The sequence below is a fragment of the Musca vetustissima genome, unplaced genomic scaffold (genome assembly GCF_032173495.1).
Source record: "Musca vetustissima isolate MV318-11 ecotype Yass unplaced genomic scaffold, APGP_CSIRO_Mvet_v1 utg39373, whole genome shotgun sequence".
NCBI classification, from domain to species: Eukaryota; Metazoa; Arthropoda; class Insecta; order Diptera; family Muscidae; genus Musca; species Musca vetustissima.
Genome location: NW_026874192.1, coordinates 11036 through 83124, shown reverse-complemented (window position 1 = coordinate 83124; position 72089 = coordinate 11036). Strand labels below are relative to the sequence as shown.

At 35.0% G+C, this 72089-nt stretch overlaps 2 protein-coding genes across 3 annotated transcripts; one reads left to right on the top strand and one right to left on the bottom strand.

Moving 5' to 3' along the window:
* Positions 1–29599: 29599 nt before the first annotated feature.
* LOC133331542 (probable 3-hydroxyisobutyrate dehydrogenase, mitochondrial) lies at positions 29600–30601 on the top strand. Its single transcript, XM_061539931.1, has one exon. The coding sequence runs from the start codon at positions 29609–29611 to the stop codon at positions 30581–30583; it is 975 nt and encodes a 324-aa protein (XP_061395915.1). The 5' UTR covers positions 29600–29608; the 3' UTR covers positions 30584–30601.
* A 17798-nt stretch (positions 30602–48399) lies between these two features.
* Positions 48400–68128, bottom strand: LOC133331553 (multiple C2 and transmembrane domain-containing protein). 2 transcript variants are annotated; one of them, XM_061539940.1, is made up of 12 exons: positions 67565–68128; positions 67335–67443; positions 67067–67209; positions 61693–61884; positions 57095–57246; positions 50943–51458; positions 50694–50874; positions 50446–50624; positions 49101–49220; positions 48837–49040; positions 48573–48780; positions 48400–48509 (listed from the first exon to the last, which is right to left on the bottom strand). In XM_061539940.1, the coding sequence occupies exons 1-12, from the start codon at positions 67691–67693 to the stop codon at positions 48429–48431; spliced, it is 2214 nt and encodes a 737-aa protein (XP_061395924.1). In that variant the 5' UTR covers positions 67694–68128; the 3' UTR covers positions 48400–48428. The 2 variants fall into 2 exon arrangements, with proteins under 2 accessions (XP_061395924.1, XP_061395931.1); XM_061539947.1 differs by lacking the exons at positions 61693–61884; positions 67067–67209; positions 67335–67443; positions 67565–68128 and adding an exon at positions 57438–57601.
* Between the last annotated feature and the right edge of the window lie 3961 nt (positions 68129–72089).

Genomic DNA, 72089 nt, shown 5'->3' with positions numbered 1-72089 from the left:
TATTTAGTTTTTCGAATCTTTACTAATTCAAATTTCAACTGAAATTTCAAGTGAAAATCTCAAGAACTCTTGAATATATAGTCGATTTATTTTGTCAGCATCAAGTGACGGCAAGAGCGATTCTCAAACTTTAAACTCATTCTGCTCGAAACAGTGTTTCACGAATGGCGGGCACGATAACTCAAAAACTAATAATCCAATCGTTCCTAATTTTCACACGTTGCTATGAAGAGCTATCGTATGAACTGGGATAAAGCCAACTGATGAAGAGCTTCCATATTTTTTAAGTTAGTTTGTGGTCAAAAAATAGGGGAATTTCCAAAAAAATCAACAGTTTGCCATTTTGTTAAATTTTGAGCGAAGTCCATAATCCAAGTTCATACAAGAGCCAGACATGTACTCTTTCTAACATCCTTGCAATTTCCGGATTCTGATGTTCCAGTGAGCAGTTATCATGCCCGCCAATAATTTTTTCAATGACCATCAGAGCCGTAGGCGTATATTTTTTAAAGAATATTTTTTCAAGAACCATCAGAGCCGTAGGCGTGGATTTTTAAAGAATATTTTTTCAAAGACCATCAGAGCCTAGGCGTGGATTTTTAAAGAATATTTTTTAAAAGACCATCAGAGCCGTAGGCGTGGATTTTTAAAGAATATTTTTTAAAAGACCATCAGAGCCGTAGGCGTGGTTTTTTAAAGAATTTTTTTTTCAAATACCATCAGAGCCGTAGGCGTGGTTTTTTAAAGAATTTTTTTCAAAGACCATCAGAGCCGTAGTCGTGGATTTTTAAAGAATATTTTTTAAAAGACCATCAGAGCCGTAGGCGTATATTTCTCAAAGAATATTTTTTCAAGGACCATCAGAGCCGTAGGCGTAGATTTCTCAAAGAATATTTTTTCAAGGACCATCAGTGCCGTAGGCGTAGATTTTTTAAAGCATTTTTTTCAAGGACCATCAGAGCCGTAGGCGTAGATTTTTTAAAGAATATTTTTTCAAGGACCATCAGAGCCGTAGGCGTAGATTTTTTAAAGAATATTTTTTCAAGGACCATCAGAGCCGTAGGCGTAGATTTTTTAAAGAATATTTTTTCAAGGACCATCAGAGCCGTAGGCGTAGATTTTTTAAAGAATATTTTTTCAAGGACCATCAGAGCCGTAGGCGTAGATTTTTTAAAGAATATTTTTTCAAGGACCATCAGAGCCGTAGGCGTAGATTTTTTAAAGAATATTTTTTCAAGGACCATCAGAGCCGTAGGCGTAGATTTTTTAAAGAATATTTTTTCAAGGACCATCAGAGCCGTAGGCGTAGATTTTTTAAAGAATATTTTTTCAAGGACCATCGGAGCCGTAGGCGTAGATTTTTTAAAGAATATTTTTCCAAGATCATTGGAGCCATAAGCGTGGATTTTTAAAGAATATTTTTCCAAGATCATTGGAGCCATAAGCGTGGATTTTTAAAGAATATTTTTCCAAGATCATTGGAGCCATAAGCGTGGATTTTTAAAGAATATTTTTCCAAGATCATTGGAGCCATAAGCGTGGATTTTTAAAGAATATTTTTCCAAGATCTTTGGAGCCATAAGCGTGGATTTTTAAAGAATATTTTTCCAAGATCTTTGGAGCCATAAGCGTGGATTTTTAAAGAATATTTTTCCAAGATCTTTGGAGCCATAAGCGTGGATTTTTAAGTAATATTTTTTCAATTAGAATATTAATATAGAACTATGTTCTGTAACTTTGCATTCCGGAATTCTGGTAAATTAAAAAAAATCTTCTTAGAAAATGGGAATGCCATACAATGGGAGTACCATACAAAGATCGGGCTAAAAAGGTATATTTTGAAGTTCCGAAGATAGATTATCAGGCCAGTGTCTATAATTCGTATTTAATTGTCTTAGAGCATATGCATCCTACTAGCAGAAACATTCATAATTACATAGTTCCCAAATAAATAAAATATTCTTCGAAGACCCCAATGTTGAACACTCCCGCCCACTATGATTTATGAAATACCATATGACATGAGTATTTCAGTCTCCATTTCCAAAAAAGAAAATATATTTTTCTTTTTTTGTGAAGCTAATATTCGCTTTAAGGGCACCCCCCCCCCATTCTCGGTGTCAAAATTTTTTTTGATTTAATTCGAATCTACTATAATTCTAGAATGTCTCTACAAAATTTCAAGTGAAAATCTCAAGAACTCTTAAAGATATAGCCGATTTATTGTGTTAGCATCAAGTGACGGCTAAAGGGCTTCTCAAACTTTAAACGCGTTTTTCTCAAAACGAATGGCGGGCACGATAACTCAAAAACTAATAATCCAATCGGTTTCAAATTTTGACACGTTTCTCTGGGGGTGTGTAGCTCTCGTATGAACTAGGATAAAGCTAATCGGTGAAGATCTTCCTTATTTTTTAACTTAGTTTGTGGTAAAAAATAGGCGATTTTCCATAAAATTTTTTTCAAAGTTCCGCCATTTTGTTAATTGTTGTGCGAAGTCAATAATCCTAGTTCATACGAGAGCCAGACATGTCCTCTTTCTAAAACAGTTGGAATTTTCGGATTCCGATGTTCCAGTGAGGAGTTATCATGCCCGCCATCGAAAATATGGACTTTTCTTTGAACCCAAAAAACAACAACAAAACAACAACAACAAATTTTGGTAAATTATTTTTCTTCCTTTTTAAATCTTCAAATACATATGTGCCAAGTTACAAACCTTAACAAGCATTGGTATTCATTTACCAGCCCATTTAAAATCTTAAAAATAAAAAATCGAGAATGGGGGGGGGGTTCCCTTAAGTGAACAGTTAAAAAATATATATATACTTCCTGTTCAAGGTGTTTCGCGAATCAAGGCACTACAACTGGTCAAACAAGTCGCCGGTAAGCCACTGAAACAAGTTACAATGAAAATTCACTTGTGATCCCATAAACCCAATGTGTTGGTCAAACATCTGTGCCATCTGTATCGGCACATATTAACAAAAGCGATGCGATTTGTTGGAGGAAAGCAACTTTGTTGGAGGAAAGCAACTTGGAATCCAAATGAAAAATAAAGAAAAAATGCTATCAACAAATTAAACGAAAGTGCAACTAGTTTTGATTCATGATTATAACACACAAATGCCAGCAAAAGTTTCCACTCCTTCGAATAAATGCGCACACTCCTTCAGACACAACAATTCAGAAGTGAACGAGTTTCCAAATGAAGACATAATTCATATGGAGTCTTAGAAAATAAAAATAAATAAAATTTAACCAAAAAAGACTTCCTTCCTTGCTTGGTGTCTGATTCAATATTTACGACACTATTGAAAAAATGCTTGCAATTGCTAGAAACTACTGACGCCCAGACCCCAGGCACACATACGCACACATTTTCTTTTTAGCAAATGTTTAACCAAAAAAGTATTACATAAACTTTTACTTTCGTTTTAGAAATATACCCAAAAAAAGTCCACCATGTCTGGATAAGAGAAATACAATTTCACTTGGATTATTTTGCAATTTTATTTGCTGACGCTCTAAAGACGTTGTTAATGAAATTTTAAAATATACTAACAAATATGCTTTTAATTCGATTTCTAATTAAGTTTTCAAAAACCAGCAACAACAAATTCATGCACGTACCTTCAATTGTTGTTGTTGGTTTTATAAATCAATATCATCGGAAATTTCGAATCAATATTCGTCGCCAAACGCCACCATTTGCCGTAGAAATGTCCATCATGACGCTAAATGCAGCACGCGTTCATTTTGGCGATACACATTCACTTTAGGGTCTTGGGTGCTATCTATAATTGGTGAATGTGTGTGTGTGGGGGGTATGTATGTGCGCTTGAAAGGGAAATTATTTACGTGGCCATTATTACGCACTTCTTGTGCATATGGACAGTATTGGGTGAACGCATTTACAGGGTGGCGTAATACGGAGTGACTAAGTATTTGGGGGTATGCCGCGTTAAAGACATGAGAGAATGTTTTAAGTACTTTTTTAATCACATGAAACAAAAAAGATATATCGGGTCGACCATTACGGGGATATATCAACAAACAGATCAGATTTAAATATAGCACCCATATATATATTCATCCGATTTTAAGTAAATGGTGGACCAAGGACCCAAAATATGGCCGATGAGCATAAAGCGTGCTGAAATTAGTATAAACTAACCTTTGGCAAATTTCGTTGAAATCGATCTAGATATGGCTTCCATTATTTCTTTCGTCCGATTTTAATTAAATGGGGCCAAACTCCCTTTTTTGTCAGATTGACGCGAAATTTTGCACAACGTACCAAATTGAGTATAGAATGACCTAATTGATTTTTGTAGGCGTAGATTTTTTAAAGAACATTATTTCAAGGATCATCAGAGCCGTAGGCGTAGATTTCTTAAAGAATATTTTTTCAAGGACCATCAGAGCCGTAGGCGTAGATTTTTTAAAGAACATTTTTTCAAGCACCATCAGAGCCGTAGGCGTAGATTTTTTAAAGCATTTTTTTCAAGGACCATCAGAGCCGTAGGCGTAGATTTTTTAAAGAATATTTTTTCAAGGACCATCAGAGCCGTAGGCGTAGATTTTTTAAAGAACATTTTTTCAAGGACCATCAGAGCCGTAGGCGTAGATTTTTTAAAGAATATTTTTTCAAGGACCATCAGAGCCATAGGCGTAGATTTTTTAAAGAACATTTTTTCAAGGACCATCAGAGCCGTAGGCGTAGATTTTTTAAAGAATATTTTTTCAAGGACCATCAGAGCCATAGGCGTAGATTTTTTAAAGCATTTTTCTTCAAGGACCATCAGAGTCGTAGGCGTAGATTTTTTAAAGAATATTTTTTCAAAGACCATCAGAGCGTACCAAATTGAGTATAGAATGACCTAATTGATTTTTGTAGAAATTCAGACAGAGCCCATATATTCGACCGACTTCATGTTTATTGGGTTTCAAATAATGAACGATTGAGTTTTGCTTGAAATCGGCCCGTTCGATTTTACTACTTTCCTTACTGATTATTAGTAGAGCAGTGGATTTTTATCAGTATATGATTAGTAAAGGCGTCAAAACATGTTGATGGCACAAAATAGGACTGACAACTAAATAACTAAATAAGCAAGGACCACCATCACTGCACAACATTCAAGGATGTAATGTTTCTAGGCAACGACGAATGACAACAGCCCTAACACCTAGATAGGCTACAACAGACAAGATATTGATTCATTGTGGCATCTTCCAAGAGCCGTAATAAGAAAAAAAATCTGATTCGAATTTAACCAATTTCAAAAGGGTTCGTACTTGAATCGAATAATTGAACTGTGCCCAGAATGTCAAATAAAGTCAGTTAAGACTTTTTAATGGCTACTTCAAAACATGGCGACTTAAAACAAGGGCCGAACTTTTTATACCCTCCACAGAAAATGCATTTTACGCTCTGATATACCATGTGGCTAAACCATTCAAAATACTGACAATCCGATTTTAAGTAAATGGTGGACCAAGGACCCAAAATATGGCCGATGAGCATAAAGCGTGCTGAAATTAGTATAAACTAACCTTTGGCAAATTTCGTTGAAATCGATCTAGATATGGCTTCCATTATTTCTTTCGTCCGATTTTAATTAAATGGGGCCAAACTCCCTTTTTTGTCAGATTGACGCGAAATTTTGCACAACGTACCAAATTGAGTATAGAATGACCTAATTGATTTTTGTAGGCGTAGATTTTTTAAAGAACATTATTTCAAGGATCATCAGAGCCGTAGGCGTAGATTTCTTAAAGAATATTTTTTCAAGGACCATCAGAGCCGTAGGCGTAGATTTTTTAAAGAACATTTTTTCAAGCACCATCAGAGCCGTAGGCGTAGATTTTTTAAAGCATTTTTTTCAAGGACCATCAGAGCCGTAGGCGTAGATTTTTTAAAGAATATTTTTTCAAGGACCATCAGAGCCGTAGGCGTAGATTTTTTAAAGAACATTTTTTCAAGGACCATCAGAGCCGTAGGCGTAGATTTTTTAAAGAATATTTTTTCAAGGACCATCAGAGCCGTAGGCGTAGATTTTTTAAAGCATTTTTCTTCAAGGACCATCAGAGTCGTAGGCGTAGATTTTTTAAAGAATATTTTTTCAAAGACCATCAGAGCGTACCAAATTGAGTATAGAATGACCTAATTGATTTTTGTAGAAATTCAGACAGAGCCCATATATTCGACCGACTTCATGTTTATTGGGTTTCAAATAATGAACGATTGAGTTTTGCTTGAAATCGGCCCGTTCGATTTTACTACTTTCCTTACTGATTATTAGTAGAGCAGTGGATTTTTATCAGTATATGATTAGTAAAGGCGTCAAAACATGTTGATGGCACAAAATTGGACTGACAACTAAATAACTAAATAAGCAAGGACCACCATCACTGCACAACATTCAAGGATGTAATGTTTCTAGGCAACGACGAATGACAACAGCCCTAACACCTAGATAGGCTACAACAGACAAGATATTGATTCATTGTGGCATCTTCCAAGATCCGTAATAAGAAAAAAAATCTGATTCGAATTTAACCAATTTCAAAAGGGTTCGTACTTGAATCGAATAATTGAACTGTGCCCAGAATGTCAAATAAAGTCAGTTAAGACTTTTTAATGGCTACTTCAAAACATGGCGACTTAAAACAAGGGCCGAACTTTTTATACCCTCCACAGAAAATGCATTTTACGCTCTGATATACCATGTGGCTAAACCATTCAAAATACTGACAATGGGGCTACACTTTTATGGGAACTATATCAAAACATGAACCCATAACAATATATTTCTTTATATATATATGTCTGCCTTCGAGAATCCTTTATACCAAATTACAGCCACATTCCGTTGGAAAATGCGGACAAAGCCTTCATAATAACGAATATGGGAGCTATATCTGAACCGACATCCACACAGTAGGCTATACTAACATCTGTACGTTGTGCAAAATATTGTGTCAATTGGCCATATTTTGGGGCTTTGGTGCAATCCAAATCCAAATCTGAACCGATTTCTCCCAATTTCAATAGGGTTCACCCCTGGGCCGAACAATTGAGATGTGCCAAATTTCATTCAATTCGGATCATAAATGCTACCTGTACCTTGTTTACAATTAACATGGACAGACGGACAGACATGCATCTCGTTTCGTTTTAAACATATGCACAAAGACATAACACCCTGTATCACTGTGTGGTGAAAAGTATAAAAAGGCTACTTCGCCAATTTTGAAAAATTCCATAGACTTCCATAGACAGTTAAACAGTTTTTATCCAATATTTGTATTATCCAATGTATTATAAAACCAGTGAGCGGAGCAGTATAGTCGGACGGGGCCAACCATATGATACCCTACCCAACTTCCACGAAAATCTATATTTGTGTGGTTCTATTTTCCGATCTTGGGCAATATTTACACTCTCTTTACCTTCCCCGTGGGTTGTGTTGATGTGTTATTCGGCTTTCAATTGTGGCATAAAGATCGACTCGAAAAAAAACACAAACAATTAAGTTTTCGGTCCACTTTATCCCAATATTATTATCTGATGATCACCGAAAATTATAGGCGTTGTCCTTGACCATATCCAGATCCTCAATGAAAATGTCAAAGCGTCCTCTAGTGTGTTCATGGGTTACTAAATAATATATGAATACGTAAGCACCTGTAAATAATTAAGTGTAACTCCCACATCCGAGTACATACGACTATATAATTGGTATCAATTTAAAGGTCAACATATTGGATATACTATCAACTAGTCGGGTATAAGTCCTTCAGGGGTAAATCTATACGCTATAGAATATAAATCTTGTACTTTTTCATACAAAAGTCAGGGTCCATTTGACCCGCTAAATATTCTTTGGCCCAATCCCCTTCACCATGTAAAAATTCATGATGTTTGGACCATAATTGCGGCCTCTGGAGCGACCAGGATATCACCCAAAAATAATGTTTTTGGTCCATTTCATCCCGTAAATATTAACTGATCTTTACCAAAAACACAATCCTACATGCAAAATTTCGTGAAGATTGGTTCATCACTGTGGCCTCTATCGTGTTTACAAATTATAATGGACAGACAGACGGACGGACACACATGTCTAGATCAGGGATGCAAAAGTTGGTACAATTGTACTAATTTTAGCACTATTTGGAAGTCAAAAATACAATAGCACTCCAATGACGTATTTAGCACTATTTCTAAATTGTATCAAATTATTCTCCCTTAAAAGTATTATAAGTGCTTAAACATACAATATGGAATGAATCGCCATCCCCGCTGTCGTTACGAATGGATGAATTTGCCATAGTTTAAACGCAGTGTCTTATGCCGCTTTAAAATTCAGTATTCCCGATCAGATTGATAAATTCAGTGAAGATATTAATATTAATTATTATTTTTTGTAACTGTTCTATGAGAGACATGATTTTTCAATGTTTCAGGAATAATTCGGTACAGATATTCATGTTGTTTTTAAATACTCAACAACTCGATGGCTTTCACGTCAAAAAGTTGTTGAATCAATTTTGGCGCAGTGGGAATCACTTTAATATTATTTTACACTAAATGATTTCGAAGCTGATTCCCATTACATTACACTAAATGATTGCGAAGCTTATTTCAGAATTTTCAAACCCTTTTTATACCCTCCACGATAATGTGGAGGGTATATTATTTTGTCATTCCATTTGTAACTCATCAAAATTTTAAATAAGTATTGATCAGGGTAAAATTCTAAGACGATCTAGTCATGCCCGTCCGTCCGTCTGTATTAATCAAGTTATCTTCTGAAGGCAGGCAGGTCAAGTTCGAAGATGGGCTATATCGGTCCACGTAGCCCCCATATAAGGGTACAGTCCAATTTTCTATATTTTGGGGCTCTTGAGCGCGCTATTCAACCGAATTCGCCAAACGTCGCGACTTAAAAATTATAAATATCGGTCCACTTTTTCGGGTAGCCCCCATATAAGGGCATCCCCAATTTTGGTATTTTGGGGTTTTTGAGCGCGTTTTTTAACCTAATTTGCTTAAATGTGGTACATTGGGTTCTTTTTGGAAAGCGCGTTTTTAAACCGAATTCGCTGAAATTTGGTTTTTTGTAGTCGCATATGGTAACAAACCTCCCTCCCAAATATTAATAATATTTGTCCCCTATTAGGGGTAGTCCCCATATAACGCTTTTTATACCCTCCACCATAGTATTGAGGGTATATTAGTTTCGTTTTTCCGTTTGTAACGTATCGAAATAATCATTTCCGACCCTATAAAGTATATATATTCTTGATCAGCGTAAGTATATATATTCTTCTGAAACGGATTTGTTCCAAAGAAACATGGGGTATAGAACAACATTGAGGCACATTTTCACCGTGTTAAAATGTATACACCCTCATTAGCCATAATGCTGAGGGTATAATTATCCATTATAAATAAATTTCTGAAATTTTTATTAAGGTTTACATAATCCGTTTTTAGAAATGTTGGTATAGGTCCACTTTTTGATGTGTTCCCTATATTTTCATTTCTAGTACCTGTCAGTATATCTATGGTGGAGGGTATCCAAAGTTCGGCCCGGCCAAACTTAACGCTTTTTCACTTGTTTATATTAAAATAGTTATCTGATTTGTTCCGTGTGTTGCGGTAGGGTAGTCCTTACGGGGAATAGTAAATTTTTACCCTACAAAGGCTATTTAGCAATCTGTTGTAAACATTTGCCTTCTAAAGATATTGTGATGAAAAAAACTCAAACATGACTATAATGAAATATATCGGCAGACATTTAGGCATCTCCTCAATATAGTTATACCTCATGAAGGAAAGAGTTGGGATAAACAATTAAAATATTGGGTTCAAAATTGGCTTATACCGGTCATTAATTAGGCATAGCCCTCATATAATGATATCCCCAAATATTCACTATTTCTTACACTATGTAATCAATATTGGTCCCCCTTTAGGTATAGCCTCATATAACTTTGTAATCTAAATTGCAGTAGTTTGAGCATTTTATACTCTATCATGCGTTATCAGTATCAGTCCACTTAGGAAAAAAATCCCCATTAAAAATTGCTGAAGTTTGTATTTGGTGTACATAAGGGTTTACATAAATCGGTTTGTCGGCAGGATTCAGGCATCTTCTCCATATAATTTCCTGAAGGGATGAATTGAGATACATGACTAAAATATTGGGTTCCAAATTTATATATATATCGGTCATTAATTAGGCATAGCCCTCAAATATTTGTATAACCCCAAATATTCGCTAATTCCTACACTGTGTAATCTAAATTAAAAAGTATATAAAAAGTACAATCGGACTGAATAAAGTACACTTTTTATTGAAAGCCAGTACAATTTGAATAATTTCATTTTGCATCCCTGGTCTAGATCGACTCAACTAGTCGAGATATGACGATCGGTATACTTAAAGGTGGGTCTAGGACCAATATTTCGCGGCGTTTCAAACTCTTGGGGCGGCACAAAGCTATAATACCCTGACAACATAGTTGTGTAGGGTATAAATATACATTTCCAACGATTTGATGCAAGAAAACTTGAAAAAATTGTATTCCGTAAAATGAACAATCCATTTAATATTCCTTCAAATTTTATCACATATATACTACAACACACTTTAATTCCCCCATATAAGAGCAGGCAATAATACATTAAAGGTTGCCACATAAGACGCGTGCACTCCCAATGACAAGCCAAATTCAACAAAATCAATTTTCTTTACATGGTTTCACTTTTCATTTCACCTTAACACTCACTTAAGTCCGAAAAAAATTCTATCAAAAAATATATTCACACTGAACAATTCAGTTAACCATCTAAGCCCTAAACATTGAATGCAGTGAGGCAGACCGGCATATAGGCTGGTAGCTTTAATGTGATTTATGAATTACGGCAAGCATTTGTGCCACCAACATAGTTGGAGAGCTTGGCATTGATTTGGTGGGCAGCGGCTACAGCACAACCTTTGGTCGGTCAAAAATACCTTGTCCACATTATGCCATACAGACATGCAGACCATCATTTATGTCCGACCATGCTACAGCGGCGTAAAAAAAATTATAACAAATTCTGCATTTAGTTTTCAATTTCGTTTTGGTCAGTCATCATTCAATATTCGTTACAATGCATTTTAATGAAGCCCATTGCCATTGGAATGTTAAGTTTTACGAATTGAAAAGCTGAAAACCTTGCCGTTAATAATCAATTTGAATTTTCGTTTTATTGTTGATTTTGGGATAGGTTTCTGAAGTGGCTTACATTTGTTTTCTTTCAATTATTTTAATTTTAAGGCGTTTGGATACTTGTAAGAGTTATGAGGACAAGAGGTGATTATTAGATGACACCTGAAATATATTTTGTTTTGAAATTAAGTGTTTTATAGATAAGAGGTAGTTTTTAAATGTTGGGCGAAGAAATGTGAAATGGTAAGTTTTGAAGAAAAGTCCATAGTATGGATTTATGAAATTTTAAAATGCGTTAACAACGATTCAGTTTTTTTTGAAAACGGTCATGATAGGTGACGAATTAATGGGTAAATTTATGAAATGAAATGCTTTCCGCCGAAGCTAGTGTAATTCGACATTGAGGTTGATCCACATAGCGCCTACATAATGCCTCTACCAATTTTCTGTATTTGTACGGTTAACCGCAATTTTCCACCAGTGCCTGTAATTTGTCAATCCGAGATCTGGAAGGGTGAACCATATTGTTGCAAACAGTTGGTGACATTAAAGTCCCATTCGTTATCCGTATTTTGAAAGTAACGGCCGAAGAGGGATAATATTTGCCAAAAATATGCGATAATATGAATCATTCAGTTCTTTGAAAACAAAAAAAAAAAAAAAACAATACAAAAGAAGTCCATGTTTGAACATAGCCACCATATAAAAGTTCTGCGTCATTTTCGGTATATTTAATGTTTCCTCTCGAAGTATTTGTAATTTGACATACCAAATTCTGGAGTGGTGCAAAATATATTTGCCGTACATGTTTTGTCACATAACACAGGTCCTCGCCCCATTTTTGGTGTGCGGAAAGTTTTAACAACATTTTTTTTTAGCCACACACCGAAGTTGTTGTAATATGGCATTCTGGATTCTTGGAGACGGAAACACATATTTTACAGAATATTTTATATATATTATATATATGCCCAATATAAACAGAGATCCGAAGGTTTTAGTATGAAGTTGCTAAAGTCCGGCATCCAGATTTCTTTCCATCAAGTTTTTAAAATAGGTTCATGCTTTTAAATGGCTTTCATACAATGGACAAATTTTCGGTGCGTTGAATTTCCTAACCCAGTTTTGTAATTTTTGTGTCGATAACTTGGTATTTAATTTTATTTTGTATTATTAGAGCCATAGGCATCGATTTTTCTAAAGAATATTTTAGATGACTCTTAAAGGCTTTTGCTAGTATTTCTTAAGGATATTTTTAGAGTATTATTAAAGATATTTTTCTAAAGTATATTTTAGAGGATTATTAGAGCTATATACGTGAATTTTTTATGTAAATTTTTAGAGGATTATTAGAGTCATAGACGTAAATATTGAAATGTACTTTATCTAAGTATTATTAAAGCCAGAGATGTTGATTTTTTAAAAATACATGTGGACAATTATAAATGTCGATTTTTAAAGAATATTTTTAAGAAGTTATTCGAGACATAGTCGAAGATTTTTTTGGATTGGATTTTTAACACAATTTTCAGATTACTATTAGAGTAATTGGCGTGGATTTTTAAAGCTATATTATTATAGGATTATTAGAGTAGTATGCGTGGATTTTTAACTATGTTTTTCAGAGGTTAATTAGAGCCATATTCATATATGTTTTAGGACCATTTTTGGAGCACGGGTTTTTAGGAATACGTTTCAACGGTTTACTAGATCCATAACATATTTTACATAGAGTCGAACTTTTCACATGCCTCCAACTGCCAAGATTTATAGAAATTCGGAACAATATATATATATAAACAGTATGTAGAGCAATATAGTCGCACGGGGCCGACCATATGATACCCTACACAACTACCACTGAACTTTGAGTTCCAGCAGATCTATATTCAGAGTCTGGGCAATATTGTGCCATATTTGCTTTCTCTTGGCCGATTAGAGGTCAACAGCTCCTCTGCGGCATCTTTTCCGCATAATAGTTTCCGGAGTAAAAATTTACTCCATAAGATTAAAATGTTGTTATTTTACACAAAAAAAAATTTTTCTTCAAGACATCCATTTGAATTAGTTTGTAATCTAATTTGTTATGTTGGGCTGATAATTGTGACATCTAAACCTACTAGAAAACCAAACAAAAATAAGGCTTTCGATCCATTAAATCCCCGAATATCATCTAATCATCATCGAAAATTATAGGCGTCGTCTCGACCGTAATCGGAACATCAAGCAAAACTTTCTAACCATCAGCGCTACCTTTCCGCCCTCTAGTGTGGTAATGGTAATGCTAAACGATACCAGAGTACCTAGACCACATTAAATACTTACGTATAACTCCCTTTGCCGAGTACATGCAGTCATATAATTGGCATCAATTTAAAAATCAACCCCCCTTCTTGGATATACTGCCAACTTCTCCGGCATATATTCTTCAGGAATAAACATATTTTCCCTTAGAATGCGAATTTTGCAAATTTTCAAAAAAAAAGTCAGGATCAATTTGGCCTGTTAAATATTCACCGAACTTTATCAAAACCGGCACGCTTATTCTTCTCCATGCAAAATTTCGTGATGTTCGGGCCATAGCGTTTTTGGGTCATTTCAAATATTAACGGATTATAACCTAAAAGGGGGTCTTCCTTGACCAGAACCAATCCTACATGCAAAATTTCGTGCCGATTGGTAAATAACTCTGGCCTGTACTGAGTTTACAAATTATAATAGACAGACCGCCGGACGGACCGACACACGTTAATACCCTGACAACATAGTTGTGTAGGGTATAAAAATATTAAAATGGGCATAATTTTATTTTTCACTACCACAATAAAAAACCAGTAAGAAAAGTAGTAAAGTCGGACTGGGCTATATGATACCCTTCACCACTGTGGGTATATTGTATATATGTATCCTTACAATTGTATGTCAATGTTCCATCGATGGAACATACTCATGTCTCTCTGCAACCTACGATAAATATTATTTCATTCGGGCAGGTTTAGAATCGTTTTGCGTACCATGGGACAAATTTATGGAAAATGATTTATAGCAAAATTGCTACACGCTTTTCTATACGCCGCACTGTTAAAAAATTAATTTCAATCAGACAACAACACCTAATAAAAATCGAACAAACATTAGGAGTTTGGAGCAACATTTATGTAAATCGGAAGAAAATAAATATGAAAATCTGAACGGATCTTCACGATACTTAACACACATTTTTCAGACTCAATTCAGTACCAAATTTCGTGCAAATCGAAAGATAAATAGGGACTTTGGTGCACCATTTATGGGAGCTATATCTAAATCTGAACCGATTTTCACGAAACTTAACATATATCATTCTACACCTAATTCATTACGCTGTGCCCAATTTCGTACAAATCGAAAGATAAATAGAGACTTTGGTGGACCATTTACATTAAATCGGACGTAAATATATATCTAAATCTGGACCGATTTTCGGAAAACTTGACACACATCATTCGAGACCTAATTCATTACGGTATGCCAAATTTAGTGCAAATCGAAAGATATATAGGGACTTTGGTACACCATTTACCTTAAATCGGACGAAAATATATATGGGAGCTATATCTAAATCTGGACCGATTTTCGGGAAACTTGACACACATCATTCTAGACCTAATTCAGTACGCTGTGCCAAGTTTCGTGCAAATTTCAATAGGGTTCGTCCTTGGGCCAAATAAAAGACCTGTGCCAAATTTCATCCAATTCGGATCATAAATGCGACCTGTACTTTGTTTACAATTTAACATGGACAGACGGACGGACGGACAGAGGAACAGACGGACATGCGTAAATCGACTCAGAAAGTGATTCTATGCATATTCTCAAAAGGAACCATGTGTCTATCTCGTTTCCTTTTGCCTGTTACAAACATATGCACAAAGACATAATATCCTGTACCACAGTGTGGTGAAGGGTATAACAAGTATATAAGCTATGAAACGATATTGTTATGCAGTTTACTATAACAATTCCTGATATCAGTTATTTACCTATTAAAATTGTAGAAAAGTTTTCATAACACACTTTTGGCTTAAGGCAACAAAAACGAAAACTCAAACAAATATGCCGAACTAGATCCACTTACCGTTTAACCAAAGATTATTTCGTTTACATTATTTACATGTCACGGCGATAACATCTGGAATACTACAATTCGTGGCGAAGCACCATTCAACATCCATTCATGTTGACTTAGCCATTGTGGTCGTTGGTGGGATTGTTGGTGTTATTGTAAACAAAAAATATTGTGGTTGTTTATTTACATAGCTTTCTTAACACTAGAACGCCGAAGGCGGTCATTTTGACCGCTTTCCAATTTCAAGTACAAAAGCAACTGTGCATTTAATGACACTTTTTTTTAAAATTTGGTGAATTTTTTATAATAAACGTAATTCTATGAGGTACAAAAAGTCACCATATTTAAAAAAAAAGTGTCATTAAATGCACAGTTGCTTTTGTACTTGAAATTGGAAAGCGGTCAAAATGACTGCCTTCGGCGTTCTAGTGTTAATCCAACAATTATGATGAGGAAGATTGTAATGAAAATTAAAAAAAAAATGTTTACACCAAAAATTTAGATCGTAACACCATTTTACAACTACAAAATTTTCAATGGCTATTGTAACGATTTTATAAATTTGGGGGTCTCAAAATTCTTATTACGCCTAAGTCTCTTACAACGTCATTCTCTAGGGGTCTTAAACCCACATTTTGAAATTTTATACTAATTTGAAATATTTAAATATATACAGACATATCAATAATTGAATTTTATCAGTTGTCCTGAACTGATATATTCAGAATAATTTCAGACATTTTTTTTAGAAAAATGATTTAAGCACCTTAAATATTTTTATTCGGACTCTTATTTACATACATACTTAAATATCTTCACTCCACATATGAATTTATTCCTTTTTACTGGGTTAGTGGCATAGGATTTTCCATTACCCCAATAATGGAAAATATATATGGAACTAATTCAAGTTTTCTGGTTCAACAAAATTGTTTCACTTCTGTGTGGATTTGTTAATAACGAAAAAAGATTCAAAACACCAACAGCAAACAACTATGGACAAGAGTAGATATTTTGTTGCGAGTGATTACATCATAGCTCCTCCAAAGTGACGACTTATAGCAAATGCAGTTTTATGCCTAAAACCGAAATGAAACCACAGACATTTCTTGGTTTCATATCATGTACTTGTTGCCGATGTTAGCTTGCTTGCTGTTGTCGTTGTTGTTGCAAGAAATTGATGGAAATAATATCAACAACAACCACAACGTAAGACAACAAATAAAATATTGGGGAGGTTCATTTGTTCGATCGTACGCACAAAAACGTTTTGGGAATAGTTGCAAGCGAGAGTAACGATCAGCAGCAGCGACTCTTCCAATTCGGACATGAGGTGAAATTACTTTCTTACCTTAAAAGTTGATTGCAAACGACGTACATACGTACTCACGTACGCTGTGCACGCACATACTAACATACAGGCGGGCAGGCAGGCACATGGATAGACACTATTAGCAACAAATTCAATAAGCGATAAGAGAGTTTATGAAATAATTAATATAGGGTTATTAAATGGGTACATAAAATCTATGTCCATACAATATTTTTTAAATCGAAGAAGTAATAATTTGTTGTTTCCCCTCGCCTTAGATAAAGGGTTTGGGCATAGCCCCACATATAAAGGTTACGCTCGATTAAATCACATTTTCTATCTTATTTGGGTATAATTTGCCTCAAAGTGGGCTAACAAAGATATGTTTTGGAGTCTAGGGAAAAATAGCACGACTTTGTAGCCCTGGTAAAGAGGAACTTAATTCGATTTAAACGATTTTAAAAATTATCACATTTAGGTATATTTATACCCTTCACCACACTGTGGTACAGGGTATTATGTCTTTGTGCATATGTTTGTAACAGGCAAAAATAATCGAGATAGATCCATGGTTCCTTTTGAGAATATTCATAGAATCACTTTCTGAGTCGATTTATGCATGTCTGTCTGTCCGTCCGTCCATGTATTTTTATTAACAAAGTACAGGTCGCATTTATGATCCGATTTGGATGAAATTTGGCACAGGTCACTTAATTGGCCCAAGGACGAACCCTATTGAAATTGGGAAAAATCGGTTCAGATTTAGATATAGCTCCAATACATATTTTCGACCGATTTAATGTAAATGGTGCACCAAAGTCCCTATATATCTTTCGATTTGCACGAAATTTCGCAGGGCGTAATGAATTAGGTCTAGAATGATGTGTGTTCAGTTTCCTGAAAATCGGTTCAGGTTTAGATAAAGCTCCCATATGTATTTTCGTCCGATCTAATGTAAATGGTGCAAAAAGGCCCTTAGTATCTTTCGATTTGCACAAAATTTGGCACAGTGTAATAAATTAAGTCCAGAATGATGTGTGTTAAGTTTCGTGAAAATCAGTTCAGATTTAGATATAGCTCCCATATATATCTTCGTCCGGTTTAAAGTAAATGGTGCACCAAAGTCTCTATATATCTCTCGATTTGCACGAAATTTGGCACGGCGTAACGAATTAGGTCTAGAATGATGTGTGTTAAGTATCCTGAATTGGGTTCAGATTTAGATATAGCTCCTATATATTTTTTCGTCCGTTCTAATGTAAATAGTGCAAAAAGACCCTTAATATCTTTCGATTTGCACAAAATTTGGTACAGTGTAATGAATTAAGTCCAGAATGATGTGTGCTAAGATTCGTGAAAATCGGTTCAGATTTAGATATAGCTCCCATGTATATTTTCGTCCGATTTAAGGTAAATGGTGCAACAATGTCCCTATATAACTTTCGATTTGCACGAAATTTGGCACAGCGTAATGAATTAGGTCTAGAATAATGTGTATTAAGTTTCCTGAAAATTGGTTCAGATTTAGATATAACTCCCATATATAGTTTCGTCCGATTTAAAGTAAATGGTGCACCAAAGTCCCTATATATCTCTCGATTTGCACGAAATTTGGTACGGGGTAATGAATTAGGTCTAGAATTATGTGTGTTAAGTTTCCCGAAAATCGGTTCAGATTTAGATATAGCTCCCATATATATTTTCTTCCGATTTAATGTAAATGGTGCAAAAAGGCCCTTAATATCTTTCAATTTGCACAAAATTTGACACAGTATAATGTATTAAGTCCAGAATGATGTGTGCTAAGATTCGTGAAAATCGGTTCAGATTTAGATATAGCTCCCATGTATATTTTCGTCCGATTTAAAGTAAATGGTGCACCAAAGTCCCTATATATCTTTCGATTTGCACGAAATTTGGCATAGAGAACTGAATCAGGTCCAGAATGATGTGTGCCAAGTATCGAGAAAATCTGTTCGATTTGCACGAAATTTGGCACAGTGTAATGAATTAGACCTAGAATGATGTGTGTTAAGTTTCCTGAAAATCGGTTTAGATTTAGATATAGCTCCAATATGTATTTTCGCCCGATATAATGTAAATGGTGCACCAAAGTCTTTATTTATCTTTCGATTTGCACGAAATTTGGCACAGCGCAATGAATTAGGCCTAGAATGATGTGTGTTAAGTTTCGGTTCAGATTTAGGTATGTCTTCTATATCTGACCAAATGAAAAATTTAGTATCGGTTGCAGAATGACATGTTTATGGATCCAATTTCATTTTAATGGTCCTTTAAAAATTGCGACGTCTGTAAGGATTCATCCGTTGAATATATCAAAAGTGGTGAAGGGTATCATATAGTCGGCTCCTTTCGACTTTACTTACTGTTTTTTTTTTAAATTTCCAAAAAATCTAAGAACTCTGAATACCAAAGAACTCTGAATACCATCCATTGGAAAAGGCGGCTTTAACTTTCAGAATGCCGAACGTACATTAAACATGAACATTTTCTGTAAGGATCTTAATCACCTTGTTGTTTTATTTAAAATAATCAGGCGCAATCCAAAAGGGGTTTTGAAGGGATGACTAAAAAAATCGCCACTGATTGTCAACCCTACTGGATGTCATCCTTTATCAAAATCTGGATTGTAATCTCTTCAACAGCGACTATTCTTTTGTTTGGTGGATGAGAACAGTGTAGTGGTAAGTAATTTTCAAATTGTAAATGTTTTAATTGACAGAACTATTTTCCCGAAATCTCAAATAGCAAGACTACATTTGTTAAATTAAAATATTTGTATCGTCATATCGATATTATTGAGACACAATCTCGTTTAGCTCACTATGTACATATTTATATGTCTGGGGAGTTGCTTCATTTTCTTTCAAATAAAAATATATATATTTTTGGCAAAATCTAGTTCGAAAGTGGAATGCTTTTTGGTGGCAGTTTTTTTTCTTTTCAGGTGGCAAAGTAACACAGACTTGTATGCGTTTACAAAATGGCATTACAAAGCGACACATATCTCACACTTAAGACGCACAACAACGCCAACAAATATGTGTGTGTGTATGCAATACAAAAACAACAAATATTGGCAAGTGTGTTGATATTTTATTAGTATGGCTCTTTGTTGTTACTTAAGTTGCATGCAACAAAATTGGAAACAAATCAAGTATGTAAGACCGTCACTACTTGTCATCGAGGAGACATGACATGAGAAAATTTCAACGGAGAGAAAAAAACTACTCCACTACTTGTAGTGACGATCAATATTTCCTTGTGTGGTTGTTGTAAAATAGAAATAATTTAATGAAAATTAGCCAAGGAATCTCAATACAACTTTAAGCTAAATAAAAAAATAGACATCCAAACCAATCCTATGGCCAATATCAGCTTCAAGTTAGACTAAAAACAAATCTTATTACAAATGTTTATAGTCGAACATAAACTAGATTTAGTGATTGTGACACAATTACACACTAACTGTGTAAGTGTGTGTGTGTATGTAATGTTTATATGTAAGTACTACCACACGGCTACTTACTAATCGACGAACGCATAAACTGGTCATAGTACCTATTGCAATAATTTCAATATTTCAAACTACATAATTTTCGTTTACACGAAAATTTATTAAAATGGGTGACATAATGAACAACAACAACAACTGAAAACTGGCTGCAAAAGAAATGGGAACTACAACAACAACAACTAAAAATTATAATAATAAATAAAACTGAAAATGTTGTTGTGCAAAATTGTGCGTTAAATGTCGGCCAAAGACATTACTTATACGCACAATCATTACAATATACGCACACTTATAGTTACATTACAATTTTCCATAGCTCATTAGAAAGATCATATTTTTGTATGTATTATGTAAATATTACAACTGAAAAGAAATATGTTAATTAGCAAATATGTATGACAAATTGTTTTGTTAGGTTTATAGAATGAATTATTATTACGACCAGACAACTTGGGAAGCTACCAACCATATAAACATCAGGAAATACAAAACCAAGGGCTTTAGTCGACATTTTCCAAAATGACACCCTCCAGGCAATACTAAAAAATATTAGAAACCAGTGAGCGGAGCAGTATAGTCGGACGGGGCCGACCATGCGATACCCTACACAACTACCACGAACTCTAACTTTCTGAGGATGTTTATTCCGAGTCTGAGTAATATTTCGTGATATTTGCCCCCTCTTGTCCGATTAGAGGTTAACAACACCTCTTCCTTACTTTTTTCGAATATTCAGTACAGTCCTTCTAATTACTTGTCCAGATTACCTTCACGGTGGGTTGTGTTGTGATTTTCGGATTATACTCTACTCGAAAACACACAAAAAATTATGTTTTCGGTCCATTTCATCCCAAAATTTTAATCTGATCATCACCGAAAATTGTAGGCGTTGTTCTTGACCATAACTGGAACTTCATGAAAAATGTCAAAGCCATCAGCGCGATATTTCTCCCTCTAATGTGGTAATGGGTTACTGAATAATATCTGAATACGTAAGCACCTGTAAATATTTGACTGTAACTCCCACATCTGAGTAGATGCATCACTATATTTGGTATCAATTTAAAGGCCAACCACTCCTCTTGGATATGCTATCAACTCCTGGGGTCTACATCCTCCAGGAGTAAATATGTATGCCATAGAATACAAATTTTGTCATTTTTCACACAAAAGTCAGGGTCCATTTGACCCGCTAAATATTGACCGATCTTTATCAAAACATGCATGCTTATTCTCTGACCCGATCCCCTTCTCCATGCAAAAATTCGCGGTGTTTGGGCCATAATTGCGGCCTCTGGAGCGACCAGAAAAACCGACAAGATCATTTTATATCCTATATCTGACAATATTATTTTTAAGCCAAAATCGATTATTTCTATCTTTGTAGATTACATACTATACACCACTATGTTGTCAGGGTATTATTGCTTTATAGTTTGTAACGCCGCGAAATATTAGTCCTAGACCCACCTTTTTAGTATTTCGATCGTCATATCTCGACTAGCTGAGTCGATCTAGTCATGTTATGAGCCACAGTTATGAACAAATCGGAATATTGCAGAGGAGTCTGAGAAGATCGCTATTGTTTTTGTTAATGATCGGTTTATATTTAGGTGATGAAATGAACTAAAAACTTTATTTGTGTCAGTTTTTTCTGGCCGCTCTAGAGGCCACAATTATGGCCTAAATATCACCAAATTTTATACGGAGGATAGGGTCGGGCCCATGAAGAAGGATGGCTCTTTTCAAAAGAATCCGTTAGTATTTAACGGATCAAATGGACCCAGACTTTTGTGTGACAATTACAAAATTTGTATTCTATGACGTATACATTATATTTGCTCCTAAAAATTAAATTGATACCAATTATATTGCCGTATGTACTCGGATGAAAGAGTTATACTTAGAACATTACAGCGGTGTACATATTTTGGTATTGTTTAGTATTACCACTGTTACATTAAGGGAACCCCACCCATTCTCGATTTTAATTTTTCAATATTTTCAATGAGCTGGTATATCAATACCAATGCTTGTTAAGGTTTGTAACTTTGCACATATATACTTGAAGATTTAAAAGAGAAGCAAAATAATTTACAAAAAAATTTTGTTATTGTTTTGTTGTTGTTTTTTGTAATTAAAAAAGTCCTTATTTTTTATGGCGGGCATGATAACTCCTCACTGCAACATCGGAATCCGAAAATTCCAACGGTGTTAGGAAGAGTACATGTCTGGCTCTTGTATGAACTAGGATTATTGACTTCGGTATAAAATTAACAAAATGGGGGACCTTTGAAAAAATATTTTTGGAAAATCGCCGATTTTTGACCAAAACCATGTTAAAAAATAAGGAAGATCTTCACCGATTGGCCTTATCTTAGTTCATACGATAGCTATACACTCACAGAGAAACGTGTAAAAATTTGGAATCGATTGGGTTATTAGTTTTTGAGTTATCGTGCCCGCCATTCGCAAAAGAGAAAAACGCGTTTAAAGTTTGAGAAGCCCTTTAGCCGTCACTTGATGCTGACACAATAAATCGGCTATACCGTGAAGAGTTCTTGAGATTTTCACTTGAAATTTTGTAGAGACATTCTTGAATTAGTGTAGAATCGATTTAAATCAAAAAAAATTGACCCCGAGAATGGGGGGGGTCCCCTTAAGTTCCAATTATGGTCAAGGTCTACGCATAAAGGTTCGGTAATGATCAGATGATATTTAGGGGATAAAGTTGGCCATAATTATAAGTCTGATTAAGTAGATAGAAGGTCACTTTTAATAATTTTTAGGAATATTCGAAAAGAAAAATGTCATGGTAAGAAAGAGGATATGTCAAGAGGTTGCAAATTGCCACGCCCGTTATATAGATCCACAGAAATTTAGAATTCCATGGTAGTTGGTAGTCTTTAAACCAATTTTGTTTCAGGCAATTTGGAGTCGATTTACGAATGCCCATCCGTCTATCTATCAGATGCGAACGATAAGTCTCGAAGAGAGAAACCAATTTCATCCAAACTGTGCAAATCGTAACATTTCTTCCAAAATGAAACCAAGTTGGAATATGGTGAATATCAGTCCTCCCCTTCTGGTACGTCCCACAAAATTAATTGTGTAATTGTGTAACATCATGCGAACGACTATTCGATTTGAATCAAACTTTGCACAACCTAATATTTTACCATGCCTGCATATTATTAAAAAAAATTGGACTTATCTTTAAACTCCTTCTAGTACCTTCGAAGCGAACCGTGTAATTCCGTAGACCTCGGCAAACCATAGTCTGAGGGCATATACCTGTCGGCAACATCGAAAGACAGCTACTATGATTAATAAACATAGATCTATGTGGTATTGGGTTGGGGAAAAAGAAATACATTATTTTTATATGAACTATAAGACTTTATTGAACATGCTTCGGAATGTCCGATTTGCACCGTTTTGTTGTATGATTTGTTGTCATTTTAAAGGTAACTTCATAATGCCTCTCTCATAGAAGGCCTGCTCTCTATTTGCAAAAAAACTCTAGTAGTAGATTTTCATAATCCTCCTAGATACCAATTGTTTTTATCATTAAAGAAATTTTGCAATGCAAGAAAATTATGATAATCGCTTGGTGTCAAGTCCGGACTGTATGGCGGATGTATTAAAACTTCCCAACCAAGCTCCCGAAGTTTCTGGCAAATCACAGTAGATGTGTGTGGCCTAGCGTTGTCCTGGTGGATAACGACAGCGTTTTGTGCGTTTCTGGTCAATTGCTATCTTCAAACGGTCCAGTTTTTGACAGTAGAGATCAAAATTTAGCGTTTTGGCCATATGGAATCAACTCATAATTAATAATCCCCTTCCAGTCCCACCAAATGCATAGCAGAACCTTCCTGGCCGTTAGTCCTGGTTTGGCCATTATTTGATGTGCTCTTTGACCGTTTTTGCACAGGGTTATCGTATGTGATAACCAAGTCACTATCTCGTTCCGTTCGGACAAGGCTTCGCAGATGGAAATTCAAATCCATCCTATTTTTTTCAGTTAATTGGTGTGGCATACAAACAACGAGCTTTATTTTGAATCCATCTTGTTTTCTTGTAGGCCCCATATAATGGTACCCCCCATCAATGGGAATTTTAAAGGGTTTTGAGCACATTTTTTAGCCGAATTGGCACTAGTTGGGTTATTCTGATTCTAATGGGCTTTGAAATCTTCATACCAAAAATTATCAATATTGATCCACTTTTTAGTCCATATAACGCTTTATACCAAATTTTAGTTTTTTGGGGAGTTTGGGAACGTGTTGAAATCTCTCTACCAAAATTTATCAATATTAACCCAAGTTTTCGTGTAGCCTCCATATAACGAATTGCCTCTATTTTGATTTTTCAGGTCGTTGTAGGATGCTAAATTGTCTACATATAAAGGTTCTGACTTTTTAGGAAATGTAAAGTGGACATCACATGGTGAAGTGTATGAGAAATATCGTCCGGCCTCTTAAACGATCTAATGAATTTTTATAACTGCATGAATATTCCAGTTTTAATTTTATATTTATGGTATAGTAATAAAAAAGTTTTACGATAACGTATATTCTGACTTGTTTTTATGGTGAAGTACCTTCTGGATAGTGTTTTTTGCAAAAATATAACCATGACCTGGACAACTTCGCCATTTCTACCGTTTTCCTGTGAACTCTGATTATTTTGTTTATTTTTGTTCTAAGAACTTTCTATTTCGTATTTAATATCTCCAAAACTGTCTACTAAATTTTCCATAATTGCAAGTGAATTTTTTTATAGATTAGTAATTGGAATTAACTAGTTTCATAGTAGATTTTATGATTTATTATAGAGAAATATTTTCAAAAATTATGAGAATACTACAATTTAAAGGGTGATCTCAGTGGTGTGTTCAATTTTTTAATTAAGCATAACTTAATCACTGTATCGTACATTTAAAACGTTTCTTTAGAATCTAATATAGATTACAGCACACCGAAGTGGAACACACTTTCCCAATACTAGTTTTTAATCTTTACGAGCTAAATCATCCGACAACAATCTAAACATATGTTCACATAATTCCCATAGAGATAAGGCAGGCACTCATTCGTCATTGACATGTGATAAGAAAATTGGAAATATTCCACATTCTATTTCAATATCTTGACCACTATCGATGTGGGAGCTTCTAGTCACCGTAATAATAAAAAAATATTTCTTTTTTATTTGTGTGCAAATGGAATAGTTCTTATATTTAACGAAAACACTATAATTCTCTTGTTAATAATATTGGGAAGTATCCACTATCTGCTTGTCCTCAATGCAGGGTGCCACATCAAATTTAAGGGGTCATATTTTACTATACCACTTTTGTCTAGTTTTAATTTAAATTTTCATGCACTGCTCGCTGGGCAACACGTGATTTGGTTATCAGTTTATTTATTTAATAATTTGGCAGTTGTCAAGTAAAAAAAAAAACGAATACATTGTTGGGGATCGTATTGAAATAATTTTTATTTTATATTAGGCACGCAAGGCAATCAGTTGACCTGCTAGACATTGCTTATGGCAAACGAAATAAAAAATCTATTAATAGTTGAAATTTTTAAGTGAGAATTTGTGGATTTAAAAAAAAAATACATGGGCTGATTGAAGCAATTTACTGCATCGCATTATTACATAAACAAGTAAAGAATTGTCAGTCGGTGTTGCCGATATATACCAATAGCCTATGATTTGCGGAGGTCTATGGAATTACTGTCTAGTGTTAATGAGGGTATACATATTTTGCTATGGAAAAATCTGTCTTGTCATAATATTGGTTTTAGAGACACTTTAATTTATATTATCATACGAACGATTTTAGAATCAGTTAGCACAACCTAATTTTTTAACCAAGACTCCTTCTAGTACCTCCTCCACAAAGCGTCAATATTTCGAAAATTTGTAAAAACCAATGGAATATCCAGTTTCATTCAAATTTTGCATATCATAATATTTTTACCAAACCTACATAAAGTCCAAAGATGGGAACCATCGGTCCACTTCGTCGGGTACCTCCGAAGAAAATTACAAAATTTTGAAAATTTGTTAATTCAATATCAAGCTAATGGAATGTCCATTGTAAAGTTCTACAAAACCTACATTAAATGCGAAACAGGGGTTCTTAGGGCAACGTTTGCTGGTATTTGTCCACAGATAGCCAACTCTTTGATCTTGTAAGGTCTAAACATGGCAGACCTTAATATTTATACTAAATGTAGAGTTAGTGTAATTATCGGCTATATATGTCTACCAACTCTGGTGCCTTCTCCCAAGCTGTCAAAATTTTGAAAAATATGAAATTAATTTAAACCAGTAAGGGAGGTTGTAAAGTCGGATAATTGTACGAATTGGCCATATTTGGGGGGGTTTGGTGCACCATTTACTGAAAATCGGACAAAACTACATATATGAGCTATATCTAAATCTGAACCGATTAAAAAAAACTTTGCACACTATACTAACTTGAGAACATTGTGCAAAATTTTGTGCGAATCCGCCATATATTGGGACTTTTACTGAAAATCGGGCAAAAATATATTTGGGATCTATATTTCAATCTGAACCGATTTCAACTGAGCAAAATTTTGTGAAAATCGGCCATATTTTGGGGCTTTTTGTGCACTATTTTCTGAATATCGGACAAAACTACATTTGGGAGCTATATCTAAATCTGAACCGATTTCAGAGAAACTCACCACACTATGGGTAATACTAATTTCAGTACGTTGTGCTAAATTTTATTGGAATCGCCCATGTATTGGGTCTTTGGTGTACCATTTACTGAAAATCGGACTAAACTACATATGTGAGCTGTATCTAAATCTGTAGCGATTTTCCCCATTTCGTCCTTGAGGCAAATAAATTACCTGTGGTAAATTTCATCCAATTTGGATTATAAATGCGACCTGTTCTTCGTTGACAATTTAACATGGACAGACAGACGACAAACGGACAGACGGACATGCATAAATCGAATCAGAAAGTGATTCTATGTATATTCTCAAAAGGAACCATGGGTCTAATACCCAATAACCAGTGTGGTGAAGGGTATACAAATGTTCCAATATATATATATACCCTCATTACCCATAAGGCTAATGGTAGATATTTTAATATATTCGACATATAAAGAACTCGCCTCTTTGCAAGACTTTTATGGTTCCAGGCGATTTATTTCCAGGCGATTTATTTCGGTTTATAGAGGTTAATCCTCTTGGTGAGAAACATCTGGACAGAAATTTTTTATATATAGACCTAGCCTTTGATAGGGTTTCCACTTAATTTAAGGTATTTTCTATAGCTCTAACCCTATTTCCCAAGCGATATAGCAACAAGATTGATGTTCGTTGTTTCAGAATATCACTTTTCCGAACATTTCCTATATTAGTGGTTAACATACTTCGGGGAAGAAAATTTAATATATATATATATATATATATATATATATATATATATTATATATATATATATATATATACATATCCATCCATAGGTCCATTTTTTGACATAGAATTATATTTTGATGATCCCAGTCTCAATTTCCAGTCCCAATTTCCAATTTCAATATATGTTCGTATATTTTTAGTTATAGATTTCATATAATTGTCCCGACATATTTTAAATATGTTGATGATCCTATACATATTTCCCAACCGATGTATGATAAGTATTGACCTATCATACATATGAAGGCCGGCTCAATTTTTGGTATTTGAATTTGGTTTGCATTCATATTTCTTCCAAATAGTTGATTTTTTTTACCCTTCATCATAGAGTTTAGTGTATATTGAATTTGTCATTTCATTTGCAATACCTAGAAATAATCGTCGGAGATCCATCAGCATAAAATTCTATACCGATTTAGCGTCTGTTGAAATCAAATTCCCAAATGAGACTATATTTTGGAGTTTCAAGCCTCATTAACAACAATTATAAAAAATTAGCCTCTGCTTTGATATAGCTCCATATAACCACACTATTCGGTATTTTTAGGATTTCAAACACCTCTGCGCCATTTACAGTATGTTCACTGTATTTAGCACAACCTGATTGTCTGTAGTTTGGCATTTGGTTTTTACTTGTTTTATTGCAAAGAAATCCACTTAATATGCTTTTTGTTTGATGACTTATGCATGCCTCAATTCTTAGTTGATCCGAGAAGCCAAGAGATGTATTTAAGTACCAAAAAATCCGATCACATTTTAAATTATGTATAGTATTTCATTATTGACCAAATGGCAACTCTCTTCTACATACCTCTTTATTTTCAGTTCGATATATTGTTTCAAAGCTTAGCTTGAATTTCAGAAGTTTTTTTAACTCTTGGTTAAACTTTAGGCTTCAAATGTATTCCCCGTTTATCTAAAAGCTTTCAAAGCTTTAAATATCAACATATCTTGAATTTCCCCTCACACTATTTTTATTATCCAATAAAGCCCACACTGTAACGGATAAACTTATTACGTATTCAATAATATATCGATGAATAGAGAGGGAGAGAGACTCTATCCATGGAGTTCTCTGTTGGGGATATTTAAATGGGAGAAACTGCTAAAGTAGCTTCTCTGTTGGAGAAACCAAACTGAAACTGTAAATACAATTGGTAAATTAAAAAAAAAAACACACACATCTCTCCATATCAAAAAAAAAACTAATAAATTAATTAAATCAATAAATTATTGCTTGTGTTTGTTTTCTTTTTGTATTAAAGTCTCCACTTTTTGTTGTGGGGAGGGTGATTAGAGCGAAACAACTCACAAACAAATGAGAACCGCCAACTGTCATATAGATTCCAAAATAAACAGCACAACTTGACAAACTGTTGAATAAGGTGATGTTGGCCCCTCCACTGTTTCTCAGCTCCCCCCTAATTGTGGTGGGGCCGGCATGTGTGGCTCTCTCTCGCTAGTTTGTAGTTGTTGTGAACTACTTGTGCTGGAATAGTTGTTGTTGTTGTGGTTACTTTCCATCAAGAATTTGTGTGTGCGAGTGTGTCGTGCTGTGGGGGGCCTGCGGCATTGTGTTTGACATTTTGTGTGTTTGTGCAGGGAAGGGGGGTGAAAACTTGATTTCTCTCCACACAGTTGATTTGCTGGATGTGCGTGCTTCGCTATCCCCATAACAGCAGAGTGAAAGAACGAACAGTGATCATTTGCAGTTTGCTGATTCTAGTTCGTGGTTAGAGAACGCTCAGGTTGGTAGTTTTGCTGTGCGGTGGCGTATTTTTTTATCTTTCTCTAATTTAATTATTTTTTTTTTCATTTTTTTTTATTACATAATTCATTGGGGTGCTACGTTGGCTTGATACGTGTTCGGCATAATATTGGAACTTGTTTTCTTTTGGATGATATTGGATTTGTCTGGAATAGATTTTGTTTAAAGAAAAATGGCCTTACGTTATATCTGCATTTCCCCTGCCTTCAACAGCATGGGCCAAACCTTTGTCCGTGCCATGTCCTCCCAAAGTGGTGGCAAGAACATTGGCTTCATCGGTTTGGGCAACATGGGCGGTCACATGGCCACGAACTTGATGAAGAAGGGTCACAAATTGCATGTCTTCGACATCTCCAAGCCTGCCTGTGAAAACATGAAGGCCAAGGGTGCCCAAGTTTACGACAACACCTCCGAGTTGGCCCTGAAATCTGACTTTGTCATCACCATGTTGCCCAACAACGACATTGTGTCCAAGTCTTATGAGGAAATGACCGCCAACGGTGTTAACAAGGATACCATCTTCATCGACTCCTCCACCATCGACCCCAACTTGGTCAAGCAATTGCAAAAGATGATCAGCAGCAAGGGTGCCCGTTTCATCGATGCCCCCGTCTCCGGTGGTGTTCCCGGTGCCGAACAGGCCACTTTGACCTTCATGGTTGGTGGTACCACCGAAGAATACAATGCCGTCAAATCCGTCTTGGAATGCATGGGCAAGCGCATCACCCACTGCGGTGACTACGGTATGGGTCAAGCCGCCAAATTGTGCAACAACATGATGTTGGGTATCTCCATGATCGGTGTTGCCGAAGCCATGAACTTGGCCATCCGCCAAGGCTTGAACCCCCAAACCTTCGCTGAAATCATCAACTCCTCCACTGGTCGCTGCTGGGCTTCCGAGGTCTACAACCCCGTTCCCGGTGTTACCCCCACTGCCCCCGCCAACAATGACTACAAGGGTGGTTTTTCCACTGACTTGATCACCAAGGATTTGGGTTTGGCCTCCGGTGTTGCCACCTCCTCCAACACCCCCATCCCATTGGGCGCCATGGCTCACCAAATCTACCGTACCTTGAAGGCTCACGGTTTGGGCAGCAAAGATTTCTCTGTTGTCTATGACTTCATGAAGAACACCAAGTACAATTAAGTTTGTTTTTAAGATTATCTAATATATTTTTGTGAGAGAACCCAGTGCGTGCTTCCATTGTGGTGACAACAAGAACAGCCATCCCAAGTAACCAGAAGTGCATTTATAGCCATTTAAGATTAAATACAATTTTTTCTGAGTGTATTATATAAAAAAGTAATAATAATAAAGAAAGAGATTTTATCTATAGAAAAATAATATTTTGTGTTATGGAGGTGTGTTGCGTGGTGTGCTTATCTTAATTCAAGTCTCATGATTAGATGAAGAAAAAAATTGACTATTTGACGTGGTTATGAAAATTGTATACGTAATCATTATCATAATTGAAAAAATTAGATAAGTGAAGTGGCATTTTAAGAGATTAGTTGGTATATAATCCAATATGTTATCTTCAAAATTTAAATTGATGTAACCAAGATACAATTTATTTACAAAATGTTGTATTTTTCCTCCTTTGTGATTTTGTGGTTTAGTCTTATGTAATTGGAAAAGTCTACTTCGGCAGAAATGCACGTAAATTTTGATTTCTTCAATACAATGCAATATTTGGAATAATCAGACGTTCGATATTAAAAATTTTTTTTTTTAATTAATTAAAAACATTGAGCTTTTTTATAATTTGAAAAAAGTTGTCGTATGCCAATTTAAAATGCTAAATATATCACAGTTTATGTGAGTGAGTATATGTGAGAAACTAAAAGAGGTTATTCAACCAATTTCGTTTAATAGAGGTTTGCATACTTTTGATATATTTACACGAGTTATGAAGATTTTTTCAAAATTTTAGAAAGCGGTATTTTGAAAAACTGGACAACGGGAAGATATCTTAAAAATAAGTAAAAAAAACATGTTTATAACTTCTACAATAGAGAATGATTTCTGCAAGGAGGTTTGTGGTTATCTGATAAACCTAAATATTGGCTGGAAAATCCCTCTAGGACCTAGAATGGACGGGACGAATCTACAGCTATGCGATTTTTTATTCTTTGAGAAAGAATGCTTAAATGCTGAATCATAACTGAGAACATCGACTCCATAAAATGTTTTTGCAATAACTATTTTAGCCTCCAACAAGTGAAAAAGTGTCAGTCGGTGATGCCGACAGATATATACCCTCAGCCTATGCGGAGATCTTTGAAATTACACACAGGTTTTATTACCCGCTTTTTATAAGGTATATGAGAGGTTTCAGATTTAATGCAATAGGCTTCAAATTCAATTTACAAGTTTATAAAATATTGACTCTTTTAGGTCGGAGGTACCAGAAGAAAGCTTCCGACGGATCCTACCTTCGTGCTTGGTAAATATAATAGGTTGTACATAGTTTGGATCAAATCGGACATTCCATTCTGACGATATTGGATTTATAAATATTGAAAAGTTTGACCCTTTGTGGGGGAGTTACCATAAGGAGTGAACCAATGGATCCCACTTTCGGACTTTTTCTAAGCTTGGTAAAGATAATAGGGTGTGCAAAGTTTAGTTCAAATCGGACATTACATTCGTCTAATATTGAATTTATATACATTGAAAAAGTTGACTCTTTGTTGGTGAGGCACCAAATGGTGTGGACCAATAAGTCCATATTCTGACCTAATTTTTGAAAATTTCGAACATTTGTGGGGAATTGCAAGATAGAAAGGGCATTCGGAATTGATCTAGGCTTGTAAAAGATAATAGGTTGTGCTAAGTTTGATCCAAATCGGAAATTCCTTCTACCTAATATAGAATTTATAAATATTGAAAATGTTGATCCTTTGTGGGGGTAGTACAAGGAGGAGTGGACTCATTTTCGGACTTGATCTAGGATTGGTTCGTACGTTCCCATTTTATTATAAAATTAACTATTTGCACAATTTGGACCATTTTGTGGGGGGGCTACCAGAAGAGGTGGACCGATACTCCCCATCATCGAACTTGAACAAAGTTTAGAAGAAATATTACGATGTGCAAATTTTGGATGAAATCAGTTACTCACGGTTACTCCTGAAACTGAAACTGACAACTCCAAATTGTCTAAAAGCAATATTTCCTCTCCAAGGTTGAAACTTCAAAATGACTGAAATAGGTTGGGACCTTCATATGCTTTTTTGCCCTCTAAAAGTTGAAATGCCAACTTATATATACTTCGGTTAAAAAGTAGAGCTATTATCATCAATATATCAAAAATGTGGCGCGATATTTACATGGATAACAAAAGGTGTTTTTTTTATCCTCCAAGAACCTAGAATGCCAAATTATAACGACTTCCGCTGGGAAAGGCGTTTTGGACCATCAAAAAACCTTAAACGGGACGGAGAAGTTTTTAAGCCTATGCCAAAACACTGACGGGTGGAACCATATAAACATAAAACATGTCGAAATGTATATATAGGAGTGTACAAATATTAACCATATTTTGGAGTTGTTCTCCTTCGGCTAGTAAATGTGATTATGGGCATTAAAATATAAGAAATGGGATCGGGAACTTTATATGGTGAATATATCAAAACATGGACCTATTATGTAAATTGTCTGGCCGAAGTTTTTTATCTTCTGAGAAAAATCGACTTTAATTATCAAAATACCTAAATAAGGAAACAGAATCTTCATATAACAACTATACCTAAACATGGATCGATATACCCGATTCTCAACACCAAACATCCTAGTAATCTAAAGTCAATAGTTTTAAATTCCATATCAATCTAATGTATTATACAATATTTTCTAAGTCGTTTATTTTGAAAGTGGTTTAAGTCAATTTTTTTCTTTAATATACATATGTAAAGTTTTGGGTTTGATTTATTTGAAAAATATAGTCAAGTGGTATTATCTTGGTTTGTGGTTTTGTTCCCATAAACATGAACGAATATATAACGTATAATGTTTTGTAAACTTTTTTAGAAAACCAAAATTTGTATCAAAACCTAAAATAGACTTATATGACGACTTTAACAAAACCTGAACCTATTTTCAATACCATACAGATCGATATGATCTAAATTTTGCACACTTAGACCAATTCTGGTTTTCGTTACTTTCCTCCTGGTATTTCAACAATAAGGATCACAATTTTAAAATATAATATAATGCTGCTGAAGTAACCAATTGGATTCAAACATTACACATCGTACGCATGTACCTATTAATATCAACATAATTTTAACACCCGCATTTGCAAACATTTTCGAAATCTAGTGAAAAGAAGACCTTCACCGTGAACTGGTTATTTATTTATGCTCACATTTCATATTTACTATTTAGATGACTATTGTTTTTGTGGCTGTAGCTTTTTTCTTTCATTGTTTAAAAATTTCCACTGCGTAGATAGTACACGCATAGAACAACAATAACGTTTCTTTCCCCTCTATCCAACCACACCGAAAATATCTATAGAACATTCAAATCTAATTGTTCTGAACTTTCTATGCGTATGTATGTCATCCATCAAACACACAACACATGCCGTTTTCTGGATATGGGAGCATGTAAAACAAAATACTTGGATACAAGTTCAACTAGAGACAAAACAAGAGCTTTTTACAGTTTTGTTATTACTAGTTTGGATTTTCGATATTGTGCTTTGTTGATAAAATACAGGGTGCCTCGTAATTCTTTATTTTCGTAAATATAGGAAAAATTGGGCTTCTATAGCCTAAAAAAGGCTTTTTAATGTTCTATCGCCAAAAAACGGCATTTTAAGGCCTTTTAAGGCTTCTATCGCCTAAATAAGGCATTTTAATTTTCTATCGCCTAAAAACGGCATTTTAAGGTCTTTAAAGGATAGACAGTTTAGTTTTCTATCGCCTAAAAAAGGCATTTTATTTTTTTGTGGTCTAAAAAGGCATTTTAATGCCTGTAAAGGCTTCTATTGCCTAAAGGCATTTTAAGGCCTTTAAAGGCTTCTAACGCCTAAAGGCATTTTAAGGCCTTTAAAGGCTTCTAACGCCTAAAGGCATTTTAATTTTCTATCGCCTAACAAGCGCATTTTAAGGCCTTTAAAGGCTTCTATCGCCTAAAAAAGCATTTTAATTTTCTATCGACTAAAAACGCATTTTAAGGCTTTAAAAGGCTTCTATCGCCTAAAAAAGGCATTTTAAGGCCCTTAAAGGCTTCTATCGCCTAAAAAGGGATTTTAATTTTCTGTGGTCTAAAAAGACATTTTAAGGCCTTTAAACGCTTCTAACGCCTAAAAAGGCATTTTAATTTTCTATCGACTAAAAACGCATTTTAAGGCTTTAAAAGGCTTCTATCTCCTAAAAAAGGCATTTTAAGGCCTTTAAACGCTTCTAACGCCTAAAAAACACATTTAAATTTTCTGTGGTCTAAAAAGGCATTTTAAGGCCTTTAAACGCTTCTAACGCCTAAAAAACGCATTTTAATTTTCTGTGGGCTTAAAAGGCCTTTAAACGCTTCTAACGCCTAAACCATGCATGTTAATTTCTGTGGTATAAAAAAGCTTAAGGCTTAATCCAGATTAAGGTCATTGACTCCGGATTAATCCGGGGTCAGTGACCCTTCAACAGGGGTCAAGGACCTTTATCCGGATTAAGTCATTGACCCCGGATTAAGGTTTAATCCGGATTAAGTCATTGACCCCGGATTAAAGGTCATTGACCCCGGATTAGAGGACATTGAACCCGTATTAGGTCTTAATCCGGGGCCAATGACCTTAATCCGGATTAAGTCTTAATCCGGGGTCAATGACCTTAATCCGGGGTCAATTACCTTAATCCGGACTAAGCCTTAATCCGGGGTCAAAGACTTAATCCGGATTAAACCTTAATCCGGGGTCAATGACTTAATCCGGATTAAGTCTTAATCCGGGGTCAATGACCTTAATCCGGATTAAGCCTTAATCCGGGGTCAATGACCTTAATCCGGATTAAGCCTTAATCCGGGGTCAATGACTTAATCCGGATTAAACCTTAATCCGGGGTCAATGACTTAATCCGGATTAAGTCTTAATCCGGGGTCAATGACCTTAATCCGGGTTCAATGACCTTAATCCGGATTAAGCCTTAATCCGGGGTCAATGACCCTTAATCCGGGGTCAAAGACTTAATCCGGATTAAGGCCATTGACCCAGGACTAAAGGTCATTGACCCCGGATTAAGGGTCATTGACCCCGGATTAAGGCTTAATCCGGATTAAGGTCATTGAACCCGGTTAAGGTCATTGACCCCGGATTAAGGCTTAGTCCGGATTAAGGTCATTGACCCCGGATTAAAGGTCATTGACCCCGGATTAAGACTTAATCCGGATTAAGGGTCATTGACCCCGGATTAAGGATCATTTATTAAAGAATATTTTTTAAGAATCTATCCAAGGCGTGGATTTATTAAGGAATTTTTTTAAGGATCTATCCAAGGCGTGGATTTATTAAAGAGTATTTTTTAAGGATCTATCCAAGGCGTGGATTTATTAAAGAGTATTTTTTAAGGATCTATCCAAGGCGTGGATTTATTAAAGAGTATTTTTTAAGGATCTATCCAAGGCGTGGATTTATTAAAGAGTATTTTTTAAGGATCTATCCAAGGCGTGGATTTATTAAAGAGTATTTTTTAAGGATCTATCCAAGGCGTGGATTTATTAAAGAGTATTTTTTAAGGATCTATCCAAGGCGTGGATTTATTAAAGAGTATTTTTTAAGGATCTATCCAAGGCGTGGATTTATTAAAGAGTATTTTTTAAGGATCTATCCAAGGCGTGGATTTATTAAAGAGTATTTTTTAAGGATCTATCCAAGGCGTGGATTTATTAAAGAGTATTTTTTAAGGATCTATCCAAGGCGTGGATTTATTAAAGAGTATTTTTTAAGGATATATCTGAGGCGTGGATTTATTAAAGAGTATTTTTTAAGGATCTATCCAAGGCGTGGATTTATTAAAGAGTATTTTTTAAGGATCTATCCAAGGCGTGGATTTATTAAAGAGTATTTTTTAAGGATCTATCCAAGGCGTGGATTTATTAAAGAGTATTTTTTAAGGATCTATCCAAGGCGTGGATTTATTTTTTTAAGGATCTATCCAAGGCGTATTTTTAAAGAGTATTTTTTAAGGATCTATCCAAGGCGTGGATTTATTAAAGAGTATTTTTTAAGGATCTATCCAAGGCGTGGATTTATTAAAGAGTATTTTTTAAGGGCCAACTGAGGCGTGGATTTATTAAAGAGTATTTTTTAAGGATCTATCCAAGGCTTGGATTTATTAAAGAGTATTTTTTAAGGATCTATCCAAGGCTTGGATTTATTAAAGAGTATTTTTTAAGGATCTATCCAAGGCTTGGATTTGCATTTTAATTTTCTGTGGACTAAAATAGGCCTTTACACACTTCTAACCCCTAAAAAACGCATTTTAATTTTCTGTGGTCTAAAAAGGCAGTTTAAGGCCTTTAAATGCTTCTAACGCCTAAAAAACTCATTTTAATTTTCTGGCATTTTAAGGCCTTTAAACGCTTCTAACCCCTAGAAAACGCATTTTAATTTTCTGTGGTCTAAAAAGGCATTTTAAGACCTTTAAACGCTTCTAACGCCTAGAAAACGCATTTTAATTTTCTGTGGTCTAAAAAGGCATTTTAAGGCCTTTAAATGCTTCTAACGCCTAAAAAACGCACTTCAATTTTCTGTAGTGTAAAAAGGCATTTCAAGGCCTTTAAACGCTTCTAACACCTAAAAAACGCATTTTAATTTTCTGTGGTGTAAAAAGTCATTTTAAGGCCTTTAAACGCTTTTAACGCCTAAAAAACGCATTTTAATTTTCTGTGGTCTAAAAAGGCATTTTAAGGCCTTTAAACGCTTCTAACGCCTAAAAAACGCATTTTAATTTTCTGTGGTGTAAAAAGTCATTTTAAGGCCTTTAAATGCTTCTAACGCCTAAAAACGCATTTTAATTTTCTGTGGTGTAAAAAGGCATTTTAAGGCCTTTAAACGCTTCTAACGCCTAAAAAACGCATTTTAATTTTCGGTGTTCTAAAAAGTCATTTTAAGGCCTTTAAACGCTTCTAACGCCTAAAAAACGCATTTTAATTTTCTAAAAACGCATTTTAATTTTCTGTGGCCTAAAAAGGCATTTTAAGGCCTTTAAACGCTTCTAACGCCTAAAAACGCATTTTAATTTTCTGTAGTCTAAAAAGGCATTTTAAAGCCTTTAAATGCTTCTAACGCCTAAAAAACGCATTTTAATTTTCTGTAGTGTAAAAAGGCATTTCAAGGCCTTTAAACGCTTCTAACGCCTAAAAAACGCATTTTAATTTTCTGTGGTGTAAAAAGTCATGTTAAGGCCTTTAAACGCTTCTAACACCTAAAAAACGCATTTTAATTTTCTAAAAAACGCATTTTAATTTTCTGTAGTCTAAAAAGTCATTTTAAGGCATTTAAATGCTTCTAACGCCTAAAAAACGCATTTTAATTTTCTGTAGTCTAAAAACGCATTTTAAGGCCTTTAAACGCTTCTAACGCCTAAAAAACGCATTTTATTTTTCTGTAGTGTAAAAAGGCATTTCAAGGCCTTTAAACGCTTCTAACGCCTAAAAAACGCATTTTAATTTTCTGTGGTCTAAAAAGGCAGTTTAAGGCCTTTAAACGCTTCTAACGCCTAAAAAACGCATTTTAATTTTCTGTGGTCTAAAAAGGCAGTTTAAGGCCTTTAAACGCTTCTAACACCTAAAAAACGCATTTTAATTTTCTAAAAAACGCATTTTAATTTTCTGTAGTCTAAAAAGTCATTTTAAGGCCTTTAAATGCTTCTAACGCCTAAAAAACGCATTTTAATTTTCTGTGGTCTAAAAAGGCAGTTTAAGGCCTTTAAACGCTGCTAACACCTAAAAAACTCATTTTAATTTTCTGTAGTCTAAAAACGCATTTTAAGGCCTTTAAACGCTTCTAACGCCTAGAAAAAGCATTTTAATTTTCTGTGGTGTAAAAAGTCATTTTAAGGCCTTTAAACGCTTCTAACGACTAAAAAACGCATTTTAATTTTCTATGGTCTAAAAAGGCATTTTAAGGCCTTTAAACGCTTCTAACGCCTAGAAAACGCATTTTAATCTTCTGTGGTCTAAAAAGGCATTTTAAGGCCTTTAAACGCTTCTAACGCCTAGAAAACGCATTTTAATTTTCTGTGGTCTAAAAAGGCATTTTAATGCCTTTAAACGCTTCTAACGCCTAGAAAACGCATTTTAATTTTCTGTGGTCTAAAAAGGCATTTTAATGCCTTTAAACGCTTCTAACGCCTAAAAACGCATTTTAATTTTCTAAAAAACGCATTTTAATTTTCTGTGGCCTAAAAAGGCATTTTAAGGCCTTTAAACGCTTCTAACACCTAAAAAACGCATTTTAATTTTCTGTAGTCTAAAAACGCATTTTAAGGCCTTTAAACGCTTCTAACGCATAAAAAACGCATTTTAATTTTCTGTGGTCTATAAAGGCATTTTAAGGCCTTTAAACGCTTCTAACGCCTAGAAAACGCATTTTAATTTTCTGTGGTATAAAAAGTCATTTTAAGGCCTTTAAACGCTTCTAACGCCTAGAAAACGCATTTTAATTTTCTGTGGTGTAAAAAGGCATTTTAAGGCCTTTAAACGCTTCTAACGCCTAAAAACGCATTTTAAATTTCTGTGGTGTAAAATGTCATTTTAAGGCTTTTAAATGCTTCTAACGCCTAAAAAACGCATTTTAATTTTCTGTAGTGTAAAAAGGCATTTCAAGGCCTTTAAACGCTTGTAACGCCTAAAAACGCATTTCAATTTTCTGTAGTCTAAAAAGGCATTTTAAGGCCTTTAAACGCTTCTAACGCCTAAAAAACGCATTTTAATTTTCTGTTGTTTAAAAAGGCATTTTAAGGCCTTTAAACGCTTGTAACGCCTAAAAAACGCATTTTAATTTTCTGTGGTCTAAAAAGGCATTTTAAGGCCTTTAAACGCTTCTAACGCCTAAAAACGCTTTTAACACCTAGAAAACGCATTTTAATTTTCTGTGGTCTAAAAAGGCATTTTAAGGCCTTTAAACGCTTCTAACACCTAAAAAACGCATTTTAATTTTCTGTAGTCTAAAAACGCATTTTAAGGCCTTTAAACGGTTCTAACCCCTAAAAAACGCATTTTAATTTTCTAAAAAACGCATTTTAATTTTCTGAGGCCTAAAAAGGCATTAAGGCCTTTAAACGCTTCTAACACCTAAAAAACGCATTTTTATTTTCTGTAGTCTAAAAAGGCATTTTAAGGCCTTTAAACGCTTCTAACGCCTAAAAAACGCATTTTAATTTTCTAAAAAACGCATTTTAATTTTCTGTGGCCTAAAAAGGCATTTTAAGGCCTTTAAACGCTTCTAACACCTAAAAAACGCATTTTTATTTTCTGTAGTCTAAAAACGCATTTTAAGGCCTTTAAACGCTTCTAACGCCTAAAAACGCATTTTAATTTTCTAAAAAAACGCATTTTAATTTTCTGTGGCCTAAAAAGGCATTTTAAGGCCTTTAAACGCTTCTAACACCTAAAAAACGCATTTTCATTTTCTGTAGTCTAAAAAGGCATTTTAAGGCCTTTAAACGCTTCTAACGCGCAAAAACGCATTTTAATTTTCTGTAGTCTAAAAAGGCATTTTAAGGCCTTTAAACGCTTCTAACGCCTAAAAAACGCATTTTAATTTTCTGTAGTCTAAAAAGGCATTTTAAGGCCTTTAAACGCTTCTAACGCCTAAAAAACGCATTTTAATTTTCTAAAAGACGCATTTTAATTTTCTGTAGTCTAAAAAGGCATTTTAAGACCTTTAAACGCTTTTAACGCCTAAAAAACGCATTTTAATTTTCTGTGGCCTAAAAAGGCACTTTAAGGCCTTTAAACGCTTCTAACACCTAAAAAACGCATTTTAATTTTCTGTAGTCTAAAAAGGCATTTTAAGGCCTTTAAACGCTTCTAACGCCTAAAAACGCATTTTAATTTTCTAAAAAAAACGCATTTTAATTTTCTGTGGCCTAAAAAGGCATTTTAAGGCCTTTAAACGCTTCTAACGCCTAAAAAACGCATTTTAATTTTCTGTAGTCTAAAAAGGCATTTTAAGGCCTTTAAACGCTTCTAACACCTAAAAACGCATTTTTATTTTCTGTAGTCTAAAAAGGCATTTTAAGGCCTTTAAACGCTTCTAACGCCTAAAAACGCATTTTAATTTTCTAAAAAAACGCATTTTAATTTTCTGTGGCCTAAAAAGGCATTTTAAGGCCTTTAAACGCTTCTAACACCTAAAAAACGCATTTTTATTTTCTGTAGTCTAAAAACGCATTTTAAGGCCTTTAAACGCTTCTAACCCCTAAAAAACGCATGTTAATTTTCTGTAGTCTAAAAAGGCAGTTTAAGGCCTTTAAACGCTTCTAACGCCTAGAAAACGCATTTTAATTTTCTGTGGTCTAAAAAGGCATTTTAAGGCCTTTAAACGCTTCTAACGCATAAAAAACGCATTTTAATTTTCTACAAAACGCATTTTAATTTTCTGTGGTCTTAAAAGACATTTTAAGGCCTTTAAACGCTTCTAACGCCTAAAAAACGCATTTTAATTTTCTGTAGTCTAAAAAGGCATTTTAAGGCCTTTAAACGCTTCAAACCATAAAAAACGCATTTTAATTTTCTGTGGTTAAAAAGGCATTTTAAGGCCTTTAAACGCTTCTAACGCCTAGAAAACGCATTTTAATTTTCTGTGGTCTAAAAAGACATTTTAAGGCCTTTAAACGCTTCTAACACCTAGAAAACGCATTTTAATTTTCTGTAGTCTAAAAAGGCATTTTAAGGCCTTTAAACGCTTCTAACGCCTAAAAAACGCATTTTAATTTTCTAAAAACGCATTTTAATTTTCTGTAGTCTAAAAAGGCATTTTAAGGCCTTTAAACGCTTCTAACGCCTAAAAAACGCATTTTAATTTTCTAAAAAGGCATTTTATGGCCTTTAAACGCTTCTAACGCCTAGAAAACGCATTTTAATTTTCTGTGGTCTAAAAAGGCATTTTAAGGTCTTTAAACGCTTCTAACGCCTAGAAAACGCATTTTAATTTTCTGTGGCCTAAAAAGGCATTTTAAGGCCTTTAAACGCTTCTAACGCCTAGAAAACGCATTTTAATTTTCTGTGGTCTAAAAAGGCATTTTAAGGCCTTTAAACGCTTCTAACGCCTAAAAAACGCATTTTAATTTTCTAAAAACGCATTTTAATTTTCTGTGGTCTAAAAAGTCATTTTAAGGCCTTTAAACGCTTCTAACGCCTAAAAAACGCATTTTAATTTTCTGTAGTTTAAAAAGGCATTTTAAGGCCTTTAAACGCTTCTAACCCCTAAAAAACGCATTTTAATTTTCTGTGGTCTAAAAAGGCATTTTAAGGCCTTTAAACGCTTCTAACGCCTAGAAAACGCATTTTAATTTTCTGTGGACTAAAAAGGCCTTTAAACGCTTCTAACGCCTAAAAAACGCATTTTAATTTTCTCTGGTCTAAAAAAGCATTTTAAGGCCTTTAAACGCTTCTAACGCCTAAAAAACGCATTTTATTTTTTGTGGTCTAAAAGGCATTTTAAGGCCTTTAAACGCTTCTAACGCCTAAAAAACGCATTTTAATTTTCTGTGGCCTAAAAAGGCATTTTAAGGCCTTTAAACGCTTCTAACACCTAAAAAACGCATTTTAATTTTCTGTAGTCTAAATAGGCATTTTAAGGCTAAAAAATTCTGGTGATTTTTACTGAAATTTATCGCATGGCTGTATCTAAACTCTAAAAAATCTAGTTATTTTCGAACATATATATATCTTAATCAGTAAGGAAAGTAGTAAAGTCGGACTGGGCCGACTATATGATACCCTTCACCACTTTGGGTATATTCTACATATGTATTCTAACATATGTAGAATATATCTGAACCGATTTCAGGGAAACTTGCCAGAGACTAACACCAATTACCTGAAATCGGATGAAAATGTATATGGAAGCTATATCTAAATCTGAACCGATTTTTACGAAACTTTGCACACATTATTATAGACGCAATTCAGTACGCTATGCCAAATTTCGTGCAAATCGCAAGATATATAGGGTGCACCAATTACCTTAAATCGGATGAATATATATATGGGAGCTATATCTAAATCTAAACCGATTGTCACGAAACTTTGCACACATTATTATAGACGCAATTCAGTACGCTATGCCGAATTTTGTGCAAATCGAAGGATATATAGAGACTTTGGTGAACCTTTTAGCTAAAATCGGACGAAAATATATATAGGAGTTATATCTAAATCTGAACCGATTTTCAGGAAACTTAAAACACATCATTCTAGACCTAATTAAGTACGCTGTGCCAAATTTAGTGCAGATCGAAAGATAATTGAGGGGCTTTGGCGCACCATTTAGATTAAATCGGACGAAAATATATATTAGAGCTATATCTAAATCTGGACCGATTTCCAGGAAACTTAACACACATCATTCGAGACATAATTCATTACGCTATGCCAAATTTCGTGCAAATCGAAAGATATGTAGGGACATTGGTACACCATTTACCTTAAATCGGACGAAAATATATATGGGAGCTATATCTAAACCTGGACCGATTTTTCCCAATTTCAATAGGGTTCATCCTTGGGCCAAATAAGTGACCTATGCCAAATTTCATCCAATTCGGATAAAAGACATAATACCCAGTGTGGTGAAGGGTATAAAAATTGTTAGCTGGGTCATTCAATGTATTGAATAAAATAAATACAGTACTTTTCAAACTATGAAAGCTAGACCGAGAAAAAGCTTTTCACAAACATGTGTTTATGGCAATCGCGTATTTCAGGGTACACTCGACAAAAATAATGTTGATAATTTAGGAAATCATTTTACTTCGCTTTTGAAAATGTGTATAATTAATTCAATTAGAGATCATATATTTAATCCGCAAATGTGCCTAAAGGCCCAAATCAAACACACCTTTTTTTAAATTTCAATAGAATTATTTTTTTATTTTGTTTTTTGTTTATTTCTTAAATATTTTAAAGTTTTTTTTTTAGGAAGAATTGCAGATAATTGAACAATTTACAATTTGAATTATAAAGTTAAGAGTTATGTAAGAGTATTATGGAGTTTGTTTTCATATATGTAATATATTTGTATCAATTAATTTTATCAAAATAAAAAATAATTTGTAGATATTCGAATTTTATTTGACGTTTTTGTATTATTTGTTAAGGTACATTTTTTTGGATGTGAGCTTGTTGTATGAAAAAGAGAGAGTTGAAATTGAATTTTTGTGTATGAAAAATGTTTGAAAACTTTTTGTTGGATTGCTTTGCAAAAATTAGCTAACTAGAATTATATGTGCGTATGTATAATATCAATATGTTATGGATCTTAGTTGCAATTAAAGTAAATCTTGTCTTCAGCATATAATGGTCTTTATTCGAAAGTGTATGTACTAAGAAAGTGCTGTTTTAGGTTCAAAATGAAATGAGTTGTGCGAAAAAGCTTTATATTTTATAAGATTTGAGTATTTTTTTTTAACTGAATCGATTTGTTTATATAAATATTGCATATATATTTTTAATAATAATTAAAATAATTGTTTTTATATTTTAGTTAATAAAAAATAGTAAACATATTTTTTATATATATAGGTATAGTTTAAATATTATAAAATCATAACAGTAACATACAATTCTTGGAAAATATCACAAAATGTTTTTTTCTGTTTTTTTTCAATATTTTTTTATTTATAGGTGAATATTTTTTGTTATAGAAAAAAATAATTTTATTTTTATTTTTTATGTTTATCTTTAAAAGTGCTAAAGGAGGGATGTTTTATTTGATTGATTAGTGTTCTAGATTTGATTTAGTATTTTGCATGTAATTATTTGTAAATTTTATGACAAATGATTATTTAATATTTTTGAAAAATATTAAACACGTATTTGCTATTTAGTGAGACGGAAGTGTGGAGAGTTGCAGTGATAAAGATGGAAGTTTAGTTACGATAAGGAAAATAAATTTCTGACATATGAAGAGCCCAAGTTTCTTTGTAAATTGGCATCAAAAAGTTCTGGGGGATTCATCCTTATTGTTCAAGGTGACAAACCTTTCCACGGGCCATATTACAGCATAGAAAAACCCGCCAAATTCCCAGTTTTGGCTATTTTAGGCACATTTTTAAAACCTAATTACATAATTTTGTTTTCATTTGAGTAGTAGATCTTTTTACCAACAAATATCAGTGTCAGTTTATATAAAGCCCACAATTTAAAAACCCATCCCATTAATGGTATTTTTATATTCTAGGTGTATTTTCACGGAAGGGGCTATAATTTGGCATTTCGGAGTCTTGGATGATTAAAGATATCTATGCTGAAAGGATTCCAGCTTCCCACTGATTTTAGGTACTTTCAACAGCCACCTCAAAGGTCTACCCGACATTCGTTACTTCAATGAATATTGGATATTCAATGAATATTGGATTATTCGTTTTAAATAGAAAGGTGGATTAGGCTTTATTTTGGGCCACTACTGACATAGCCCTCATATAAATGTTCCGCCTCGTTTTCGGTATGCTGAAAAACACGTTTATTAAATCGTCGCAGGATATATGTACATGTGCTCATTTTCGACATACTGAAGATCTTAGACGAGTGTATCAGGTTTCCCAGGTTATTGGTGCCAAGAAGTCTTCGGACAAAAATTGAATATATTAATTTTTGACGTATATCTCGGTATGCTGAAAATTCATATATGATACTGATTCATTTTTTTACAATAACATAAAAGATGGTCAGTATACTTTCTTATGATAAATCGCCGATATAAAGTCAGGAGGACCTTATTGCTCCTAAAGTCGAAAAAAATATTCTGGGCATACATTCCAGTGAGATTGTATAGACTTTTTCGGTCTAAGGAAGATTCAGCATTGATATCAATATTATAAACAAATGATTTGTCACAATTATGATCCGGGGTGTGGCGATCAACATGCACAACTAGATTTCTTAATAAAATTATAGAAATTGGCTCAACAATTGAGAATGAACGATAAGCAATTCTGATGCCAAAAATTGACTACAAATGGAAAATGGTCGAACCTGACAACAGGTATTTTAATAAAAGTCTTCTCAGCGGCCTTAATATGGAAGGGCTTTAAGAAAAGTATAAAAAATCACAGATCAGATCTACAGGCTTATTTATCATTTTGAACAGATTTTTTTAAAGTCATCTCAGTGGCTTTCATAGGAAAGATCTTTAAGAAAATATGTAAAAGTAGTTCTGAAGTTCTTCTCAAGGTCAAAGTATACAAAAAAAATTTCTGATGCAAAAAATTTACACCAAATGGAAAATGGTCGAACCTGACACCAGGTATTCCAATAAAAGTCTTCTCAGCGGCCTTAATATGGAAGGGCTTTAAGAAAATTATACAAAAAAAAAAAAAAAAAAAAAAAAAAACGCAGAACAGATTTTTTTAAGTCATCTCAGCGGCTTTCATTGAGAAGATCTTTAAGAAAATATGTAAAAGAAGTGCTGAAGTTCTTCTCATGGTCAAAGTATACAAAAAAATTCCCCAGATCTATTATATACAGACGGTATGTTATAGGCTGAAGATCATATACAGACTGAAGACCTTCTACAGGAATTCTAGATAGAGGATACCTTCTTCTTCAGATCTTCTATAGACAGAATACCATCTGCAGGCATACAGTACAGACTGGATATATATATATATATATATATATATATATATATAAAGTCTTATGTAGACAGAGTAACATCTACAGTTTTTTATACAGGGCTTCTAGGGAGAGCTGACCTTTTCCAGGTCTTTCATAGACTGAAGATTTTCTAGAGGTCTTCAAAAGACAGAAGACCTTCTTCCGATCTTCTATAAGGAGAAGAAGTGCTTATAATTAATTAATTTCTACCGGGTTTATTATATTTTTTTAGAGAGAGGAGAGGTCTTTGAAATGTAGAATATCTCATTCATTTAAAGGCTATTGATAAATATACAAATTATCCTTCATGTGTTCTTTTGATCCAAAAACTCTGCAGACTTAAAACTGTAAAGTTTTAGCTCGTCTATAAAAAAATCTGCTTCAGTTCGTAGAAAAATTGTCCCAAATTCAGACTTGCCTATCAAATCTCTCTGGCTGCAGTTCGTATATAGACTTAATGCTTCAGCTCTACAGTCTACAAATGCTCCCTTCCTTTCAAATTGTTCATTATGATTCCTTGCCTCAGTTAGTCTATAGAATAATACCTGCTTCATTTCCGCTATAAAGAACATCATATATAAAGAACACCTTCATCTCACCTAAATTACAGCTAATATAAATACTCAATTCAAACCGACTAAAGACACCAGAAAGCTCGTATAAAGATGACCTTTTGGGCGGCTTAAAGGAATTAGTCAGTTCGTCTATAAATACTTATTCCCTCTGGCTCCAGTTATAAAGACTCCCTGCAGGACGTCTATAAAGTCCACATTCAGCTCGCTCATAAATAATCGCTTCATCTGATATATAAAGACTCCCTTCAGCTTGTATATAAATAATCCCTTCAGTTCATCTATAGATACACTCTTCAGCTCGACCTCCTATCTGATAGACTATAAAGTCTCCCTTCTGATAGGCCATAAAGACAGTTCGGCTATAAAGATCCCTTCGTTTCGGCTTATATCACCAGTCCGATCAGCTTCAGATTATCTATAATGACTTCCTTGAGCTTGCCTATTAAGACTGCATTTGGCTCGTCCATAAAAACTCCTTTTCAGCCCTCCATTCCCAGAAATTCCCTTCTGATCGGCTAAATAGACACCAGACTGCTCGTCTATAAATATGCCCTTCTGGTCAGCTTAAAGATACCAGTCACTTCGTCCATAATAACTCTATTTGAGCTCATTTATAAAGACTCCCTTCAGCTCGTCTATAGAGACATACTTCGGCTCTTCTATGAAAGACTCCTTTCGGCTCGTCTACGAAAAAATCCCTTCAGCTCGTCTATAAAGACTCCCTCCAGCTCGTGTATAAAGACTCCCTTCAGCTTGTCTATAAAGGCTCCTCCAGTTCGTCTATAAAGGGTCATCCAGCTCGTCTATAAAGACTACCTTCAGCTTGTCTACGAAAGACTCCTTCAGCTCGTTTACAAAGATCCTCTTCAGCTTATCTATAAAAACTGATTTCAATTTAGGTTCTCTTCAGGTAATCTACTAATGGAGATGTTTAAAATTGAAAATATTATAAGTTCGGAATAATTTTCCATCTGAAACTATTTTTCCTTCCTTATCCTGCAATATGTTTGATTGGATAGACATTATCAGATTAAATCCATCTTAATTTAGTATTTCTTTTGTTTGCTGTTTTTTTCTCAGTGTATAACAATATATGTATATATAATATATGCATGTATACACATATTTTAAATTGTTTATAAAAAATGAGGTGTATGTACATAACTTTTGTTGTAGTTGTAATAGTGCATTTGAGTTTGTATGTAATGTGTAAATTGTGTAAATTGTAAATTGTTTGAGACAAAATGGAATTGTTAAATTTGTTTTTTTTTTTCAATTGAATGGAAATTTGTTTTTGAAAATTTTCTTGTGTGTTTTTTGATGTTATCGTTTTTTTCTTTGATTTCTTTTTAATCGTATTTATCATTTGATTTCTTATGTATCTTCTTAAATGCTGCCATTCGTAAACTATCCTTACTGGCTTTGAACAGGTGTGATACATTACGCATGGAACGTGTCGAGATGTTGACCACATGATGTGGCATTGCGGCGGCGGCATGTACCGCTGCAATTGTAGTGGATGTCACCGGTTTGATGGTATAGTCACTGACACCGAGGAAATTATCAGCGTCCTCAATGCTAGCCCGAGACTAGGATGCTTTGATTTTTTTCTTGGGATTGCCACGTTGGGCATCGCTGACAGATGTTGGCGGTAGTTCGCGATATTGGTTCTGGAAAAGAGAAATAATATAAAAATTAGTTGAGAGATATATAAATGCATCCATAGGACTTACAAGTTCTTCATCATCGGGTACTCTTGAAAGGAAATCTAACAGCTCATTATTGGGTATGGTATTGGGTCTCAATATCCTTCGACTAAATTTCATTATGCCCCAGAAAAGCAACAGCAAACGTATAGGTACAAAGTGCAGAACAATTATGGCACCAATTAGTAGGACCACTGCCAGCCAGGTTAGTTCGGGGACGGAAAAATTAAAGGTACTGAAAAAATAAAATAATTTTATAATTTTTGGTATATAAAAGGTCGTAGATCTTACTTCTTGGTACTCTCTCCTAGTGATGCCAAATACCCGATGGTATTCTGTACCGTCTGTGAGACTTCTTGTATTGCCTGCAATCGTTCTTTTATCGATTTCTTTTCTTCTTTTTCCTTATCGTCATCATCATCCTCATCATAGTCATAATCATAACTACCACTTGTAGAATCCGATTGTCCGGTAATTAATCGTATAAGCCAGTTTCTATGGGAGATTTCAAGTATTAGGTACTTGAATAAATTTATTTATTACGGATTTTCTTACTTGAGTATTATGATTAGAATAACCAGCGGAACAGTTTCCAGATTTCCATATATGCAAGCTAGTATCCATAAGGTAAATGCTATGACGGATCGAAGGGGACTTTCCCATTCGAAGCAACTCCTGAAATAGAAAAAATGAACATAAAAATGAAATGAAAAATGGACATAAAAAAAATCTGTCATTTAGAAGCCCTATATGTAATTCGTTAGCTTTTCTGTGAGAGATACCAGAGAGAGAGAGACTCTTGTAGCTCTTGTAGCACAGCTCCTCTGTAAAGACTCCCTTAAGGTCCTCTATAAAGACAAATCCCTCAGATCTTCTATAAATACCACCTTCCGCTCGTCAACAAAGACTCCCTTCCGATCATTTATAAATATGCCCTTCCTATTGTCTACAAAGATTTACTACAGGTCGTCTAAAAATAACTCCCTTCAAAACTTCGCTCAGCTCTTCATATAAAGACTGACTACAAACTGTCGTAAAAACTCCTCCATCACCTCTATTAAACTCCCTCGTCCTTCAGCTCGTCTATAAAGATGCCCTTCCGCTCGTCTAAAAAGTCTCCCTTCAGCTTGCCTATAAATAATCCATTCAGCTCGTCTATGATAGACTCCCTTCAGCTCGTCTATGATAGACTCCCTTCAGCTCGTCTATGAAAGACTACCTTCAGCTCGTCTATGATAGACTCCCTTCAGCTCGTCTATGATAGACTCCCTTCAGCTCGTCTATGAAAGACTCCCTTCAGCTCGTCTATGAAAGACTCCCTTCAGCTCGTCTATGAAAGACTCCCTTCAGCTCGTCTATGAAAGACTCCCTTCAGCTCGTCTATGATAGACTCCCTTCAGCTCGTCTATGAAAGACTCCCTTCAGCTCGTCTATGAAAGACTCCCTTCAGCTCGTCTATGATAGACTCCCTTCAGCTCGTCTATGAAAGACTCCCTTCAGCTCGTCTATGAAAGACTCCCTTCAGCTCGTCTATGAAAGACTCCCTTCAGCTCGTCTATGAAAGACTCCCTTCAGCTCGTCTATGAAAGACTCCCTTCAGCTCGTCTATGAAAGACTCCCTTCAGCTCGTCTATGAAAGACTCCCTTCAGCTCGTCTATGAAAGACTCCCTTCAGCTCATCTATAAAATACTCCCTTCACCTCGTCTATAAAAGACTCTCTTCAGCTCGTCTATGATAGACTCCCTTCAGCTCTTCTATGAAAGACACTCTTCAACTCGTCTATGAAGACTCCCTCAGCTCTCTAAAAAGTCTCCCTTCAGCTTGTCTATAAATATTCCCTTCTGCTCGTCATCGTTTCACCCTGAAATCTTCCTTGGATCTGATTCTGGCTATACTTACTGTATATAACGTGCTGCATCCAGAATATTCATAATTATCACTTTCAGTCTATTAACATTACGTAAAAATAATTGTCTTTTAAACTTGGCCTCCTGTTGGATTAATTTCTCCTCCTTGGGTTGCAGGACACGGCATACCGCTCTCACTTCATTCCAGACCACATTCATTTCTAATAGAATCTAAATAAAAAATAAAAAATGTTTTTTTAAAAATACTTATATATAAAAAATTATATATTTTTAAAATACCTGTGGTGATAAACCTTTGGCCCGCGAACACAGATTTTTATCCTTCAAAGTATACCATCGCTTCACACCATTTTTAATACGCAACAATGGTATTACCAATTTTCCCAGGAATTCCACACGATGATCACGATCCTCATCGTAGACGGTGATCTCCAGGACCTGGGTGATATCTTTGACATTGCTATGAAAAAAATGAAAACGGAACTCGATAAATAAATTTTTACCTGAAATGTAGGCTTAAACACTTACAATGTAAAAATCTTATTCCATGTCGGTGTTAGAGTCTTATATTCCGTTTGTGTCTGCAGGCGAGCATTACCCAATTCCAGCACACAAAATGGATCAGATTTACCGCCAATATCCGCTGCAGCCAAACCTTGAGCCCCGAAAACCTTCACCGTCAAATGCCCTACATCCCGTAAATTTTGAAAGCAACGATGCCAACGATAACGATCCGTCATTGCTTTCAGTTCATGCGGATCCTCTTTGAATGCCTTAAGATCACTAATAGTTTCGAGGGCTGTGGTACCGCTTATCGTCAACATAAGGAAGACTTCACCGGGACAGTCTTCAAATTGTTTCCATATGCCATGGGTATTTTCTCTCTCGAATACACTTAAATCTATGGAAGCTTTACCGTAGAGAGTGTTACGATTCCACAGCGAGATTTCCAGCTGTTGATCCTCTTCGAAGAGATGCAAATCGAATTGTTCCAGCCAACGTTCAGTCCATGATGATTTGCTTTTGTATTTTTCATTTCCTAATCTGAAAGAAGAGAAAGTGGGAAATGAGTGACTCTTCGGAAAAGCTTTGGGTCTAATAGTCCATTAAAAAATAGTCTATAAAAAAATCACGCTTCTGGGTAAAAAAATGCAAATTTAAACAATTAAAATAACGTTAAGAGGTCAACTTATTTTTATCGACTTCCTTTAATTCCTTTATTCCTCTATATATACGCCCTTTGGATATTCGATAAAGTCTCCCCTCCGCTCGTCTATAAAGACTCCCTTTAACACTTCTATGAAGAGCCCCTTCATCAACTATGTAAAGACCACCTTAAGCTCGCCTACAAATTCTCTTTTCATATGGCATGTAAAGACTCCGTTCGGCTCGTCTCTAAAAATCCCTTTCAGTCCGTTTAAAAGTCTTTTCAACTCATATGTAAAATTAGTTTTTCCACTAAAATCCAGTAAGGAAAGTTCACCACTTTGTTAATATCTACAAAATCCTGTAGATAGAACAGACATAGAGGAGGACTATTGATATGGAATCGAGCGAAATTAAATGTGCTTTCTAGATAGATATTTGAACCAATTGAAAAAACCCCATACACATACCATTCTGAAATCAATAAAAAATTGCGTGTCAAACGGAGAGACTCGGATTCTTTGGTGTACTATGAAATCGAGTAAAATTATGTATGGGAGCTATATATAAACACATGGACCTAAATGAGCAATCGTGGTATACAACATTTGTTTTTTGTTATCACTCTATATTTAATTTAATATCCTCTGCCATATTTCGTGTAAATCGAACAAACATAGGCCTTTCGGCGCACCATTAACATAAAGTCGAGCGAAAATATATATAAGATCTATATCAAAATCTGAACCTTTTTCAACAAACCTTATCAAGCATCATTTTTTCCTCAATAGCATTCGTTATGCAAAATTTTTCTCAATCGGACAAATATTGGGAGTTTGGTGTATCATTCCCAAAAAATCGGACAAAACTATATATGGAAGCTATATCTAAATCTGAACCGATTTAAACAAAATTTCGCAGACATTAATCTGGACCTAATCCTGTACTCTGTGCAAAATGTTGCATCAATCGGACAAATATTGGGAGTTTGGGGAATCATTTACCTAAAATCGGGCGAAACTATATATGGGAGCTATATCTAAATCTGAACCGATTTTCACGAAACTTAGCACAAGTCATTCTAGACTCGATTCAGTGCTCTATGCCAAAATTCGTTCAAATCCAATGATTTTCAGGGACTTTGGTGCAAGATTTACGTAAAATCTGGTGAAACTATATATGGGAGCTATATCTAAATCTGAACCGATTTTCAAGAAATTTTACACACATCATTCTAGACTCAATCCAGTACGCAATGCCAAATTTCGTGTAAATCGAAGGACATATAGGGACTTTGGTACACCATTTACATTAAATCGGGCGAAACTATATATGGGTGCTATATCTAAATCTGAACCGATTTTCTCCAATTTCAATAGGGTTCGTCCTTGGGCCAAATAAGTGAACTGTGCCAAATTTCATCCTAATCGGATCATAGAAGCGACATGCGTAAATCGACTCAGAAAGTGACTCTATGCATATTCCCATAGGAACCATGGGTCTCGATTCCTTTTGCCTGCTACAAACATATGCGCAAAGACATAATACCCTGTATCACAGTGTGGTGAAGGGTATAATAACACTCCTTATGTTGGCCTCTCCCTCTTCTGTTGTCCTTAAAAATATTGTTTAAAAATGTACGCCTCGTGTTGGTCCTAAGAAATTGTCTTTAAAAAACCCACGCCTTGTGTTGGTCCTAAGAAAATTGTCCTTAAAAAATCCACGCCTTGTGTTGGTCCTAAGAAAAGTGTCCTTAAAAAATCCACGCATCGTGTTGGTCCTAAGAAAGTTGTCTTTAAAAAACCCACGCCTTGTGTTGGTCCTAAGAAAATTGTCCTTAAAAAATCCACGCATCGTGTTGGTCCTAAGAAAGTTGTCTTTAAAAAACCCACGCCTCGTGTTGATCCTAAGAAAGTTGTCTTTAAAAAATCCACGCCTCGTGTTGGTCCTAAGAAAGTTGTCTTTAAAAAACACCCGGCCTCGTGTTGCTCCTAAGAAAGTTGTCTTTAAAAACCCCCGGAATCGTGTTGGTCCTAAGAAATTTGACTTTAAAAAACCCACGCCTCGTGTTGGCCCTAAGAATGTTGTCTTTAAAAAACCCACGCCTCGTGTTGGTCCTAAGAAAGTTGTCTTTAAAAAACCCACGCCATGTGTTGGTCCTAAGAAAGTTGTCTTTAAAAACCCCCGGCCTCGTGTTGGTCCTAAGAAATTTGACTTTAAAAAACCCACGCCTCGTGTTGGCCCTAAGAATGTTGTCTTTAAAAAACCCACGCCTCGTGTTGGTCCTAAGAAAGTTGTCTTTAAAAAACCCACGCCTCGTGTTGTTCCTAAGAAAGTTGTCTTTAAAAAACCCACGCCTTGTGTTGGTCCTAAGAAAGTTGTCTTTGAAAACCCCCGGCCTCGTGTTGGTCCTAAGAAATTTGACTTTAAAAAACCCACGCCTCGTGTTGCTCCTAAGAAAGTTGTCTTTAAAAACCCCCGGCCTCGTGTTGGTCCTAAGAAAGTTGTCTTTAAAAAACCCACGCCTCGTGTTGTTCCTAAGAAAGTTGTCTTTAAAAAACCCACGCCTTGTGTTGGTCCTAAGAAAGTTGTCTTTAAAAACCCCCGGCCTCGTGTTGGTCCTAAGAAATTTGACTTTAAAAAACCCACGCATCGTGTTGGTCCTAAGAAAGTTGTCTTTAAAAAACCCACGCCTCGTGTTGGTCCTAAGAAAGTTGTCTTTAAAAAACCCACGCCTCGTGTTGTTCCTAAGAAAGTTGTCTTTAAAAAACCCACGCCTTGTGTTGGTCCTAAGAAAGTTGTCTTTAAAAACCCCCGGCCTCGTGTTGGTCCTAAGAAATTTGACTTTAAAAAACCCACGCCTCGTGTTGGTCCTAAGAAAGTTGTCTTTAAAAAACACCCGGCCTCGTGTTGCTCCTAAGAAAGTTGTCTTTAAAAACCCCCGGCCTCGTGTTAAACTAAGAAAGTTGTCTTTAAAAAACCCACGCCTCGTGTTGTTCCTAAGAAAGTTGTCTTTAAAAAACCCACGCCTTGTGTTGGTCCTAAGAAAGTTGTCTTTAAAAACCCCCGGCCTCGTGTTGGTCCTAAGAAATTTGACTTTAAAAAACCCACGCCTCGTGTTGGCCCTAAGAATGTTGTCTTTAAAAAACCCACGCCTCGTGTTGGTCCTATGAAAGTTGTCTTTAAAAAACCCACGCCTCGTGTTGATCCTAAGAAAGTTGTCTTTAAAAAATCCACGCCTCGTGTTGTTCCTAAGAAAGTTGTCTTTAAAAAACACCCGGCCTCGTGTTGCTCCTAAGAAAGACGTCTTTAAAAACCCCCGGCCTCGTGTTGGTCCTAAGAAAGTTGTCTTTAAAAAACCCACGCCTCGTGTTGTTCCTAAGAAAGTTGTCTTTAAAAAACTCACGCCTTGTGTTTGTCCTAAGAAATTTGACTTTAAAAAACCCACGCCTCGTGTTGGCCCTAAGAATGTTGTCTTTAAAACACCCACGCCTCGTGTTGGTCCTATGAAAGTTGTCTTTAAAAAACCCACGCCTCGTGTTGGTCCTAAGAAAGTTGTCTTTAAAAAATCCACGCCTTGTGTTGGCCCTTGAAAAAATTATTTTTATACCCTTCACCACACTGTGGTACAGGGTATTATGTCTTTGTGCATATGTTTGTAACAGGCAAATGAAAACGACATAGACACATGGTTCCTTTTGAGAATATGCATAGAATCACTTTCTAAGTCGATTTATGCATGTCCGTCCGTCTGTCTGTCTGTCCATGTATTTTTGTTAACAAAGTACAGGTCGCATTTATGATCCGAATTGGATGAAATTTGGCATAGGCCACTTATTCGGCCCAAGTACGAACCCTATTGAAATTGGGAAAAATCGGTTCAGATTTAGATATAGCTCCCATATATATATTTAACCGATTTAATGTGAACGGTCCCTATATATCTTTCGATTTGCATGAAATTTGCTACAGCGTAATCATTTAGGTCTAGAATGATGTCTGCCAAGTTTCGTGAAAATCGGTCCAGATTTAGATATAGCTCCCATATATAGTTTCGTCCGATTTCATGTAAATGGTGTCCCAAAGTCCCTATATATCTTTTGGTTTGCACGAAATTTGGTATAACGAGCTGAATTAAGCCTAGAGTGATGTATGCCAAGTTTGGAGAAAATCGGTCCAGATTTAGATATAGCTCCCATATATAGTCGTCCGATTTCATGTAAATGGTGTCCCAAAGTCCCTATATATCTTTCGATTTGCACGAAATTTGGTACAGCCTAATCATTTAGGTCTAGAATGATGTCTGCCAAGTTTCGTGAAAATCGGTCCAGATTTAGATATAGCTCCCATATATAGTTTCGTCCGATTTCATGTAAATGGTGCCCAAAGTCCCTATATATCTTTTGATTTGCACGAAATTTGGCACAACGTACTGAATTAAGCCTAGAGTGATCTCTGCCAAGTTTGGAGAAAATCGGTCCAGATTTCTATATAGCTCCCATATATAGTTTCGTCCGATTTCATGTAAATATTGCCCCAAAGTCCCAATATATCTTTCGATTTGCACGAAATTTGGCATAACGTACTGAATTAAGCCTAGAGTGATGTCTGCCAAGTTTCGAGAAAATCGGTCCAGATTTCTATATAGCTCCCATATATAGTTTCGTCCGATTTCATGTAAATGGTGCCCCAAAGTCCCAATATATCTTTCGATTTGCACGAAATGTGAATTAAGCCTAGAGTGATGTCTGCCAAGTTTCGAGAAAATCGGTCCAGATTTAGATATAGCTCCCATATATAGTATCGTCCGATTTCATGTAAATGGTGCGATTTGCGCGAAATTTGGCATAACGTACTGAATTGAGCCTAGAGTGATGTCTGCCTTGTTTCGTGAAAATCGGTCCAGATATAGATATAGCTCCCTTTTATTATAGATTGTTTTTAAGTAATTGAAGCGCCAAGGAACCAATAGACTGATATGAACAAAACGTTCTGAAATTACTATAACCTAACCTGTGACATGTTTGTTTGAAATCGCTTAATATTTGGATAGAGCTTCCATATATATTTTCGCCCGATTTCAAGTAAATTGGGCATCAAACTCCTCATGTAGTCAGATTGACATCAAATTTTGCACAATTAACAAAATTGGGCATAGAATTACGTAGTTGCGTTTTCTAGAAGTACAGACATAGCCCAACGGATGACCTATTTATATTTGTTTGAAGTCGATTTACATACTTTATGAATAGATCTAGATAGATTCACATTTAGATAAATATCACATATTTTATTTCATCCAATTTCATGTTAATAGTCCTGTTTAATATACCCATAGTGGTGAAGGCTATCATATAGTCGGCCCCGTCCGACTTTACTACTTTCCTTACTGGTTTTTGTTTAAGTTTTTCCCTTGTTGCATAATTTTCTTTTTTTTTACAAAAATACGGAAATATCATGATTTATGTAGGTATGTATATAAAAAAATTATCTAATATTATCTTAGCATATATTTAAATATTTCTAACACTTACCTAAATTTAATATGGGCATCACTTAATTTATTGCCATCCTCTGCCAGCGGTAAACCTTTGGCTTTAACCAGCAATATCGTGACTACTGAACTCCAGATTTGAGACTTTAAACGTTTTGATGATTCAGCCAATTTTGAATTTCTTTGGAAATGCTAAAACGAGATGAAAAAAAAAACAAACAAAAATTATTAGTTATGGGAATTGTGACAATTTTCCAGGCATGATTATTGCCTCAAACTTCCTTCTTGCAAATCGGAAATTTCAAGTTCACAGAAAATTGGTTTTTGAGGCTTAGTTAAACTAAACCGCTTATAATACCAAATCACTCGCAACCCATACTAACTTCACAAAAATCCTCCAGCTCGTTGTGTAGGTGATCCGTCCATTGTTGTTGGGTTTTACGCCAGCGTTTCATCAATGCAATTTTATCGGCCAGACATTTACTGCCATTGATATTAAGCGCATAGGTTTTCATGATTTTGATTTAATTTCCGCTTTCAAAATTGTGATAACACATTTCAGTTACAGTCAAATTCGACGATGCGACTGTCTGCCGGTCTGTTTGAATTGTTAGTAAGACGGGGTTCGGTATCGGTTTTGTAAAGACAAACACATTGGCCCGGCACACGAATTCAAATGAAACAAAAACAACGACTGACTGACTGGCTGACTAATTGAAGTTGGCTTGTGTTTTATTATTATACTTGTTGTGGCTAGACTTTGGGAGAATTAGCTAGTAAATATTTAACAAAAACAAAAGTTTCATAATGTACACTGAGAGAAATTATTTTTTCGAATAATAAAAATAATAACAAATACAAAAATTAATAATAATTACAAATAAATAATTTTTAAAAAATTCTGAATGTTGCAAATATTTCTCAAATATTGGCCATAAACAAAAATAAAAACAGTTTTTCTCCCAGTGTGGCTCCCTAGCTTAACTTTATAGTAAGTATAATTGAGTTAAACGCAAGTTTTTTTTATCAGTCTGATACTCAGTCAATAGAGCAGAGAAAGTGAACTGAGTCACGCCAAATTTTGTAAGCTTTACTGAATGAATTAACTCAATGTTTGTTTGCTGTCATCGCTGAGTAATGTTGGTTGCGGGGTTTAGACCACAGCTTTTGTATTAATAGAGTAAACCACGAACACTCAGAAAAATATGTTTTAAGAATATTTAGGAGGTCGAGAATAAATAATTATTTTTTATAGGGCTAACATAGGCGTGGATTTTTTAAAGAATATTTTTCCAGGGACCTATATGAGGCGTGGATTTTTTAAAGAATATTTTTCCAGGGACCTATACGAGGCGTGGATTTTTTAAAGAATATTTTTCCAGGGACCTATACGAGGCGTGGATTTTTTTAAAGAATATTTTTTATGGACCAACACAAGGCGAAGATTTTTTAAAGAATATTTTTCCAGGGACCTATAAAAGGGGTGGATTTTTTAAAGAATATTTTTACAAGGCGTGAATTTCTATACCCTTCACCACACTGTGGTACAGGGTATTATGTATTTGTGCATATTTTGTAACAGGCAAAAGGAAACCAGATAGACACATGGTTCCTTTTGAGAATATGCATAGAATCACATTCTGAGTCGATTTACGCATGTCCTTCTGTCTGTCCGTCCGTCGAAGTATTTTTGTTAACAAAGTAAAGGTCGCATTTGTGATACGATTTAGATGAAATTTGGCACAGTTCACTTATTTGGCCCAAGGACGAATCCTATTGAAATTGGAGAAAATCGGTGCAGATTTAGATTTTCGTCCGATTTTATTTAAATGATGCACCAAACTCCTAATATTTATCCGATTGGGACAAAATTTTGTACAGCGCAGTGAATCAGTTTCATATTTATGTATTGAAAATTTTGTTGGAATCGGTTCAGATTTAGATATAGCTCCCATATATAGTTTCACCCGATTTTTTGTAATTGATGCACAAACCCCTAATATTTGTCGGATTGTACAGCGCACTGAATCAGTTTCATATTTATGTATTGTATTGGAATCGGTTCAGATTTAGATATAGCTCCCATATATAGTTTCGTCCGATTTTGTGTAAATAGAGCACCATATTGCCAATATGGGTGCGATTGAGACAAAATTTTGTAAAACGCACTGAATCGGTTTCATATTTATTTATGCGAAATTTTGTTGGAATCGGTTCAGATTTAGATATAGCTCCCATATCCGTCCGATTTTTTGTGAATGATATACCAAATTCACGATATTTATCCGATTGAGACAAAATTTTGCACAGAGTACTGACTTAGGTCCAGACTGATGTCTGCGAAGTTTTTTCTAAAATCGGTTCAGATTTAGATATAGCTCTTATATATAGTTTCATCCGATTTTATCTGAATGATGCACCAAACTCCCAATATTTGTCCGATTGGGACAAAATTCTGCACAGAGTACAGAGTTTGGTCCAGATCGATGTAAGCGAAGTTTTGTTGGAATCGGTGCAGATTTAGATATAGCTCCTATATATAGTTACGTCCGATTTTATGTAAATAGAGCACCATACTGCCAATATTGGTCCGATTGAGACTCAATTTTGCACAGAGTACTGAAATAGGTGTAGATTGATATATGCCAAGCATTGTTAAAATCGGTTCAGATTTAGATATATCTCCCATATATAGTTTCGTCCGATTTTATGTGAATGATGCACCAAACTCCTAATATTTGTCCGATTGGCACAAAATTTTTCACAGAGTGCTGAATTAGGTCCAGACTAATGTATGTGAGGTTTTGTTGAAATCGATTTTGATATAGCTAACAGTTTCGTTCGATTTTTGGTGAATGATACACCAAACTCCCAATATTTGTCCGATTGGAACAAAATTTTGTACAGAGTACTGATTTAGGTCCAGACTGATGTCTGCGAAGTTTTGTGAAAATCGGTTCAGATTTAGATATAGATCCCATATATAGTTTCGTCCGAGTTTTTTGTGAATTATGCATCAAACTCCCAATATTTGTCCAATTGAAACAAAATTTTGCACAGCCAATAGCCAATGCTATTGAGGAAAAATGATGCTTGATAAGGTTTGTTGAAATCGGTTCAGATTTTGATATAGGTCTTATATATATTTTCGTTCGATTTTATGTAAATGGTGCACCGAAGGGCCTATGTTTGTTCAATTTACACGAAAATTGGCAGATACAGTAATAAAAAAACAAATGGTGTATGCAACGGTTGCTCAATTAGGTCCGTGTGTCTATATATAGCTCCCATACATAATTTGACTCGATTTCATACAAATGGTACACCAAAGAATCGAGATCTGTCCGTTTGACATGCAATTTTTCATTGATTTTGAATGGTATGTGTATGGGATTTTTTCAATTGGTTCAAATATCTATCTAGATAGCACATTTAATTTCGCCCGATTCCATCTCAATGGTCCTCCAAATATTTTTTCAAGGACAAGAAAAGGGGAGGATTTAAAAAAAAAATTAAGGACTACAAAAGGCGAGGGTTTTTAAAGAATATTTTTTCAAGGACCAATACTAGGCGTGGATATTTTTTATGGACTAACAGAAGGATGATTTTTAGGACAATTAGCTCTGCTCTCTTGGAATTTAAACGAATATTGTCTCAATGAGTATTGAACTTACAAGCGTGGATTTTTAAATACGCTGATTTATTTTATTGAACATTGTTTGTCATTTGCTTTAATGTATCACATTTTTGTCGGCTATGTCATTTTCACATATATTTGCAGACATTCTATCTTTATGGTAGGTCGTTAGTGACAGTTAAAATAGCTGTCACTTTTAACACCATTATCCTGTGTTTCCCACACACTCCCCCTGTGGGAGACCAACAATTTTAGGACAATGACATTTTGTGTCACAAACAAAAAATGTTTTGTGACATGATGACATATTTTGGTTGGCAGCAACAACAAGCCAAACAAAAACGGCAAAGAATCCAGACGACATCATTAATCTCACTTCAGACGAAACATACAAAGAAATCATTATGTGGAAAACTTTTGTCGGTCCTCCCACAAAAAAATGATAACTTTCAAGTAACCCATAACAATGCTGTAAATTGGATTCTTGTTAAAGATGAGGCCTAAACACAAAACATACAAATAAACATATTTTTGGCTGACTCTCCATTTTATTTATTTATGATGTTAAATAGGGAGCTGTCATAAACAAAAAACTGTCGACTGTGGCGGAGAAGAGGAGGATGATAAACGCCAAGACCAATCAAATATTTTCCCAAAAGAAATAAAGGTATATTTCCGTTTAATGTGTTGACGGAAGAGCAGAAAGAAAAATTAATGATTTATTTATTCCCCGAACGATGAAAAATTTGACTGGCAGACGAGAATGGACTCATAAAAGATGCCTGGCAAAATATCTTCCTCCATTAATTATGGCACATAATATTTCTTACTTGATGTTTATTCCCATTTAATGGGTAAGAAGAAAATTTATAATTTTATTTATGTTAAAGACGTCGGCAAATTAATTTATTATCGTAATAATAATGATTATTTGCATAATACAAATTGTTGTTTATATTAAATAAAAGAGAATTATGGTTACAAATTACATATTGACTCACCTGTTCTTTGTCCTCTTGACTACGCGGCCATAGTGTTAAATTGACAAGAATTTCACCCATTGGCCTGTCGGGATGATTAACGTCGTGCAGTGCCAAATTTACATCTTCCGCAATACCCAATTCCAGTTGTGTCAAATCAATTTTTGCCGAACCCATGAAATCGTCCTGCAGACCCCAATCGTAGTCGAAAACCTGGAAATGGAAGAAAAAGATTTAGAATTTTTTTCCTAGAACATATAACTTTAAACCCAATCACTATGAAAAGGCAAAGTAAAAGAAAACCAAACCTCCCTAATGTTGACGACCCCCGCAAACGTATAAAGGACCACGATCTGCGAATCTGCACTTGGAATGTGCGCACGTTGTACAGAACAAGCGCAGTGTTCGCTTTGGTGGATGTACTCTAGAAGTACAAAGCCGATATTATTGCCTTACAGGAAATGCGATGGAAAGGGACTGACGTAAGTAAATCCGATGATTACGCCCTGTATTATAGCTGCCATGAAACGAGACATGAATTTGGCTGCGGATTTATGGTTAATAGGAGAATAAAAGACCTCGTCTCCAGATTCACTCCAGTAAATGAGCGAATTGCTATAATCGGTATGAAAGCGAAGTTCTTCTACATCAGTGTCATTTGCGCCCATGCTCTGACCGAAGATAAAGATGAACAGACCAAAGACATATTTTATGAGCGCCTAGAAACAGCATATGACCGTTGCCGTGGAAAACATATTTGACTCCACCGTCGGAAAATTCAGCCTTCATGAAGAAACATCCGACAACGGCATGAGGTTGATTGACTGCGCGGCATTAAAAAACGCGGCAGCACCAGATTCGAGCATCTCGATATACACAAGGCCACCTGGATCTCTCTTGATCAAGCAACGAGAAATCAAATTGATCATGTTGTGATAGACGGAAGGCATTCATCCAGTGTTTTAGACGTCCGATCGATCCGAGGAGCGAATATCGATTCGGACCATTACCTTGTGACAGCCAAGGAACGCACCCGTTTTAATGCAGCAAAGGTGCGATCTAACACAACACGGAAACTCGACGTCGAAAAGCTGCAAACACAACAGTTAGCGGAGGCCTACTCCGCTCAACTTACCAACCTGCTTGAAGAAAGCACTTCTTGTCCCAATAATAGTATAGAAGCACAATGGCAAAAAATTGCCCACCCCCCCACAAACTGCAGCAAAAGCAAGACTTGGGTACCAAAAACCACCACCAACCACAGTTTGTCGTATGATCTATTTAACATCCTGCTGGAAAAGGTCATACGAGACGCAAAGGTGAACAGAAGTGGCACTCTGTACACCAAACAACACATGTTATTACGCCGATGACATCGATATAATGGGTCGAACATTGCGAGCGGTAACAGCCACCTTTGAACAAATTGAAAAGGAATCTGCCAAAGTGGGTCTGACAGTAAACGGCGAGAAGACCAAGCTGATGGTATCAACGCGCAAGACGTCCAGTAGACTTAGACCAACTGTGGAACTTGAGAACCACAGTTAAATATTTTATATACCTTGGTACCGCCATAAATGTGGAACATGAGAACTACAGCTTCGAGGTAGTTAAAGATTTTATATATCTTGGTACCGCCATAAATAAAACGAATGACATCAGTTTTGAAATTCGGAGAAGGATTGTGATGGCCAACATATGCTACTATGGTCTGAGTAAACAGTTTAAAAACAAGGCTACCTCCCGCCAGACCAAACTCACACTATACAAGACGCTGATACTACCCGTGCTTTTATATGGATCTGAAGCATGGGTACTTGCGCAAGCAGATGAGGCAGCTCTTGGGGTGTTTGAAAGAAACATTTTCCAAAAGATCTACGGGCCGATATGCGTCGACGGTGAATATCGGCGTCGAAGGAACCACGAGCTTTACAATGTATACGCGGACATCGACATAGTCAGTCGTATTGAGCTGCAGCGACTACGGTGGCAAGGCCATGTTGTGCGAGCCAACTGATGGTTTCCGTAGAAGGGGAAGGTCACGAATTAGATGGAAAGACCAAGTAGAAAACAACATCTTGAAATGTGGTTTCTAAATTGGTGGATTTGCGCACAAGACCGACGCGCTTGGAAATCTTTTTTATGCTCCGCTTATGGAACAACCGCTCTGTAACAAGTCAGCTAAGTAAGTAAGTATAGCTTTAAATGTGCGGAATGATTTCTTAAAGAATATTTTTTCAAGGACTAACACAGAAATAATTATTTTAAGAAGAATGTTCAAGGACCATTAACGACGTGGGTTTTTATTTAAAGAATACTTTGTTTATGAATCATTGCAGTGGTAAATTTTTTAATGAACAGTTTTCAAGGTTCATTACAGGTGTGGATTTTTTAAAAATATTTTTCATGGACCAATACAAGCAAGGATTTTTAAAAGATAGTTTTTCTATGATCACAACGTGATATTTTTCAAGGAGCAATATAAGGCGTGATATTTTTCATATAACAATACAAGGCTTGGATTAAAAATATATATATTTTTTTTCAAATACCATTGATATGCGGGGATTTAATAAGGAGTGAATTTTTAAAAAAATATTACCTCAAGGACTTTTAAAATATTTTTTGAAAGGATTTTCGGCCTAGAATCATGGATTTGATACGTTTATCGACCAATGTTGTAATTTGTTATAATATTAAGCACAACCCACATACCCACTGTTAAATATATTTAAATATCTGCTACCTTTTGCTCTTTTACTGCCCTTCTCAGAAAATGATACTACATTCCATATTCACTTAAATGGGCATGCGAAAAAGTTTCGAATATTCCAACTATTTTTTATTTTTGCTAAGTATGCTTAACGAAATTGTGCCACAAAGCCATTGCCAAGAGGATACCTCAATTTAGGTTAACAGATATCCCTCAAAAGGTTATTCAATTTTAAATCGCATTACATATTTAAAAGGACACCACAATTTCCCAAGTAATTGTTTGTAAACATTATTAACTTTGTAATTTGTAATTCTTTTACAATGGTGTATTGAAAATGCCTTAGGGACTGTGGTTTGGAAATAATGAATGGGATGCGCTTGAATTGTAATAAGTCGTACGTACTCATCCTCAATTGCTTTGTTGGGGTTGGGATTTTGTTGTCCTTGAAAAAAGGGAAATCAATGAGATTTCCGTTTGCTGCAATCATACAATTTATTTCATTGCTTTCCGAACAATTGAGATAATTATTTATTATGGGCAATTGAACGCAGCATTCTATGCGTACTTTTTCTTTTTTATACCCTTCACCACACTGCGGTACAGGGTATTATGTCTTTGTGCATATTTTTGTAACAGGCAAAAGGAAATGAGATTGACACATGGTTCCTTTTGAGAATAGGCATAGAATCACTTTCTGAGTCGATTTATGCATGTCCGTCCGTCTGTCCGTCTGCAGATTTTAAATTGAAAACAAAGTACAGGTCGCATTTATGATCCGATTTGGATGAAATTTGGCACAGCTCACTCATTCGGGAAATTGGGAAAAATCGGTTCAGATTTAGATATAGCTCCCATATATATTTTTGTCCGATTTATGATAAATGGTGCACCGAAATTCCTATATATCTATCGATTCGCCCTAAATTTGGCACAGCGCACTCAATTATGTCTAGAATGATATGTGTAAAATTTCTTGAAAATCGGTTCAGATTTACATATAGCTCCCTTATATAGTTTCGTCCGATTTTATGTAAATGGTGCACCAAAGTCCCTATATATCATTCGATATGCACGAAACTTTGTTTAGAGAAAATCGGGTCAGATTTAGATATAGCTCCTAAATGTATTTTCGTCCGATTTTATGTAAATGGTGCACCAAAGTCCCTATATATCATTCGATATGCACGAAACTTTGTTTAGAGAAAATCGGGTCAGATTTAGATATAGCTCCTAAATGTATTTTCGTCCGATTTTATGTAAATGGTGTACCAAAGTCCCTATATATCTTTCGAATTGCACGAAATTTGGCATAGGGTACTGAATTATTTCCAGTATGATGCATGCTAAGTTTCGTGAGAATCGGCTCAAATATAGATATAGCTCCCGTATATATTTTCGTCCGATTTTATGTAAATGGTATGTATATATTTGTCGATTTGCATGAAATTTTGCATAGTGTACTGGATTGAGTCTAGAATTACGTATGTTAAGTTTCGTGAAAATCGGTTCAGATGTAGATATAATTCCCATACATATTTTCGTCCGATTTTATGTTAATTGAGCACCCAAGCCCCTATATATAAATTGCCTTGAAATCGGTTCAGATTTAGATATAGCTTAGTTTCCATATATAGTGAAGGGTATCATATACTCGGCCCAATCCGACTTTATTACTTTCCTTACTGGTTATATTCGCGTCCTTGAATGATGCATATATAGAGTTTGTATACTATTACTTGGACCAAAATTGGGTGAGAGTTCCTTGTATTTTATACAGGCATGTCGAGGTCTTGATCTGCTGGTCTTTGAGAAAATATTCTTTGCTACTCCTTGAGAAAAAATTATTAAAAATCCACGCTCTTTGGTCTGCTGGTCCTTGAGAAAATATTCTTTAAAAATCCACGCCTATTGGTCTGCTGGTCCTTGAGAAAATATTTTTTAAAAATCCACGCCTATTGGTCTGCTGGTCCTTGAGAAACTATTCTTTAAAAATCCACGCCTATTGATCTGCTGGTCCTTGAGAAAATATACTTTAAAATTCGACGCCTATTGGTCTGCTGGTCCTTGAGAAAATATTCTTTAAAAATCCACGCTCTTTGGTCTGCTGGTCCTTGAGAAAATATTCTTTAAAAATCTACGCCTATTGGCTTGCTGGTCTTTGAGAAAATATTCTTTAAAAATCTACGCCTATTGGCTTGCTGGTCCTTGAGAAAATATTCTTTAAAAATCTACGCCTATTGGTCTGCTGGTCCTTGAGAAAATATTCTTTAAAAATCCACGCCTATTGGTCTGCTGGTCCTTGAGAAAATATTCTTTAAAACTCTACGCCTATTGGCTTGCTGGTCCTTGAGAAAATATTCTTTAAAAATCCACGCCTATTGGTCTGCTGGTCCTTGAGAAAATATTCTTTAAAAATCCACGCCTATTGGTCTGCTGGTCCTTGAGAAAATATTCTTTAAAAATCCACGCTTCTTGATCTGCTGGTCCTTGAGAAAATATTCATTAAAAATGCACGTTTCTTGGTCAGCTGGTTCTTGAGAAAATATTCTTTAAAAATCTACGCTTCTTGATCTGCTGGTCCTTGAGAAAATATAGTTTGAAGTCCACGCTTCAGAAAATATTCTTAACCATAAAATATTTCTTAACAATTTCATTTTTCATGCCTAATCTCCAACTTACCTTAACAATAATGGGTTCGAAAGGATCTTCAATTGGCACCACAAATACTTCATCCCAAACAGGATTCAAATCTCGATGTATTGTGCGTGATTTGTGTAAAAGGCGGCCGGCCATTTTAAATTTGACATAAGGATCACTTAAACCTGAAAATGCAAATTAAAGGAAATACAAAAGAAATGATGAGTCGGAAATTCTTTTCTATCTAAAGAAGGAAGGAAACAAGAAGAAGCAGAAAAGTACAAATCATCACGACCCTCTCTACACTTACCATTTTTGTCCATGGCCACTAAATCACTGCCATTTTTGAGATGAACACGTAGTTGAAAGAAGACATATTGACGTAATTGGGCTTCCTTTTTGCGGCGTTTTTCATCGGCCTGGTGACAAAGAATAAATCAAGAGAAACAAAATAAAAAGGAAATGCAATTAAAATTTGTTAGAAAATTTTAAAATAATTTTTTAAAGAAAAAAAGTAGGGAAGGGAAATTTCCATCTCACCTGCAAATGTTCCATTTGTCTTGCCGTCAGCTGAGAATCATTGCCGCCATAATTACTGCCACCATTTTCCGGATGCTCATCGATACGCCCCTCCATCGAACCACCAAATCTCTGTATGGCCTGTGCCATTCTCGCTGTGGCCTTAAATTCCTTAGCCAATGGTGAACCACCAATTGTTTTGGCCCTATGCCTTGGTGATTGGGTCACAGAACTACTTTCTGAACTATAATCGGCAGCATAGTCGGTACTCTCTTCCAGGAAATCATTTGGCGATTTACGCCCCACCCGATCTTTACTTTTGGCACGACCCCAACGATGTTTCAGATTATTAAAAAATCCATGGGTCTTTTGTAGCACCCCTCCACCACCACCCGATGAGGTGTTTGGCGCCGCTGCACTTTTCGCCCGTTTCGGTGATGTCTGTGGTGATTCTTTGTGACCATTCAATTCGGAGGCTGATTTACTTAAATGCTGTCCTAAACGTTGGCGGGATTGTGGTGAGCCATGTGGGCTGGCCGAGGGTGTAATATTAATGGATTCTTTGCTATGAAATTCCTGACGTCGATACTCTGCTGAACGATATTCTTCACTTGCCAATACATCGTCACTGTAGTGAATACGTGCTGGAATGAATAGAAGAAAGAAAGGAAAAGAGGATTAAATGGTTTGAATTGTTGTTGGTGTTGTTGTTGTAGTACACTTGTCATTTGTCACACATGTCTGTTTGATTTCAAATTAAAGCAGATTGAGTGAACAATGGGTACATCTGTTTTTAACATTTAACAACAGTTGAGATAAATTGGAAAGCTTAAATCAAAAGGGACGAACCAGCATTAATTTTGTTAATTTTTGGTTGCTAAAAATCGAATCGAATTCGAATTATACCTGAATCCAGTTAAAAAAATCATTTTTGAGAATATTTTCCAAAAGCGGATTTTTGATAATTTTTTTCAGGTCCCAAAGGGCAATATGGTTAATTTTTAAATATATTTATTTTAAGGTTCCAAACAAGGATTTTGTTAAAACAATAAGCGTGGATTTTTTAAATAATTATTTTCAAGAACCTATGCGAGGACCTACAGACCAATAAGCGTGGATTTTTTAAATAATTATTTTTAAGAACCTATGCGAGGACCTACAGACCAATAAGCTTGGATTTTTAAAATAATTTTTTTCAACGACCTATACAAGGCGTGGATTTTTTAAATAATTTTTTTCAAGGACCTATATACCAATAAGCGTGGATTTTTTAAATAATTTTTTTCAAGGACCTATATACCAATAAGCGTGGATTTTTTAAATAATTTTTTTCAAGGACCTATATACCAATAAGCGTGGATTTTTTAAATAATTTTTTTCAAAGACCTATAGACAAATAAGCGTGTATTTTTTAAATTTTGTTTTCAAGGACCTATAGACCAATAAGAGTGGATTTTTTAAATAATTTTTTTAAGGACCTACAGACCAATAAGAGTGGATTTTTTAAATAATTTTTCTCAAGGATCTACAGACCAATAAGCGTGGATTTTTTAAATAATTTTTCTCAAGGACTTACAGACAAAAATAAGCGTGGATTTTTCAAATAATTTTTCTAAAGGACTTACAGACAAAAATAAGCGTGGATTTTTTAAATAATTTTTTTCAAGGACCTACAGACCAATAAGCGTGGATTTTTTAAATAATTTTTTTCAAGGACCTACAGACCAATAAGCGTGGATTTTTTAAATAATTTTTTTCAAGGATCTACAGACCAATAAGCGTGGATTTTTTAAATAATTTTTTTCAAGGATCTACAGGCCAATAAGCGTGGATTTTTTAAATAATTTTTTCAAGGATCTGCAGGCCAATAAGCGTGGATTTTTTAAATAATTTTTTTCAAGGATCTACCTACCTGTAACCTTCGATTCTGGACCTACAGACTAATAACCTTCGATTCTGGACCATACATCATAGTAGGACTGTGTGTGCTGCACATTACAAATTATGACATCATATATTTTATTCCACACACAAACTCGCGTAAGGATATAAAATAATGAATATTAAAAACTCTTTATTATCATCATTATTCAAAGTCATATATACACGCTTAACATAAGATTTCCCCTCTTGGCGGAATATATCCATGACTACATGGGCATGTATGAAAGTGTATATAAAATACGCACATGCATGTAACCTTTTTTTATGGCATTTTGAATATTTTAACATCAGCGACGTTTTGCAACGACGTGTATGGAAATTACACACTACAAAAATATGTCATATGAATATTCTCTCGGTACTACTCTGAAGCTGTTTGTAGAGTGACCTTTAAAAGAAGTGAAGCAACCTCGACACTTAAACTCTAGTGTTCAGATAGATTATGCACAAACATACATATGAGAAAGTTCAAATATATGTGTGTTAGTGCCCATCATATGTCACACTCTATGACTGACTGACATAACATTTATGACATAATCCTGATTATAAAAAAAATATCCTTATGTGAGGGCATATTTAGTCATCATCATCATCAGCAGCATTACCATTACGCCAGCATTATCAAAGCCAAGGCTCGATTCCTTTGAATTTTAAACGAGACTTTGTTATTGTTTTTATTTTTGTTATGACTGGAGCCTTTGTGTTGGCAAAATATGAAAATATATACACCAGATAAAGGATCCATTATCCTAAAGTGAATGTTAATATTACCAATAAAACCAATTTGTTTTATTATTAATTAAAAAAATATTGTTTTGTGGAATCTAAAGAATTTAATTATTGCAATTTCTTCTTTCTCTATTCTTAGTTGAATCAACATGCCTTTTAATTCTAATCCATCAATTGATTTGTTGCTTTCTACCGCATCCATAACCCTATGACGACTATGTTTCCAGTTTCAGTTCGCTATGGGAATTTGTCATGACATCCCGACAGTGGCAACCACGTCACCTCTAGTGGCCTCGGATGTGCAGTAAGTGTCATGGATGTATGTCATTCCAATATCATTTAATAAAATGAACAGTGAGACCCAGATATCAGCGACAGATTTTTTTTAAATGAAATATTACAAGGACCAACAGGTCAATAAGAATTACTAAAAATTTGGAAATAAGAGTGGATTTTTCAAATATTTTTTCAAGGACCTACGTTCCAATAAGCCTGGATTTTTTAATAATTTTTCCAACGTCCTACAGACCGATAAGACGGTTTTTTAATTTTTCCATACCGATAAGCCTGGATTTTTGTTTAATAATTTTTCAAAGGACATTTCACAGACATATAAGCCTGGATGTTTAAAGAATATTTTTAAAGGATCAACAGACTATAAATCAATAAGCGTGGATTTTTTAAATCCAAAATTTCAAGGTCTCACAGACCAATAAGCTTGGATTTTTTAAATCCAAGCTTATTGGCTTCAAAGGTCCCACAGATTAATACGCGTGAATTTTTTAGATAAATTTGTTCAAAGTCCCACAGACCAATAAGCGTGGATTTTTTAAATATATTTTTCAAGATCCCACAGACCAATAAGCGTGGATTTTTTAAATATATTTTTTAAGGTCCCACAGACCAATAAGCGTGGATTTTTTAAATATATTTTTTCAAGGAACTACAGACCAATAGGCGTGGATTTTTTAAATATATTTTTTCAAGGAACTACAGACCAATAGGCGTGGATTTTTTAAATATATTTTCTCGAGGTCCCACAGACCAATAAGCACGGATGTTTTAAATATATTTTTTTCAAGGTCCCACAGACCAATAAGCGCGGATTTTTTAAATATATTTTTTCAAGGTCCCACAGACCAATAAGCGCGGATGTTTTAAATATATATTTTCAAGGTCCCACAGACCAATAAGCGCGAATTTTTTTTAAATATATATTTTCAAGGCCCCACAGACCAATAAGCGCGAATTTTTTTTAAATATATATTTTTCAATGACGATTATACCAATAAACTTGAATTTTTTTCAATCCAAATTTTCAAGGACCAACAGACCAATGAATTTTTTCAATATTTTTAATTTCCACACATCTCTCCACATCTATCACTACCCACACACTGACAAGCTATATAAATACATTTAAATTACCGACTATTATTACTATTGTGCAATATCACAAAATATACTTTTGTCTATAAATAGCGTGATAAATTCGTAACAATTACCTGGTTCAACTTCGGCTATTTTAAAACACTGGGCACAATTCCATGAGACACTCTTTTTGATTTTTTGTTTCAGTTTTATTTTCAATTTTGTTTTCGGTTTCTTTTTCGTCGTTTCGTTTTCATTGGCATGCGACACAGTCGGCTCCATTTAGATGGGCGACTGATGATATGGGAAGAAGTCGGAGTGTTGGGAAGCCGGCATGACATTTAATTGAGTTGTCCGTATCTATTAAATATTTCAGATTTTTTTCTTTTCCGAATTTCTCTCTCTGTCTCTCTCTCTCAGTTCTTAGCTGTGATTTCTGTTATCTTTGTTTTTTCTTTTTTTACACGAACTACTGCATATTGATATCCTTTGGGTGTAT

Bases quoted from the DNA above. Each gene is read 5' to 3' on its own strand.
- LOC133331553 (XM_061539940.1), bottom strand. From the start codon at position 67,693: ATGGCACAGGCCATACAGAGATTTGGTGGTTCGATGGAGGGGCGTATC. The intron at 48,781-48,836 runs GTAAGATCTACG...TTATTTTTTCAG, and splicing joins CTAGGAGAGAGTACCAAGAA to TACCTTTAATTTTTCCGTCC. The intron at 48,510-48,572 runs GTAAGTCCTATG...TCTCTTTTCCAG, and splicing joins TACCCGATGATGAAGAACTT to AACCAATATCGCGAACTACC.
- LOC133331542 (XM_061539931.1), top strand. From the start codon at position 29,609: ATGGCCTTACGTTATATCTGCATTTCCCCTGCCTTCAACAGCATGGGC.